The sequence below is a fragment of the Loxodonta africana genome, chromosome 4, assembly GCF_030014295.1.
Source record: "Loxodonta africana isolate mLoxAfr1 chromosome 4, mLoxAfr1.hap2, whole genome shotgun sequence".
Taxonomy (NCBI): domain Eukaryota; kingdom Metazoa; phylum Chordata; class Mammalia; order Proboscidea; family Elephantidae; genus Loxodonta; species Loxodonta africana.
The window spans coordinates 82,422,024-82,494,112 of NC_087345.1; the positions used below are offsets into that span (position 1 = coordinate 82,422,024).

The window sequence follows — 72,089 nt, forward strand, 5'->3', positions numbered from 1 at the left end:
CCTGAGTAGAAATTGTCAGATTACTTGGAAGTAGAGTAGCATTTTCCTCCCTCCCTGGGAAGAAGATAATGGGATTTGCCTCAAGTAAAATGTCAAGAAATGGTAGGTACTCCAATGAACCACTCAGAGAAATGAGGCTAACTGCAAAAAGGAAAAGCTGACATATTACTACTTATCTGAAGACATGTTGAGAAGAGGAAATTCACCCTAAATGCGACAGGTTACTGTAAGAGAGCTCTTGAAAATTACCCCATGTGGTACTTACCAGGGCAAGGATTCCTGCAGGTACAGGCTTGTTGATGGAATGGTAGATGACCATGTATAGAAGGAAGTGAGATGAAATGACAAGGAATGAAAAAAAATAACAGATCAATAGATACGTCCTCTTCCCCAATGCATATCCCTTAGCCACAAAACGTCAGCTGATAGGAAGAAAGAACCAGTAATGTCGGTAGATACTGAAGTTGTGATCTTGACTTGATGGACACTTTATTGCTGAATAAAATTATAATAATGAAATTACCAAAATGAAAGTAACCAATAAATACTCAGTTAGTTCTTTGTATTTCTAGTTTAATGCTTTTTTGGTCAATAAACATTCATGTATATCAATTAGGGTTAGGGTCCAGAATAGGGTCTATGTTGGTGAATTTCCCATGCAAATTTACTAGGAATATGTGTCCTGCTGTTTTTTGGTGGTGTGACCAATAAATGTCAATTGGGACCAAGTGGATGATAATGTTATTCCAGGCTTCTATGCCCTTTCTAATTTTCTGTCTAAAGTTATATCATTTCCTGAGAGTAGGAATGAAATTTCCCACTGTAACTGTACATTTCTCTATTTTTTATTATTCCTCTTCTAAAAATATCTATGTGTATATATTTGAAGACGATGTGTTATATCTAGAATATACTTGAGTCTCGTGTTTTATCCACCCATATTATGCATTCTTGGTAGGGAGAAACACGTCTTTAAGTGTAGTAAAATCCCTGTATGTTTTGAGCTTGAAATAACAGTGATGAATTAACACATGAATACTTATTTCTTCTACCTGAGTAGAATGAACTTTATGATCAGTAGGACAAAAGAGATGAACATTAGTTCTCCCAATCATTGAAATAAGACATTTAGACTAATTAAATTAAGACTAACAGTCAGATATCTGAGAAGAGCTGCCTTGATTGGGACATATGAGTATGTCCTGTAACACAGAAATCATCAGATGATTCCCAGCATATCCTCAACTAGTTTTCTCCTGAATTCAAATGAAGAAGGCAATAGACAATGTAAAGAGAACATGATGAGGACCAGATTGTGACTTTATCTTCTGCCTTTTTCTGTGGTGCAACTGAGGCTATTAATTTTGCATTTCTTGTCTCTGTGGACACTACCCCCCACAGATGCTGCTTACATTTTTATTTTCTTCTTTTTTTTTTGACAAAGTTAATTTCCCTGTAGGTTTATTAGTGGTTTGAATAGGGCCACCTAGGACACTTTTGTTTTTCATTCAGATGTTCCCTGTATAGTTGAGCAGATTAAACCAATAAAACAGACACCATTTCTACTAATTAAAATTTATGGCAATACATTTTTTTGCTCAGAGATATCAGACTATCTTCATTTCTAAAGCCACGGAGAGTTGCCAACACTCGTTGGCCTTGTTTGTCCATTCTTTCCGCCACAGAATATAGGGAAATAGTATTTCTTAGTTTGATGAGATAGGAATCAGACTCTTTTTTAGACCTTGTGAGAGTAAGAGCAGAGTGGTGCTGTTCTCTGTGCCGTTGTGGCCCATGGAAACCTTGCGTATCATCTTTCATTTGCAGGCACTTTTACCAGAAAGAGCATGAGAGGCTTAAAAAGTATGCCAAAGTTTACTCAAAGATACCTACTGATACCTGGTGTTTCTCAGACCCAAGGAGGAACTTTGGGTTAAATTGCCTAAAAAGTGATGGGGAACCACCAGAAAGTAAGTATGAAATGCTTGTCATATCTGTGCCTAAGGTTTGGAAGCTGGAATCGTGGAGGTTACGTAAAAGTAGTCCCTAGGTAAAGGCAGCAAGCTGAGATCTTTCTGCTAAAAAATCTGAACCCAAAAAGTACCTTCATGCTCAGGGAAGATTTGAAAAGTAATTCCTGAAGTTTCACTCTGTTCTTTATAACACGGTATTTGAATCTGAACGTGACTCTTGACTAGTGTTCTTAGAAAGGATCAAGATGAAGGGTTAGGCCCGCTAGGTACACAATAAAATGCTAAAACATGAGAGTTAGATATCACTTTAAAGTGGTATTTGATAGTTTTAAGCACCCTGATAAATGGTTATCTAACTTATATTGAAACTTTCCAGTTCTTTTCCAGCCCATTCCTGGGCTTCCTCAGCCCTAAAGGAATCCATAATAATTAAAGACATATTAATTTAGATGCTAGGACCTGGAGCTTCTGAAGATAATTGTCTTTTTACTAGTGCATTCAGACAAATAACTCACATGTTCAATATATACATGCTTGCTATGAATTTAAAACATTATATAGCCAGGGAAATAGGATGATGATTATTCTTTTTTTTTTAGTGAAATATACTATTTAAAACTAGCCAATAAGCGTTAGAGTATTTTAGCTCACTTAAGAGAAAACCCCAACAGAAACAATATTTAAAACATTATATAGCCAGGGAAATAGGATGATGATGATTCTTTTTTTTTTAGTGAAATATACTATTTAAAACTAGCCAATAAGCGTTAGAGTATTTTAGCTCACTTGAGAGAAAACCCCAACAGAAACAATATTAGTTAGGAGTACCTTTTAGTAAAAAATACTTAAAGTAATTCCCGAAAGAATAATACTGAAATCCCCAAGGCTTTAGGGAAACAAGATTATCAGATACTAATGTTGGAAGTATACACTGGTACGCATTTCCTAATTGATTAGTTTGACAATAAGAATCAAAAGTGCTTTAACTCAATATTTTCTTTTTGACTAGGTCTCAAAGGCAGAATTAATCAGACAGATGAAAAAGATTTATATACTAGGGCCGTTATGAAAAAATTATTATGTAACAAATGGAAGCAACCTAAATGTTTAATATTAGAACTATAAGTTTTACAATTTTCTTGTTTATATGATAGAGAAATGAAGAGTAAGTCAAATTGTGTTTCTGAGTTGTGGTGGACTCCTGGTGATGTGATTATAGATTTTCCTTTACTATGTTTTTCTGTTGTTTCTAAATATATGTAGTAAATGAATATGTACTAATTTTATTATGGGGGATGAAAGTAATGTTCTTCTCCTTGAACCAAAAAAAATGATGAATAGTAGCTTTCCATAATTTAAAACTGTCTGTTGTTGATAAAAAAAATCTGTTGTTGATAGCGGGAAGTAAAACGCTTATGCCACATACTCTAAAACTCCAGTTTTTAATATAATTTCTTTGCACTAATAGTTTCCCTCTTAAAGCACTCATTCAAACAATCCTGTGAAATTCACAAATTTTATTCTAGCTGTTTCCTCAAAATGGAGGACTTGAGTTTTTTTTTTAGTCATGCTTTAAGTGAAAGTTTACAAATCAAGTCAGTCTCTCATACAAAAATGTATATACACTTTGCTATATACCCCTAGTTGTTCGCCCCGTAATGAGACGGTACACTCCTCTCCACCCTCTGTTCCCATGTCCATTCAGCCAGCTTCTGTCCCCCCTGCCTCCTCATTTTCCCTCCAGACAGGAGCTGCCCACATAGTCTCATGTGTCTACTTGAGCCAAGAAGCTCACTCCCCACCAGTAACATTTTCTGTCTTATATTCCAGTCCAATCCCTGTCTGAAGAGTTGGTTTTGGGAAAGGTTCCATTCTTGGGATAACAGACGGTCTGGGGACCATGAACTCCAGAGCCCTTCTAGTCTCAGTCAGACCATTAAGTCTGCTCTGTTTATGAGAATTTGAGGTCTACATCCCACTGCTCTCCTGCTCCATCTGGGATTCTCTGTTGTGCTCCCTGTCAGGGCAGTGATTGGTTGTAGCTTAGCACCATCTAGTTCTTCTGATCTCCGGCTGATGGAGTCTCTGATTTATGTGGCCCTTTCTGTCTCTTGGGCTCATAATTACCTTGTATCTTTGGTGTTCTTCATTCTCCTTTGCTCCAGATGAGTTGAGGCCAAATTGATGCATCTTCGATGACCACTTGCTGGTGTTTAATACCTCAGACACCAGTCACCAAAGCTGGATGAAGAATGCCTACTTAATAGATTTTACTATACCAGTTGACCTAGATGTCCTCTGAAACCATGGTCCCCAGACCTCCGCCCCTGCTACTCTGGCCTTTGAAGCATTCAGTTTACTCAGGAAATTCCTTTGCTTTTGTTTTAGTCCAGTTCTGTATTGTCTTTCCCTTCACCTAAAATACTTCTTGTCCACTATCTAATTAGTGAATACCCCTCCCTCCCTCCCTCCCTCCCTCCCTCCCTCCCCACTCTTGTAACCATCAAAGAACATTTTCTTTTGTGTGTAAAGTATTTCTTGAGTTCTTATAATTGTAGTCTCATACAATATTTGTCCTTTTGCAACTGACTGGTTTCACTCAGCATAATGCCTTCCAGGTTCCTCCATGTTATGAAATGTTTCACACATTTGTCATTGTTCTTTACCAATGTGTGGTATTCCATTGTGTGAATATACCCTAATTTATTTACCCATTCCTCCATTTATGGGCACCTTGGTTGCTTCCATCTTTTTGCTACTGTAAACAGTCCTGCAATGAACATGGGTATGCATATATCTGCAGGATTCGATGAGCCTCTTGGATAGATATCTTCTCATCTTTCACAATATCAGGGAAGTTTTCTGCTAACAAATCTTCAACAATTCTCTCTGTCTTTAATGTTATCCCTCTCTGTTCTGGCACTCCAATCACTCCTAGGTTATTTCTCTTGATAGGGTCCCACATGATTCTTAGGGTTTCTTCATTTTTTTCAATTCTTTTATCTGATTTTTCTTGGAATGTATTGCAGACAAGTGTTTTATCATCAGTCTTACTAATTCTCACTTCCATTTCCTCAATCCTGCTCCTCTGTCTTTCTACTGAGTTGTCTAATTCTGAAATTTTATTGTTAATCTTCTGAATTTCTGATTGCTATCTTTCTATGGACTCTTGTAGCCTATTAAATTTTCATTATGTTCTTGAATAACCTTTTTAAAGATCTTCAACCATTTTATCTGTGTGTTCCTTGGCTTGATTTGTGTTTTGCATGATCTCCTTCTTGATCTCTTGAAGAGTTCTGTATATTAATCTTTTGTGTTCTACACCTTGTAATTCTAGGAATATATCTTCATCCAGAAGATTCCTTGATTCTTTGTTTTGAGAGCTTGTTGAAGCGATCATATGCTGCTTCTTCATGTGAATTTGATATTGACTGTTGTCTCCAAGCCATCTATAAGTTATTGTATTAATTTATTTTATGTTTGCTTACTGTAGCCTAGCTTCTTGCTTTGTTTTGTTTTGATATGCCTAAAGAGGCTGCTTGAGTGAGCTAGTTTAATCATTTCGACCTTTGAAGCTCTAACATCCTATCACCAGATGGCTAGAGCTGTTACCAGATAAATGAGCCTAGGAGTCCATTCTTTTTTCTTGTATGGATTCAGCTCAGGTATCCAGGTCGTTCATCAAGAGTGTGGTAGAGGCTCTGTCCTACAGTCTTAGAGGGGCAAGGGTGATTGCTGTATGCACAGGTATCCAGTTGCAGCAGAGGGTCACAATCTGAACAAGGCAAGGGGCTGACAACTGTCCCCCTGATTGTCTGTGAGGAAAGTGTGTCCCTGTTCCCCAGAGTGCACAGGTGGGTGGGTTCTGCAGCCAAACCATGGGCACCCAGTGCTTATGATTGTAAAGACTGGGAGGCACCACTTATCCTTGGACCCCTGTTGTGGGTGGCTAGGTGACGTCTGTGGAGAGACCAGTTCTAAGCCTCCTGATGTGGGAAGCTGAGGACCTTGTTTAATAGGCAAAGTGGTATCAAACATCAAAAACCCACGTCACCACCACACAGCTGAAACAGGTGAAGGCAGATCTCAAGCATATATACCATTGCAGTCACAAGGGCCTGATCTCCTGAAATGGGCCCACACAGATCCATGCAGGGTTAAAGGCATTCAAAGCCTGCAGACCATTTGTGCCTGGACAGGAGCCACTTCTGCCCTGAGCCCCCCAGCTTAGTGGAGGTGGCAGATTATCTTTTTCCCCAGATGTTAATTTATTCCTTCCCCAAGGCCAGGAGAATGGCTCAGGGTGTGCAGTAGGGCTTATCTCCGGCCCAGGGAAATCAACAGCCACTGAAGCTGGCTGGGGTGCTGGGGGGGTGCAGTAAAATAGACACAAGTACTTAGCTTTTGCCAAGAGCACTGTTCTTCTCTGGTTCTGGAGGCGTGAGCAGACTGTGTGGCTCACTCTCTCTCCCTGATGAAACTGCATCCCCAATGCTACATCCAGCCCCGGGGCGGTCGCTCAACGGGATCGTGCCTGAGGGGTGCTGATTCCTGCTGAGTCAGGTCCCCCAACTCCTCGCTGCTTCTGAACCGTCTTTCCCTGCCCCTGCCACTCAGCCTGGTTTCCTAACTTTGACTTTGATGTCCAGGGCTCCTAACTTGTCATATATACATATGTTTCACTTGTTTTGGGGGGTCTTTTTTGTAAGAGGGATCACCAGAAGCATCTGACTACTCCACTATCTTGGCCCCACCTCAAAGATTTTATTTTTTTAAGATTTGTAAGGGAGACAGAATGATTTAAGAGAAAGGGATGCCACCCAGTGATTATTGGGAGGTCACTGGAGGCCATCATGAAGGCACTGCATTATACAGGCAAGGAAAGAGGAAGAGAAGAACATCAGGGGCACTAACTGGGAAAATGTGTGGTTCCTGGGAAAGCACCACTTCCTAGTTTAGTAGAGCAATCTCTGTGTGAACGTGCATTACTTAAAGGTTGCCAACACTCAGGCAAACTGTTTATCCCATTAGCCTCAGTCACCAGCCTTTTCCTACAAAGATGTCTTTAACTCTGTCACACTGGGGCAGCTCCCCTCAATAGAAATAATAAACAAAATTATGCCTTCCCTAAACTCAGAAAAAAAAAAAACTTATGGTATTTTGGGTGGTAATATCTTCAAATGTCATATAAAAACCATACATATTACAAAATAGTGTCTCAAGGGGGGATTTATTGAAGAATCCCAGATACCCTGGTGATATTCTGAGTGGATAAGAAACATTTGAAAAGACAACATTTTAATTAATTAACGATTGTTAGAAATAGCTTAGAGTGAGAAATTGGCTAAAATTCTAAAATTAGAGCTTTCCTGGAAATGCCATAGCTGTGGATCTAGTTTGACCTGGGATAAAACTCAGCCCTGACACTTCTTAGAGGTGTGATATTGCCTCCATTACTGGAATGGGTGAGTGAATAGGTAAATACAAGGAATGAAAAAATTACTCGAGAGCTTCCTGGGAGGTGGAGAAAAGATGGCTTCTTTTTCACAATCCTCAGAAGGAAGCAGTCTTTTGGGAAAACTCGTAAGGTGATATGTTGGCTTTTAAGAATATCTATGGAGCCCCTGACTGGGGCAAATGGCTAATGCACTCAACTGCTCATTGAAAACCTTGTGTTTTAGTCCACCTAGAAGCACCTTCAAAGAAAGTCCTGGCTATCTACTTTCCAAAAACCGCCACTGAAAGCCCTGTGAAGCACAGTGTCATTCTAACACACATGGGGTCACCACAAGTCAGAATCAACTCCAGGGCAAGTGGTTTGGTTGGGTTTAAGAATATCCATACCTAATTGTAAAATTATATTCTCCACATCATACACAAAAAAAGAAAGAAAAAGTTCATAGCCATCAAGTCAATTCAATGGCAACCCCATGTGTTACAGAGTAGATGGCTCCATTCAGTTGGCTTCGTATGCATCACTCAGGAGCCTTATGTCATACATAATCCTTGTTAAATATTAATGCCTGGTGATAATTGTTCTTTGGGGGACTAAACACAGAGTCAGAGTGCATTCTTGGACCAGAGTGCTGAAGGGCAGAAATGTGTAACGTAATGGGGGCAACCATGATTAGTTACATGCCCAAGGGCAAGGTGAGCCTTTGAAGACAGGAATCACGGCAAAGAGGTCAGCTTTTTTCCCAAGTGGATTCTACCACCTCTTTCCATCTTGGGTATAGATGGCAGACTCAGAAGGCACTGTGTACATAAATAGCTATGCATAAAATGCAAGTCCCCGGTGAGGATTATCGAAGTCTAAGACAGGACTGTGTTTTCTAGGAAAGACCATAGAACATCCTATTTGTTGGGAAGGCATGGTATGGGATGGGTGGGATATTAGGCATCACATGGAGATCACCTTATTGCTTAAATCCTTTAAGTTCCAACAAATCTCTTATCAGGAAGCCTATACACAATGCAAATTCAGAAAAGGAGGCAAAGCAGAGGCATAGGAGAAAACAGAGTGGAATATTTCAGCACGCTGTCATGAAGGAAGCATGAAGAAGAAATTCTTTAGGAGTATGTGACTCGGGATTTCATGACAATCCTGGGACACTACCACAGTTCAGCCAAACGGTGAAGTTAAGCAGGCCTTATTTGAAGAGAACAAGGGTTGCAAAGCATGAAAAATAGTACAGATAAGCCACTGGTGGGAACACATTACCATAGTGTATGAGAACAACTTGATGCACTGCCCTGACAAATGGGGAAATGAAATTTTTACACAGATCATTTTTTTTCCATTTAGCCAATATTTATGCAGCCCCCACTGGGGATACCATGATGCCTGCCTACCTCTCAGTGGACTGTGAGATCCTACTGGAAATCAGATGGATATTTTTCCTGAACCTCATTCTGAAGCCCTGGGTAAAGCAGAGTCCAGGGAAATGAAGCAGGGTGCAGCCACTTCTACATCAACATTGCTGATGATCAAGTAAAAGGAAAAAAACGTGCTTTTACTGTCTTGATTGCATTTTCTACATTTAGCATATTGAAATATTGTTTTTATAGTCTATTCCTCAGATTCAAAGCTTGTGATTTAAGACACAGGCTCATTATATAACTAAGATCACTGATGAGAAATCGTTCTGCAATAACAAAATTCATCCTGCTAGGACTAACAGATGACCCACAACTACAAGTTTTTCTAACAGTATTTCTGTTTCTTACCTACATTTTCACCGTTGCTGGAAATCTAATCATTATCCTCCTCACACTGGTGGACGTTCACCTCAAAACACCCACGTACTTTTTCCTTCGCAATTTCTCCATCTTAGAAATAATATTTACAACTGTCTGTGTTCCCAGATTCCTGTACAGCATGACAACTGGGGACAAAAGTGTCACCTACAATGCTTGTGTAGTCCAATTATTTTTTGTCATCCTCGTTGGGGCAGCAGAATTCTTTCTTCTAACTGCCATGTCCTATGACCGCTACGTGGCCATCTGCAAGCCTCTGCACTACACCACCATCATGAATGACAGGGTGTGCACCATATTTGTCCTTGGCTGTTGGCTGACTGGGTTACTTGTCATACTCCCACCGCTTAGCCTGGGAGTTCAGCTAGATTTGTGTAACTCCAATCTCATTGACCATTTTGGCTGTGATGCATCCCCTCTTCTGAAGATTGTTTGCTCAGACACGCAATTTGTAGAACAAATTGTTTTAACCATGGCTGTGCTAACCCTCATATTCACACTAGTGTGTGTAATTGTATCCTATACATACATCATCAAGACCATCTTAGGACTGCCCTCTGCTCAGCAAAGAAAAAAGGCTTTCTCTACTTGTTCTTCCCATGTGATTGTAGTTTCCCTCACCTATGGAAGTTGCATCTTCATCTATATCAAACCAGCAAAGGAAGGAGTGGCCCTTAATAAGGTGGTATCACTGCTCAACACCTCATTTATCCCTTTGATGAACCTTTTCATTTACACTCTACGAAACAAGCAAGTCAAACAAGCCTTCAAGGACTCATTAAAAAAGATTGCATTTCTTTCAGAGCATTAGAAGATTTTAAGTTTTCAATAATATTTACATATAATTGTTTCTTCTTTCACTGTGTGTTCTAATTCAAATCTAAACTACAGTTTCATTAACCACTAAAGTTTTTTTTTTTTTTTATTAACTCTTATTAAGCTTCAAGTGAACGTTTACAAATCCAATCAGTCTGTCACGTATAAGTTTACATACATCTTACTCCGTACTCCTACTTGCTCTCCCCCTATTGAGTCAGCCCTTTCAGTCTCTCCTTTTGTGACAATTTTGCCAGCTTGCCTCTCTCTCTATCTTCCCATCCCCCCTCCAGACAAGAGATGCCAACACAATCTCAAGTGTCCACCTGAAATAATTGGCTCACTCTTCATCAGCATCTCTCTCCTACCCACTGACCAGTCCCTTTCATGTCTGATGAGTTGTCTTCGGGGATGGTTCCTGTCCTGGGCCAACAGAAGGTCTGGGGACCATGGCCGCCGGGATTCCTCTAGTGTCAGTCAGACCATTAAGTATGGTCTTTTTGTGAGAATTTGGGGTCTGCATCCCACTGATCTCCTGCTCCCTCAGGAGTTCTCTGTTGTGCTCCCTGTCAGGGCAGTCATCGATTGTGGCCGGGCACCAACTAGTTCTTCTGGTCTCAGGATGATGTAGGTCTCTGGTTCATGTGGCCCTTTCTGTCTCTTGGGCTCTTAGTTGTCCTGTGACCTTGGTGTTCTTCATTTTCCTTTGCTCCAGGTGGGTTGAGACCAATTGATGCATCTTAGATGGCCGCTTGTTAGCATTTAAGACCCCAGACGCCACCTTTCAAAGTGGGATGCAGAATGTTTTCATAATAGAATTATTTTCCAACCGACTTAGAAGTCCCCTCAAGCCATGGTCCCCAGACCCCCGCCCTTGCTCCGCTGACCTTTGAAGCATTCATTTTATCCCAGAAACTTCTTTGCTTTTTGTCCAGTCCAATTGAGCTGACCTTCCATGTATTGAGTGTTGTCTTTCCCTTCACCTAAAGCAGTTCTTATCTACTGATTAATCAATAAAAAAACCTCTCCCTTCCTCCCTCCCTCCCCCCCCATAACCACAAAAGTATGTGTTCTTCTCAGTTTTTACTATTTCTCAAGATCTTATAATAGTGGTCTTATACAATATTTGTCCTTTTGCCTCTGACTAATTTCACTCAGCGTAATGCCTTCCAGGTTCCTCCATGTTATGAAATGTTTCACAGATTCGTCACTGTTCTTTATCGATGCATAGTATTCCATTGCGTGAATATACCACAATTTATTTACCCATTCATCCGTTGATGGACACCTTGGTTGCTTCCAGCTTTTTGGTATTGTAAACAGTGCTGCAATAAACATGGGTGTGCATATATCTGTTTGTGTGAAGGCTCTTGTATCTTTAGGGTATATTCCGAGGAGTGGGATTTCTGGGTTGTATGGTAGTTCTATTTCTAACTGTTTAAGATAACGCCAGATAGATTTCCAAAGTGGTTGTACCATTTTACATTCCCACCAGCAGTGTATAAGAGTTCCAATTTCTCCACAGCCTCTCCAACATTTATCATTTTGTGTTTTTTGGATTAATGCCAGCCTTGTTGGTGTGAGATGGAATCTCATCCTAGTTTTGCATTTCTCTAATGGCTAATGATCGAGAGCATTTTCTCATGTATCTGTTAGCTGCCTGAATATCTTCTTTAGTGAAATGTGTGTTCATATCCTTTGCCCACTTCTTGATTGGGTTGTTTGTCTTTTTGTGGTTGAGTCTTGACAGGATCATGTAGATTTTAGAGATCAGGCTCTGGTCGGAGATGTCATAGCTGAAAAGTCTTTCCCAGTCTGTAGGTGGTCTTTTTACTCTTTTGGTGAAGTCTTTAGATGAGCACAGGTGTTTGATTTTTAGGAGCTCCCAGTTACCGGGTTTCTCTTCATTATTTTTGGTAATGTTTTGTATTCTGTTTATGCCTTGTATTAGGGCTCCTAGGGTTGTCCCTATTTTTTTCTTCCATGATCTTTATCGTTTTAGTCTTTATGTTTAGGTCTCTGATCCACTTGGAGTTAGTTTTTGTGGATGGTGTGAGGTATGGGTCCTGTTTCATTTTTTTGCAAATGGATATCCAGTTATGCCTGCACCATTTGTTGAAAAGACTATCTTTTCCCCAATTAACTGACACTGGGCCTTTGTCAAATATCAGCTGCTCATATGTGGATGGATTTATATCTGGATTCTGAATTCTGTTCCATTGGTCTATGTGCCTGTTGTTGTACCAGTACCAGGCTGTATTGACTACTGTGGCTGTATAATAGGTTCTGAAATCAGGTAGAGTGAGGCCTCCCACTTTCTTCTTCTTATTCAGTAATGCTTTGCTTATCTGGGGCTTCTTTTCCTTCCATATGAAATTGGTGATTTGTTTCTCTATCCCCTTAAAATATGACATTGGAATTTGGATCGGAAGTGCGTTAAATGTATAGATGGCTTTTGGTAGAATAGACATTTTTACTATGTTAAGTCTTCCTATCCATGAGCAAGGTATGTTTTTCCACTTAAGTATGTCCTTTTGAATTTCTTGTAGTAGTACTTTGTAGTTTTCTTTGTATAGGTCTTTTACATTCTTGGTAAGATTGATTCCTAAGTATTTTATCTTCTTGGGGGCTACTGTGAATGGAATTGATTTGGTGATTTCCTCTTCGGTGTTATTTTTGTTGATGTAGAGGAATCCAAGTGATTTTTGTATGTTTATTTTATAACCTGAGACTCTGCCAAACTCTTCTATTAGTTTCAGTAGTTTTCTGGAGGATTCCTTAGGGTTTTCTGTGTATAAGATCATGTCATCTGCAAATAGTGATAACTTTACTTCCTCCTTGCCAATCCGGATACCCTTTATTTCTTTGTCTAGCCTAATTGCCCTGGCTAGGACTTCAAGCACGATGTTGAATAAGAGTGGTGATAAAGGGCATCCTTGTCTGGTTCCCGTTCTCAAGGGAAATGCTTTCAGGTTCTCTCCATTTAGAGTGATATTGGCTGTTGGCTTTGCATAGATGACCTTTATTATGTTGAGGAATTTTCCTTCAATTCCTATTTTGGTAAGAGTTTTTATCATAAATGGGTGTTGGACTTTGTCAAATGCCTTTTCTGCATCAATTGATAAGATCATGTAGTTTTTGTCTTTTGTTTTATTTATGTGATAGATTACATTAATGGTTTTTCTGTTACTAAACCAGCCTTGCATACCTGGTATAAATCCCACTTGATCATGGTGAATTATTTTTTTGATGTGTTGTTGGATTTTATTGGCTAAAATTTTGTTGAGGATTTTTGCATCCATGTTCATGAGGGATATAGATCTATAATTTTCTTTTTTTGTAATGTCTTTACCTGGTTTTGGTATCAGGGAGATGGTGGCTTCATAGAATGAGTTGGGTAGTATTCCGTCATTTTCTATGCTTTGAAATACCTTCAGTAGTAGTGGTGTTAACTCTTCTCTGAAAGTTTGGTAGAACTCTGCAGGAAGCTGTCCGGGCTAGGGCTTTTTTTTGTTGGGAGTTTTTTGATTACCGTTTCAATCTCTTTTTTTGTTATGGGTCTATTTAGTTGTTCTACTTCTGAATGTGTTAGTTTAGGTAGGTAGTGTTTTTCCAGAAATTCATCCATTTCTTCTAGGTTTTCAATTTTGTTAGAGTACAATTTTTCGTAATAATCTGAAATGATTCTTTTAATTTCATTTGGTTCTGTTGTGATGTGGCCCTTCTCTTTTCTTATTCGGGTTATTTGTTTCCTTTCCTGTATTTCTTTAGTCAGTCTAGCCAATGGTTTATCAATTTTGTTAATTTTTTCAAAGAACCAGCTTTTGGCTTTGTTAATTCTTTCAATTGTTTTTCTGTTCTCTAGTTCGTTTAGTTCAGCTCTAATTTTTATTATTTGTTTTCTTCTGGTGCCTGATGGATTCTTTTGTTGCTCACTTTCTATTTGTTTAAGTTGTAGGGACAGTTCTCTGATTTTGGCTCTTTCTTCTTTTTGTATGTGTGCATTTATCGATACAAATTGGCCTGTGAGCACTGCTTTTGCTGTGTCCCAGAGGTTTTGATAGGAAGTATTTTCATTCTCGTTGCATTCTATGAATTTCCTTATTCCCTCCTTGATGTCTCCTATAACCCAGTCTTTTTTCAGGAGAGTATTGTTCATTTTCCAAGTATTTGATTTCTTTTCCCTAGTTTTTCTGTTATTGATTTCCACTTTTATGGCCTGTGGTCTGAGAAGATACTTTGTAATATTTCGATGTTTTGGACTCTGCAAAGGTTTGTTTTATGACCTAATACGTCGTCTATTCTAGAGAATGTTCCATATGCGCTAGAAAAAAAAGTATACTTTGCAGCAGTTGGGTGGAGAGTTCTGTATAAGTCAATGAGGTCAAGTTGGTTGATTGTTGTAAGTAGGTCTTCCGTGTCTCTATTGAGCTTCTTACTGGATGTCCTGTCCTTCTCCGAAAGTGGTGTGTTGAGGTCTCCTACTATACATGTGGAGGTGTCTATCTCACTTTTCAGTTCTGTTAAAATTTGATTTATGTATCTTGCAGCCCTGTCATTAGGTGCGTAAATATTTAATATGGTTATGTCTTCCTGATCAATTGTCCCTTTTATCATTATATAGTGTCCTTCTTTATCCTTTGTGGCAGATTTAAGTCTAAAGTCTATTTTGTCAGAAATTAATATTGCTACTCCTCTTCTTTTTTGCTTATTGTTTGCTTGATATATTTTTTTCCATCCTTTGAGTTTTAGTTTGTTTGTGTCTCTAAGTCTAAGGTGTGTCTCTTGTAGGCAGCATATAGATGGATCGTGTTTCTTTATCCAGTCCGTGACTCTCTGTCTCTTTATTGGTGCATTTAGTCCATTTACATTCAGCGTAATTATAGATAAATAAGTTTTTAGTGCTGTCATTTTGATGCCTTTTTATGTGTGTTGTTGACAATTTCATTTTTCCACATACTTTTTTGTGCTGAGGTGTTTTTCTTAGTAAATTGTGAGATCCTCATTTTCATAGTGTTTGACTTTATGTTAGTTGAGTCGTTACGTTTTTCTTGGCTTTTATCTTGAGTTATGGAGTTGTTATACCTTTTTGTGGTTACCTTATTATTTACCCCTATTTTTTTAAGTAAAAACCTAACTTGTATTGTTCTATATCGCCTTGTATCACTCTCCATCTGGCAGTTCAATGCCTCCTGTATTTAGTCCCTCTTTTTGATTATTGTGATCTTTTACCTATTGACTTCCATGATTCCCTGTTATGTGTATTTTTTTTAAATTAATCTTAATTTGTTTGTTTTTGTGATTTCCCTACTTGAGTTGATATCAGCATGTTCTGTTTTGTGACCTTGTGTTGTGCTGGTATCTGATATTATTGGTTTTCTGACCAAACAATATCCTTTAGTATTTCTTGTAGCTTTGGTTTGGTTTTTGCAAATTCTCTAAGCTTGTGTTTATTTGTAAGTGTTTTAATTTCACCTTCATATTTGAGAGAGAGTTTTGCTGGATATATGATCCTTGGCTGGCAGTTTTTCTCCTTCAGTGCTCTGTATATGTCATCCCATTGCCTTCTTGCCTGCATGGTTTCTGCTGAGTAGTCTGAACTTATTCTTATTGATTCTCCCTTGAAAGAAACCTTTCTTTTCTCCCTGGCTGCTTTTAAAATTTTCTGTTTATCTTTGGTTTTGGTGAGTTTGATGATAATATGTCTTGGTGTTTTTCTTTTTGGATCAATCTTAAATGGGGTTCGATGAGCATCTCGGATAGATATCCTTTTGTCTTTCATGATGTCAGGGATGTTTTGTGTCAGGAATTCTTCAACTATTTTCTCTGTGTTTTCTGTCCCCCCTCCCTGTTCTGGGACTACAATCACATGCAAGTTATCCTTCTTGATAGAGTCCCACATGATTCTTAGGGTTTCTTCATTTTTTTAAATTCTTTTATCTGATTTTTTTTCAGCTATGTTGGTATTGATTCCCTGGTCCTCCAGATTTCCCAGTCTGCATTCTAATTGCTCGAGTCTGCTCCTCTGACTTCCTATTGCATTGTCTAATTCTGTAATTTTATTGTTAATCTTTTGGATTTCTACATGCTGTCTCTCTATGGATTCTTGCAACTTGTTAATTTTTCCACTATGTTCTTGAATAATCTTTTTGAGTTCTTCAACAGTTTTATCAGTGTGTTCCTTGGCTTTTTCTGCAGTTTGCCTTATTTCGTTTGTGATGTCTTGAAGCATTCTGTAAATTAGTTTTTTATATTCTGTATCTGATAATTCCAGGATTGTATCTTCATTTGGGAAAGATTTTGATTCTTTTGTTTGGGGGGTTGGAGAAGCTGTCATGGTCTGCTTCTTTATGTGGTTTGATATGGACCGCTGTCTCTGAGCCATCACTGGGGAAACTAGTTTTTCCAGAAAATCTGCTAAAAAAAAATGCAGTCAGATCCCTATCAGAGTTCTCCCTCTGGCTCAGGTAATTCGGATGTTAACGAAGCCACCTGGGGAGGGTGGGGGAGGGATCAGAGAGATAGGAGAGTACCACCTCAGAATATAGCCAGAGTTGCTTGTCTTGCTTGGAATGACTATTATATCTGAGATTCCCACGGGGCGTGTCGCCTATGTGTGCTGGCTGTGTGGAGATTGCCCCCAGGGGGTCTGGCCCGCTGAAGTCACGGTCAGATCCTCCACTGCCAGCCCCACGCCCAATGTCAAGGTTCTCCTGCTGGGACGGTGCACTCTCGACTCCAAAATCAGTCATTGCCTCCCGGGGACTTCTCGTCCCACCAGCCGTGTCGCCGTGCCGCCTCCGTGAACCGACTGGGCCCCCTCCTGGGGTTAGTTCAGGTGAGTGGAGCAGCTCCCTGTGCTTGTGCCCTGACCGTGTGTCCTGGCTGGGACGCTGCTCTCCCCGCTCCAAGACCAGTCGCTGCCTACCGGGGACTTCTCCCACCAGCTGCGTCGCCACGCCACCCATGCAAACTGGCTGGGCCCCCTCCCGGGGTTAGTTCAGGGGAGTGGAGCAGCTCTCCGTGCTTATGCCGTGCCTGCACCCAGTCAAAATCCCGGCGGGATAGTTCCCCGGCTGGGACGCTGCTCTCCCCACTCCAAGACTGGTCACTGCCTCCCGGGGACTTCTCCCACCGGCTGCGTCCCCACGCAGCCCGAGCGAACTGGCTGGGCCCCCTCCCAGAGTAAGTTCTGGGGCTAGGGCTGGGCCCCTTGTTTGTGCCGTCTGCTCCCCTGGGCTCTGCCCTTAATCAGGTGCCGAAGGTTACCTGACTGGTACGCTGGCTCCAGGCTCTGAAAACAATCCCTGCTTCCCTGTATTTGTTCGTGCTCCGTCTCTAAATCTGTGTTTTTTGTTCAGGGTTCATAGATTGTTATGTATGTGATCGATTCACTTGTTTTTCCGAGTCTTTGTTGCAAGAGGGATCTGAGGTAGCGTCTACCTAGTCCACTATCTTGGCCCCGCCTCTGTTTTTTTTAATTACTCATAGAACCCCAAAGTGGCATAAGCTTTACAGTCTTATTTCAAACAGACCATTCATAATGACTCATTGTCATAAGCGGACAGGAAAATAGATTTCCAAAGTCCACATGAGGTCTCGTCATCGTTACAGCTGAAACACAAAAAAGACAGCACCAAAAATTTGAGTTCTATTTCTGCCCATTCATTTCTTTTTCAGGACAAAAATTATCTCGGGATTCTTTCCTGGTCTAGAGTGCACTGCCAAAGAAAAATGGGTGAGTTAATTAATTTATTCCTTACTTTTTGTATGCAAACTATCCTGCTACAGGGACCCTGTAAAACAGCTCAAAGCTTTAGGTTTCTCCATAGTCAGCAAGAAAGAAGAATAAAAATGGAAATATTTCATCACACTTATTTTGTTCTATTAAAGTGGAAATCAAAGCTTTTCTTTAAAGGATAAAAAACAAGGAAAGGCCTTCATAAACATCTCCTTTTTAATTCAGAATATTCATAAAGCAGAAAAATGAAAGCAAAGGAATAATTGAAGAAGCCTAAAAGCCAATAAAGACCTAAATTTATATTGTTGGCCTTTTTAAGGAAGTAACTTACAGCAAATAGTGTTGTTGATCTTATTTAACTATCTTCTAGATATCAGTGCATTTGACAAATGAAATGTCTTCATCACCAAAAGAAAAAATAATCCATTGAGTGCTTGAATAATCATTTCTGAAATCCTCACAAGAGTCTTGGGATTTGCGGTCTAACATATCAAACTCTGGGCTCAGAGGTCTGGACTGTGGTACAGAGTAGATCTCCTAACAGCCCAGGTGAATGAGGGCATTTCCTCCATTATCAATGAAGGACATTAAGGTTGAGAACAAGGTGAAAGAGCTCGTCAAACTCTACATAGTTTTTTTAGTGTCAATTATGCATACAGTCAAAACTAAAGTTAATAAACCATAGTATTGGAATAGAATGTTAGCTCCCACATTCCCAAGATAGTGTTCTAGGACTGGATATTTTTCCTTAAGAAACAGAATAAATCAAAGGAAAAAGATTCTTTTTCTCCCAAACTTTCCCAATCTCTCTCCTCAAATCTGATAGATGTTAATATATCTGTATAATTTAAATACTATTCTAATATGCCATATCCGTGCACCACAAATTTGAACCCCTGGAGGAAAGGTCCATTCCTGTGAATTTCAATATTTGCTGCACCCAGCACCTCATGGTCCCAGCCCAGTGCCACAGACATTTCACAAAAACTTTAGGTCAGTGCTTCAAATATTTTATGTGAGAATCACCTGAAAACCTTCTTAAAATACAGATTCTTATTCAGTTTTCCCGAGGTAGAAATTGAGACTTTGCATTTTTGTTAAGCTCCCACGTGATGCTGTTGCAACCAGTCTGATGGCCACAATTTGAGTAGCAAGACTTTAAGATGATGACAGATAATGTCAGGTATATTTAGGTATTCGAATAACCAGTTCTTGTCTCCATGTTAGGTGATGGTGCTTGCATCTAGGAATGCCTTGGAGCAAACTTACAAATGTAGTAGCTTCATGAAAGTTAGCCACCAAGTCTGGACATCGACAATACAGTTTTCTACAGTAACTTGAACTTCTTTTTGCTTTCCCTGTGTCATATCACTCAGGGGGAGTAAAACTTACTAAGAGATAAAATACAGAGCTATGGAACCCCAATATACATCTATTTGGCATCAAAGATGATGAGAGTTGTGCACATCTTAGTTCTGATTTTCACAATATCTTTAACTGATAAGCATTAACTTTACCAACAGCTGTAAAAAAATTATACCTTTCATGTACTAAGCTAAGGGGATGTAGTATGGGCAGGGTTGGGCAATATACTGACAAAACACTTCTACTTGTATCTCCAAAAGAGCAATAGTTTGGGATTCTCTGAATAATTTCTGACATATAAATGCCCTGTATATAATTATCTCAGACTTCTAAATCTATCAAAATTGTCTCTGCATTTATTCCTTGTTTCTTTCCCTTCTGTCACCACTCCCATCTAAACTCTGACATCTCAACACTAGTATCGTTATAAAATGTCCTTGTTGGTCTCCTTAAACCGCATCTCTTATTCTAATAATTCCACAAACCATCTCAAGAATTCCTTTCTCTGCTTCTAATAAGTATTAATTATCTAGGGGAGAAATACACAAGCTTTATAGCCTGCATTGAAATTCTGGGAAATGAGATGCCTCTCAAAAACTACCACCTATCCAAAGTCATTTTACATACTTGCATCCTCTGTACAAATTTTTACCCATTATATTTTCCCAATTTGAAAAAAAAAAAAAAAAAAAAACCTTCTTCATTACCATGTCCAAATCCAGAGCTCTAGAGAACAACTTTACCTCAGCATTCCCAAACACATTCAGCCACCACTCCTCTCCCTTAATTAGAAACTTCTAAGGAATGCCTGCCCTGTAACGCTCTGGTCTAGATACCAGTGAATTTAGTATATGAAATGATTTTGTCATTATAAAATACTGTTTTGTTTTGTTTTTTACTGCACTTGCTTTAATTTGGGCATGTTTACAATTCATTCCTGACCATCCTGATGAATGCACACCCAAATTAGAGTAGAAAAGTGATTTGTTTTACATCAGACAGCCAATTTAGATCATTGAGACTCCCCTTTGGGATCTAAACTGGCTGTCTGCAGCAACTCAAATCACCTTTGTACTCTGATATTTATTAGAGTAAATAATAGAATTTAGTAGAGTAACATAATGTAATAGAGTAGATAATATTTATAGTATTTATCTACTAAAATATTTATTGAACAATGAGAGCTTACAAAAAGGTGGAAAGATCTGCAGAAGTGGAAATCTGATAGGGACAGGGTAAGAGAAGCAGAAAAAGGGACACTAACCAGCCCATTTAGAATCTCAATGTTCTAAAATTGTGTCTGCAATAACAGAAATCACTTTTCTACTCTAATTTGGGTGTGCATTTGTGGCCATGGGTGGTGAGAAGTGACCTTTAAACATGCTCAAATTAATTTTTGGTCAAACACAGCAAAAAGAAGAAGAAGAAACATACTAAAGAGTGCTAGAAACCACCATAGACATTTTCTAAATTGAAGATCAATAGACAAAGCTCTAGAAATACAAAGAAAAAAATACTAGCAATTTTTGGGTTATACCAGAATATTATTTCAAATAAATCCTCTAACAACTCTCATATTTCCTGATGAACAAGAAGTTTTGGGTTTGGAAACACAGTTTAATAAATCATTAAAAAGTTTCATATGGGGGAAAAATCCACAGATGCATTTTCAGTTTGTTTATTGCTGATAAATGGAGGCTAAGTCATTAACATCAACTATACTCAATCATGCTTTCATCAATTCATTTAGAAAATACTTATTGAAGAATTAGAGCTTAAAAAAGGGTGGGAGGATCTGGGGAAGTGGAAGTCTGGATAGGGACAGAGTAAGAGAATCAGAGAGAGATTCTAACGAGCCCATTTCAAGCACTGGCCCCATCCCTGCCACTATGCGTATTTTTTTCATAATCCCTTTGGGCGAAGACAGGAGTAGCAAGAGAAATAGTCTAACTAATTACCCACAAAATGAGTAATCTGGTCCCCTTGATTATTGTCTTAGTCATCTAGCGCTGCTATAACAGAAATACCATAATTATTTGACTTTAAGAGAGAGAAGTTTATTCTCTCAGAGTCCAGTAGGCTGGAAGTCCGAATTCAGGGTGCCAGCTCCAGGGGAAGGCTTTAGCTCTCTGTTGGCTCTGGAGGAAGGTCTTTGTCATCAGTCTTCCCTTGGTCTGGGAGCATCTCAGTGCAGGAACCTCAGGTCCAAAGGACTTGTCCTATTCCCGGTGCTGCTTTCTTGGTGGTATGAGGTCCCCCTGTCTCTCTGCTCACTTTTCTCGTTTATGTCTCAAAGAGATTGGCTTAAGACACTATGTTATCTTGCATATGTCATCAGTATAACTGCCACTAATCCATCGCATTTCTTCATAGTGATAGGATTTACAACACACAGGGAAATCACATAAAATGCTGGACAATCACATAATACTGGGACTCATGGCCCAGCTAAATTGACAGATATTTTGAGGGGACACAATTCAATCTTTTGGCCTTGACAATTATCAATTTCTTTTTCTACTGAACTTCCTCTCTGGCAAGCATTTTCATGGGATGCAGATATATTCACAACTCTATGTCAAGTTTGAGAGGTCAAACCACGTACCTCTTCACCTTAGTCCCCTCGGTTATCAATTCTTTTTCTTCCAAAACTCTCAATATACAATCAATGAATTAGCCACCAACCAAGAATTAGTATAGATGCATACATCCGACCATCTCTCCTTCCAGGCAAAATGGCCAACCGAGTACATGGCTCAAAGATTTCCTTTCACCGGATCCCTTCAGTGCCAACACTATAGCTGCTTACACTCAGGTAATTTCAGTGTTTCATCCAAAACCATCTTTAAATAATGCCTGAAATTTCTATTAATTAGTCAGCTTATCATAGGAATTAATCCATGATCCTAAGAGTACAGGTTGAAAGACAGAAGGCAATGACCAGGAGTGGGAGAAATGGGAATCTGAGCCCCTTACGTGTGCAGCTTATTTGTGCCTTAAGAACAATCTCAAAACAAGGCCAATCCCATATATACCACTGTTTCTTGATGATGGAGTACCGGTATGAACACCCAACCTTATGGCTCAGTGGGTCAAAAACACGTAATTACTAATAAGGTCAGGTTGCATGGTAACTTGGTGTTTCATGGTAAACCATTTAGCTTCTGTCAGGACCCTGTAGCAAACAAGAAGCTGTTTCTCAAAAGAATCATTAACTGCAGATAATGGCACAGCTTTGTTCCAAAATCCTAAAGGTTCACACTATGATTCAGCTACAGGGCCCCACCAAAGCATCCATACAGCATCTCTACATCACAAGATACTTCAAGCAACACAAGATCTGCAGAGACATACTGTCTAATTGGTAGAGCAGCAGGGCAACCTGGAGCTGGTGCAAAGCCCTTCTGCTGCTCTGGGCAGCACTCAAAACTGACATCTCTTTGGGTTATTCAGGAAATGGGTGAGAATGCCACACTCAGGCAAGGCATATGTTGCCTCCAAAATCAAAAGAGACCCATTGGCCACACTACACCAATTTGCCTGGCACCATGGAAGAAATATCTTGACATATCCTAGACCACTGGACCCCTAGAAATCTCATTGAGAGAGGAGGCCCTTAAATTTTGGTAGGATTTTATTTTCAACTCATTAACATGCCTGTAATTTTATGGTAGTCACTATGTCTTGCTTATCAGGTCAAAAGAGCATTATAGCATCAAAGTATTAGAACAGAATGATGTCCTATAGGATAGAGAAACAAGGTCCCTGCAGGCTACAAGTCTGGAGACTTAATATACCCCTAATGTAGGAGTTCCTGGATGGCACAAATGGTTAAACACTCAACTACTAGACAAAAGTTTGGTGGTTCAGACCCAACTGGAGGCACCCCAAAAGAAAGACCTGGTGATCTGCTTCTAAAAGCTCGTAGCTTTGACAACTCTATGGACCAGTTTTACTTTACACCATGAGTCAGAATCAACTCAACTGCAACTAGCAATAAAAACAAAGTAAGATAGTGAAGATATGTTTCTGATCATGCCAGCTAAAAGCACAATTTTTCTGGTGGCCTTTACTAGCAGGTATAAAAAAAAAATAAGCAATTGATAGATCAATACCTACATGCCAGACTTTTCTGGCCTTGTTTTGAGATAGTTTTTAAGGCACAACAAGTAGGTGGCTCAAATTCCCATTTCTCCTACTCTTGCTATATTGTCTTCTGTCTTTCTACCTATTCCTCTAGAATCATGGATTGATTCCTATGACCATTTAACTAATAAATAGAAAATTCAGGCATTGTTTAAAGACGGTTTGGGATGATTCAAGTCAGACTTCAATCCATCAGACCTAAAGCTTTTCAACTTACACAAATAGGATAACATTTTAGTAGGCTGTCCATCTATTTAAATCCAGGGATATCTGATTATTTGATCAACATCAGAGGTCTCTGTGGGTCAAACCTTCCTGATTATCACCTTGGCTTTGCTGCCCATTATATTAACCAAATATACCTATCTCTCAGGTTTAACTATTACATGGCCCCTGTACTACATGACCCTTTTATCCCACTGAAATCAGGTAGCCCTTTTAATAGCATCATTTCCCATTTTTATCCTGGACTTCATAGAATAGCCAAAGAGCACTTCAAAAGGCCAGGGCCTCCTTTAACAAGTTGTTTTTCAAAGGCTGTTGAAGGGAATGTCCTCCGGACTCTCCTGGGACTATAGTTAGAGAGTAGGTAAGTAGGTTTTACATAATAAATCCACTCAGATATCCCAATCTCCCAAATCCATGGATGCTTTCCTCTACAGCATAACAAGGAAGTTCTGGAATCTCAATTTCATTCAGTGTAGGGCACATTTGGGTCCAAGTAGAGCCACTCCCTCACATTTGAGATAACTCGTTGAAATACAGATTCCCTGGGTATAGCATTCATATCAGTAAATTCAGCCCAATCCACTATTAATTTTCATCTTTCCTGATCGAAATAGTTTATAATCTATTCACACAGATATTTCTCAAGTTTCTGTTGATATAAATTATCAAAATCTTGGAAATTCTGTTGGAGTATTATGGTATCTCCTCCCAGGTTGCCCTGTGTACTCAGTGCTCTGGAATATGTTGGGACATGAGTCTGGTTATGGGGCTCTAAGCAATAAGATAAAGTGGGAATGAGTCTTACACAAATCCAGTATTCTCCTGCAAAAAAAAAAACTACCTCAAAAGGGGTCATTGCAGTTTTTTCAGGCAAAAGGAGATAAACTCTTGAGGCAGGATATAAATGCCTGCTTTTCTGGCAAAGGGAGATGGTCAGAATATGGAGCTTCAGAGGAATATACCAGTATGTGCCCTCCCAATTTTTAGGATCTCATTAATTCTCAATCAGTGTTATAACTTTAAGATAAGCACCCTGGAGGTTGTGAATTCAGTTTGCATTGAAATTAACTCATTCACAAAATTATACCTAGGTTGGTTTCTAAGAGTTTCAAACCTGCAGCCACAGGAGATAAGGGCTTCTTTCAAGGAGCTCATAGTTTTCTGATTCATTTCTCATACTTGGAGCTGAGAATTTAATATCCTGAGCCAATCATTTTTTCTTCTCCAAGTTCTCCAGCTCACTTAGAAACAAACAACCATGTCACAGTTCTCACATTCTTTATTTCCACTAAAATAATTCATGTCAGCAGCTACTTGGTAAAAGCAATTCTTAAGAGCAGCACACATTCAAGGTGTATCAAAATCTACTCCACCCTCTACCTTTTATGAGAGGAGCTGCAATGTATTGTGGCCATCTCTAAAGATTTAAATTTAATGTGTGCTTTTTTGTTTTGTTTTGTTTTTGTTTTAAGGGATATCCAAGCTAGATTGCAAGCTTGTGGATCTTATGTCATTTCCTTCTGCAGGCCTTCCTTGATATTCTTGCAACCAACACCCAATCCCAAACATCACTTCCAGGTAGCAAAGACTATTCCTTATCTCAAAAGGTGGGGAAGCAAGCCTTTGCTGCTGCCAAATACCTACCTGGATAACTCTAAAGATCATTTGGGTGTAAAAATCATCATAATTCCTATAATACCTTTAAATTGGACATGAATTTTTTTAAAAACTATATCAAAAAGAATTTTAAGAGGAGACAATATTTGAAGATAAATCATAAGTAACCAAAGAAATGAAATAGTTACAGAAATATTTAAAATAAGCACAGCAGCAAGTTAACACAATGATTTTCAAAAGTGAAGAGCTTTAGCAGATGTTTTAATATCAGGAAAAATGGGATAAAAAGAGAATGGTGCAAACTGAGATGGCATAACAAGGACTATACATGCCGTTATAGCTTTAACCACTAAAAATCCAAACCAAATATATAAAATCATAGTTTTCCAGATATTAGGCATCAAGAAATGAAGGACAGTGATCCCTGAGGAACAATTCTGCAGGGATCAGGAACCCATGTTGACCTCACCATTCTCAACAACTAGAGTTGAGATGGAAGTGGGAGTCTAGGGAAGGTAAAGGAGATGGGAGGTCACAGAAAAGGGTATTGAGAAGTCAGAGAAGTAGAGAGAGAGAGAGATCTGGTAATTTAGAGTGACCCTTATAAGTACTGATTAGCTTATGTATGGAAGAAAATTACATCTGGTTGAAGAGAGAACCACCCAAAAGAACAACATTCTGAGCTCACACTGGAATGGAAACAGTCCCTGTTCACACTCAAACATAATGGAAAAACCTCCTAATTTATGTGGTATTGGATAGAATATTCAGAAGGGTTTTACCTTGATATTGGGGTGGGGGGCAGATAACATTAGAAAAAGCACTGCTCTGGTCCAGTCTAACACAGATGAACACAAAACCTGAAAGGACCAAAAATTCCAAGTGACTTAAATAACAAAGCTAAAGAATCTTTACAGGAATACACCCAGACTTTGAAAAGGTAAAATACATAATGTGTTATATGTAGTAAAAAAATTACCAAACATGCAAGGAAGTAGAAAAGTACAACCTATAATGAGGCGATCAATCAATACAAACAGACCCCAAAATAACAGGTGATATAATTAAAAGAAAGAACATTAAAACAGTAATTATAACTGTAGTCCATATGTTGAAGAAGCTAAAAGAACTGTTAAGCAAGTTAAGTAAAAACATGGAAACTGTTAAAAACATCCAAACTAACCTTCTAGAAATGAAAATTAAACTGTCTGAGGAAAAAAAATAAAAGAAAGAAACACTGGATGAGTTTAACATCAGTAAGATGCTGCAGAAATAAAAATTAGTGAAATGGGAGAAATAGCAATAGAAACTCTCCAAAATGAAACACACAAGAAAAATTGAAAAAAGAAATAATGAACAGAATGTTATGGAACCATGAGACAAATTCAAGTGGCCCAATATATTGCATAATTGGGGTCCCCTAAAAGAAGAAAGACAGGAGGAACAGAAAAAATAATTGAAGAAATGAGTGAAAGTATTTTAAATTCAGTGGAAAAATACATCTACTGATCAGAAAAGCTCAACAAACCCTAAGCACACAAAAAAGGCATAGAATGATAAAGTTACTTAAAACCTATTATATAAAAAGAACAGCAGCATACTTCCTGACAGAAAAATGCAAGTCAGAAGACTACAGAGCAACATCTTTAAAGTATGGGTAGAGGGAGGAACAGCAGCTTAGAATTCTATATCCAGCAAAAAAAGTTTTCAAAATTCAAGGTGAAATAAAGACTTCGCAAAAATAGAAAAAGCTAAAATAACTCATCACCAGTAAATACACTCTACAAAAAATGTTAAATTAAAGAAAGTCCTTCAGACATAAATTGCAACCAGATAGTCATATGCACATACCAGAGGAATGAACATCAGAAAAGGTAACAACTTGAATAAATATAAGAGAATTATTTTCTTAATATTTAAATTATCTAAAATGATAATTGAGAGTTTAAATCCTACGTATACACACACACAAATACATAAAATATTCTGAGTTTTATAACATATACAGAAGTTAAGTGTATGAAAGTAATCGCACAAAGGCCAGGAGAGAAGAGAGAGAAGTCACATTTGCAAGTTTTCTGACTATATATAAAGTGGCTCATCATTAGCTGAAGGTAGACTGTGATAAGTTTAATATGTAGACTGTAAATCCAAAGAAACACAAATATAACATAACACCGGGTTATAGTTAATAAGCCAACAAAGGGAATAAATGGAATTAACCAAAAAGAAAGAAGAAAAAGGAAACCAAGAACAAATCGGAGTAATAGAAAACTAATAGTAAGACAGTAGATTCAAACCCAACCATATCAATAATCACTTCTAATGTAAGTGATCTCTACACCTCACATAAAAGGTAAAGATTATTAGATTGAGGAAAAAAAAAAAAAAAAACAGGTAAGTCTTTTCTACCCATGAGAAAGCAACTTTAAATAGAAACACAGAAACAGGTTAAAAGTAAAAGAATGAAAAATATATAATTATAATTATTTTTAAAAATTTGAATGGCCAAATTAACCTCAGACAAAACAGATTCAGAGCAATGAATATTAACAGGATAAAGATTTACAACACCAACTCGAATGATGAGATGGGCATTTAGGGGGCCGTGAGTTAATGCTAATGGGGGAGAAACAACTCAGAAAAGAAGGGCAAGAATTGTTGTACAACTTGAAGAATGTAATCGATGTCACTGAATCATACATGTAGAAACTGTCGATTTGGTGAGTTTTGATGTGTATATTCTCAACAGCAACAAGAATAAAAAAAATATATTTTTAAAGAGTGTCATTTCTTACTGAAAAAGAGGTTGATTCTTCAAGAGGGCATAAATAACCTAAATGCTTATGTGTATTAAAACAGAGCTTCAAAATATGTGAAGCGAAAACTGATAAAGCTGCAAAGAGAAAAAATCCAAAACTGTAGGCAAAAATTTCAACAATCCTGTCTCAATAATTGATTGAATCAAAAACAAACAAACACACCCATTGGTGTTGAGTCGGTTCCAACTCACAGTGACTCTATAGGGCGTAGTAGAACTGCCCCATAGGGTTTCCAAGGCTATAATCTTTATGGAAGCAGACTGTCACATCTTTCTCCAGTGAAGTAGCTTGTGGGTTCCAAGTGCCAACCTTTTGATTAGAACCGAGCACTTAACCACTGTGCCACCAGGACTTCTTTTTGATTAAACCAGTGCCCAGAAATTCACTAAGTATACAAAAGACTTGAACAACACTACCTACATATATGATCAAAATGACATTTATTTCAACAACATATAAAGAATTTTTCTAAAGTTTTCAATGACTGTTTACTAAGATAGATAATATTCAAGGCTATAAAAGAAGCCTCGATAAATTTAAAAGAATTCAAATTACACAAAGTATGTCATCTGACCAAATGAAATTAAGTTTGAAATCAGTAACGTAAAGATTTCTGGAAAACACCAAAAACCAGAAGATAAATATCAAAATTTGTGGAGTCCAGCTAAAGCAGTATTTATAGGTTAATGTATGCCTCTATAACAATAATAGTGATCAAAATAATTATGAGATAGATGGCTGTATGAATGGCCTTGAGTATGCTCAAAGAAAAGGGTAAACTGAAAGCACAGATTTTAAAGCCTTGGTGGATATCAGTAATCATTTCCAGCAGCTGTAAAGAAATCCTTTAAAGGATTGCAGTTTCAGCACGACTTAAACGTGTAACCCAGACAGGTCTTTTATGCAACGGTAGGGGAACTGCTTGGGAAAGAATAGGACTCAGAGGTAAAGGAAACATCTGGATACACACAAATGAAGCTGAAAACTTCAGCAGTACATGCCTATGAGGTGGAGGTCAGACACACCTCCTCGCTTCATCGTCTTTACCAATTCTGACACCAACCATCCCTCACACAGCACACTCTACTTCTCTGCTGGGTTCAGTAATTCATTGCAATGACCACAGAACTCACAGACCATATTCACGATTATGGGGTTTATTAGGGAAGTAACCGGTTACAATTCAGGTTCAGAAATGCTCAGGATACAATTCTTCAATCAGGACAGCCTCCTCCCAGTTGTGCTCGCAGGCACTCCTTTCTCTGGTGCTCAGCGTCTGCTCAAAGGCATTTGGCTTTCTCTCTCTGTGGACCCGGAAGCCCTGCTGCCAGTTCTCTCCTACAACCTTTTCTCACCATCTTCAGAGTTACAGCTTGGTCTCTCTGGGTCTCCTGCCTCCAGGAGCTTCTCAGAACAGGGATCCTGGATCCAAAGGATAAGCTGGCTCTTCTTCCTTGGTGGTGGTAGGATCATCCACCTCTGGGATTATTCATTTCGATCTCAAAAGGATGGCGAAACTAACCAATCCCTTTGGTGAGGTACAATTACCCTATCTCTCAGTCCCATCCAATCACTTGCGTGGGAGTTACAAGACCGTGGTGAGAAAGGTCACACAAAAGCAATCTATCACACTACAGACATTCTAGAAAAGCCAAAACTATAGTGAAAAGATCAGTGATTGTCAGGGATTCAGGAAGAGGGACAAACAGATACAACACAGGTGATTTTTAGGGTGATGAAACAATTCTTTTTGACACTGTAATGGTGGACAAATGACATAATACATTTGTGAAAAACCACAGGACTGTACAATGCAAAGAGTGAACCTTAACATAAGCTATGGATTTTAGTTAATAATAAACTATTAACAGTGATCATGACTGAAAGCAGAGAATACCAGAAGGATGTTTACCTCTGTTTTATTGACTATGGAAAGACATTGAACTGCATGGATCATAACAAACCATGGATAACACTGCGAAGAATGGGAATCCCAAAACACTTAATCGTGCTCATAAGGAACCTTTACATAGATCAAGAGGCAGTTGTTTGGACAGAACAAGGGGATACTGATTGGTTTAAAGTCAGGAAAGGTGTGCGTCAGGGTTGTATTCTTTTACCATACCTATTTTTTTTTTTTTAATCTGTATGCTGAACAACTAATCCGAGAAGCTGGAGTATATGAAGAAGAATGGGGCATCAGGATTGGAGGAAGACTTATTAACAACCTACGTTATGCAGATGACACAACCTTGCTAGCTGAAAGTGAAGAGGACTTGAAGCACTTACTAATGAAGATCAAAGACCACAGCCTTCAGTATGGATTACACCTCAACATAAAGAAAACAAAAATCCTCACAACCGGACCAATGAGCAACATCATGATAAATGGAGAAAAGATTGAAGTTGTCAAGGATTTCATTTTACTTGGGTCCACAATCAATAGCCATGGAAGCAGCAGTCGAGAAACCAAAAGACGCATTGCACTGGGCAAATCTGCTGCAAAGGACCTCTTCAAAGTGTTGAAGAGCAAAGATGTCACCCTGAAAACTAAGGTGTGCCTGACCCAAGCCATGGTATTTTCAGTTGTATCCTATGCATGTGAAAGCTGGACAATCGATAAGGAAGACCGAAGAAGAGTTGACGCCTTTGAATTGTGGTGTTGGCAAAGAATATTGAATATACTGTGGACTGCCAAAAGAACGAACAAATCTGTCTTGGAAGAAGTGCAGCCAGAATGCTCCTTAGAGGCAAGGATGGCGAGACTGCATCTTACATACTTTGGACATGTTGTTAGGAGGGATCAGTCCCTGGAGAAGGACATTATGCTTGGCAGAGTACAGGGTCAGCGGAAAAGAGGAAGACCCTCAACCAGATGGATTGACACAGTGGCTTCAACAATGAGCTCAAGCATAGCAAAGATTGTGAGGATGTCACAGGACCGGGCAGTGTTTCGTTCTGTTATGCATAGGGTTGCTATGAGTCGGAACCAACTCGATGGCACCTAACAACAATGTTCCTCAGAGTAGCCGGATGATGCAAACAGTTAAACACAGGGCTACTAACCAAAAAGTTGGCTGTTCGAATCTGCCCAGAGGCTCCTTGGAAGAAAGGCCTGATGATTTTGCTTCCGAATGGTCACAGCCACGAAAACCCTATGAAGCAAAGTTTTACTCTTTACATGTGGGTTCACCATAACTTCAAAATGACTTAACAACAACCGATTAGCCTGTTATTGTTTCATCAGTTGTAACGAATGTACCAACAAATAGGAGATGTTAATAATAGAAGAAACTGTGAGTAGGGGGTAGAAAGGACACAGGACTCTTTGTGCTTTCTTCACAATTTTTCTGAAAACTTAAAACTGCTGTGAAAAATAAAATACATTTTAAAGAAAAAGAAAGTTAAGACACCTGGTTCAGTGAGGGCAGCAGGAACAGCCCTGTGGGATCCAGCGTCATCATTTAAGAGCAGGATCAACATGAGTAGCAGGAGGGGGAGTGTTCACAGAAAGGACAGCAGAGAGTGTCAAAGAAAATATTTGATTTAAGCTTACTGGGAAGTAATAACCCTTACAAAAACATGAAACATGTCCTGGGATCAGGCAACATTTTCTCCAGTACTTGGAATGCAAAACTCTCTATTGCTTCAAATACCAAAAGTAGTTTCACAGCCCACTTGAAAAAGGGATAACTGGGAGGGGAAAGGATGAAAACTTGGGCCAGGTTGCACTAGATGAACATCAAGTCTTGAATGTAAATACCGGTAGTGCTCTTCAATACTGGGAAAAGGAGCCCGTGTGCTGAGGAGGATGATGCAGGATCTTCGTATTCAGATCAACTTTTGTTCAAAACCTAGAACACCACCATGTAACATCTGACTGGTCACTTCTCTCCACCTCAGTTTCCTCTTCAGTAAAATTAAGGTAATTTTTTTTTACTTCTATGAGATTTATATCAGAGGTAGATAATAAATATTAAGTGCCAAGCAAAACTTCCAATCCTAGGAGAAATTCAATAATTCAACAAAAAAGACTAAATGGAATTCACATGACATCAAACCCTCAGCATCTCTGAGGACGCTGTTCCCACTGCTACCTGTGTTTGCATTGTCGATTCCATTGCCAATTCATTAGTAACTTTTGAAACTAGGTCACTGAGGACTATTTTGTTGTTCATTCAGATGTTCCCTGTGCAAGGGTCACAAGCTAGACATAAAAAAGAAATGCTGCTATTATAGAATTTGCAGGTCATACTGCCTCCCTGCCAAGAAGATCAGATGCACCCCTCTGCCAAAGTCAGGGAGAGGAGTTCCTTTTTCTCTGTATTGTTCTTTTCTTCTCTTCCTAAGAGAATCCTGGGAAATCTAGGATCACGTGCTACTTTAGACTTGGCGAGGGAAGAGGAGGCTGACACTGGACTCAATATGTTAGGAGCAATGAAAATCTAGGTGAAAACTGTCTGTTGTAAAACTCGCTTGTAAGAAGGCGTGTGTGTGTGTGTGTGTGTGTGTGTGTGTGTGTGTACCAGCTTGGGGAGAGGGTGAAGCAGGGGGTGGAGATAGACGGAGAAAGAGCACATACTAACCTCTTCACCAGCATGCTGCCCTTCAAGTTGTGGTTTCATCAAGGACCTCTGATGAAGCACCATCAGAAAAGTAAGTATGCAATTGTCATGACACATTTTTTCATGTTCTTTAAACATAGACAGAGGCTGAGTACAGATCAGTTTAAAATTTGGAATTCAGTTAATTCTAACCAATACCGCAGAAAGGGAGTCAACAGTTATTTCTGATAAGCTGTTATTCTGAATGAACTTGAAATTCAAATTTTCCTGTCATAATCATTTTGTCCTTTGAAAGGACCAACCATAATATCAGCTGAGGAGACTAATATTACTTAAGGGACAAAATAGGAAAGGCAGTGGAAAAGATTCATCTTCCAAATAATATCCTTTAAAAAACCAAAAACAAACCCATCGCTATCACGTCTATTCTGACTTATAGAGACCCTGTAGGACAGAGTAGAATGGCTGATGGATTCGAACTGCTGACTTTTTGGTTAGCAGCCAAACACTTAACCACTGCACCACTGGGGCACCTAATATCCTCTAGTGTCATAGAAATATAGCATCAGGATTAGAAGTTATCTTACAGGTTACCTGGCCTTATTATCTGTCTGTTATCTGAATCATTTTGCCACTTTTTAGTAGGTAAAGGAGTTGGGAACATTCAGATACTACTGAAACCTGAACTACCTCAGTCCATGGGAATCCTCTATACCAAATGCAGACTGAATGACGTTTGGCTCAAACATAAGCAAGGTCAGAGCTCCTGAAATACATAAAAGAATTTACTAAATAAGAGGTCTGTGAAGAAGGAAACCTGAACCTCAATCATTCTGGTAGTCCCGAAAGTGGCAGCGACAGCTGGTAGCCTTGCATAGGTTAAGTCATCAAGGACTGCTTGTTTACGTTAATTGAAAACACTACTTATGGGAGAAAGGTAGTAAAAATTATTTCATAAAATTGTTAAAGTGGATTCAAACTAAAAAATAAATACACAAATAATTCTCAGGCTCCCTGAAAAACTTTTCCAATGTAAGAGAGAGCAGTAAGCTTGCCGGTAGAAAAAAGCCCAAAGGAAGCAGTCTTATATCCAGAGGTTCTGATATCACAGACTTAACTACATTATTAGCAGTAGTGTTGATTTAATAAATTTCAGGGATTAAAACACAATTCCCATGAAGATTACCAGGTTACTCTTAGGCATTTAACACTTTAATTTAGCAACCATTCAAATACTAAAGTGAACGAGTTCACAGATGTTTTCTATCATGATAAAAGAATAAGAGTTTTGATAAGAGGAAGCAGATAATAATATTTAAGCCCAGGAACTTCCTAGGAGAGGGAAGGCTGGAGTGAGAATGCTAATGGCCACTACAAAGACAGCAGGTGCTCTAGAATTAAAAGGAGGCAGGCAGATGGGCGGGCGGGCGGGCAGGCAGAATTTACTGTGCAGAAATAAGCCTGACAGATCGCTCAGTTTGGCCTGTCACAGTCTTATTCTGGCAAGTACTCCCTAAGATACCACCTCTCCAGTGAACCATTTCATGAGCTGAGGTGGGTTTCCAGGTCTATAACCATGTCTATGAACCCTGAGCAATCCACCTTGCTAACTCAGTTTATGGTAACAGCTGACACTGCCAACTTTACTAGGCAAAAAAGAGCCAAGAGAAACTGAGTGAAGATAGTAAAATATGAATAGTTACCAGTATAACTAAAAGTGATTGTCAAGGAAAAAGCATGGAGTACTTATTGCCCTAATCCAAAGTTGCATTTTCACTGTTTTCTCATCTTACGATGTCACTGAGCACGCACTAAAATGAAGTATTGTCTCTCACTAGAAGCCTGAGAAAGCTCCTTAAGCAAACAACTTGTTCATGCTTGGATCTCCAGCCTCTGATATTATGCTCTGCAAATCATACGTGCTCATTAGATACTTCTCTGAATGAATGAATATTGATCATTCACTCGAGCAATAGAAGTAAGGTAACCTAATCCACTTTTTTATTCTTAATAGGGAACACACACATTGGTAGAATTGCGTGGTAGAAACCTGGTATGCCTAAAATTGCTCATTTGGCAATCAATTCCCACTAACAAACCACAAGGAGACATTATAATCCAATATGTTAAGTTGTTTTTAACTAATGGCATCCCCAGTGAGAATGCATTTACCAGATTACAGGACAGTTACTTGGGAGCAGCTGTTCACAATGTGAATCTCACTGAAGGCAAGTTTTGCCACCAAGGAGAGGATATCTTCCTAAGCCCTCCTCTCCCCCACCTAATGGGATTCCTGAGAAAATGTAAAAAGTAGAATGCAGGGAGGCATGAAACTGGTAGGAAACAGTGACAGTGGTAAATGCTAAGGAAAAAGTGGATTTTTCAAAATTTGTTTATAAAACTCAGCTCATAAGACAGAGTGTGTTGCTGGATGTTGCATGAGCAAGTTACGTATATCAAGAACTCAGAGAACATGAACAGCAGAGCTAAAAGGCTGACTGGTAAACTAATGAGGAGAGGTGACTTGAGAAGAGAAGCAGCAGCAAGTGTTGAAAAGGGAAGCCACTAAGATATGCCCAAGACAGATTCCGAAGGCTGAGCGCTGCTGAACAGACCACCCGAGTCAGTCAGTCTGGCAGAGACGACAAGTACCACAGACCGTTCTTCTGGGCTCTGGCCGTGGCCCAAAATGCCGTAACAGCACTAATCGGGTTTATTCTCAGGTCCTCGTAAAATTTTCCAGGTACACCTTCAAGAAACCATCGGTCCAAGCAAATGCCATCACTGGCTTAGAAATGTTGTCATTTGTTTAAATACAAGAAAGGCAAAACAAAGGTACATCTTTGTGTTTTAAACTTTTTCCCTCCTTACTTAGAGATAATCTGAAATGCAAAGAGCTGAACTAACCCTTTTAAATGAATGTACTTTTTTTACTGGCTTTGGAATTAATCATAACAAGATAAAATGAAAAATATAAAATATTATTTAACAGATCTTGCTTGGTTTTGAAAATGGAGCCATATAGTGGAGAAAAGCAAAGAGGAGAATGGGAGGGAAAAAAAAAGCTTCAAAAATGTGACTATTTTCTCAGGATAAGGACAAATAAAAACTGCCCCACAAGGCAACATGGTTGAAAAACTGCATTCAAGACATATCATTCATGTTTTTTTTTTTGACATCTTTATAAATATGGTTTCTGATCAAAGAAGTGTAAGCATAAGCTACATATTTAAATATTTCCCATAGAAACCTCTTACACCTACTCCTCACTTATCGACTATCTCATTCATGACAATAGTAATAATCTACTGTCTGACTATTTTGTGCATTAATGATGTACATATGGCAGGAACCAAAATAGAAGTATGAGGAGAGAGTGACACTGGCTGTGATAGTTAATTTACGTGTCAACTTGGCTGTGCCATGATGCTCAGTGGTATGGCAGTTATATAATGATGTTACTGGGCAGTTATATAATTATGTGATTTGGCAGTTATGTAATGGTAAAATTTGGTAGTTATATAATGATGTAATTGGGCAGTTATGTAATGATGTGGTCACCCTCCATTTTGTGGTCCTCCATCATTTTTGCATACCACCGATTTTCACATAAAGGCTTGATCTTTGAAACATAACAATGTTGATAAGTGAAGAGTAAGTATAGTCAGAGACCAAAGGAACTGCTACATTAACAAATTAATTATCAAGTGAAATAAGAAAATGTATGTGAGCTGGCTTTTTTGTATGTTTCATTCAGATTCCATGCTAGCTTCTTACAGCATTTCTCTCTTCAGGTCCGATTGCCCTTGACTTGGCAAAAGTCAGTGATGAGAAATCATCGCCAATAACAACATTCATGTTTCTGGGATTGACAGATGACCCAAAGCTACAAGTTCTGCTTTTTATATTTTTGTTCCTCACCTACATGTTGAGTGTTACTGGGAACCTAATAATCATTGCCCTCACGCTTTCGGATTCCCATCTTAAAACTCCCATGTATTTTTTCCTGCGAAATTTCTCTTTCTTAGAAGTCTCATTCACCTCTGTCTGTATTCCCAGATTCCTGTATGCTATGACAACTGGAGATAATACTGTTACCTATAATGCTTGTGCCACCCAAATGTTGTTTGTTGTCCTCTTTGGAGTAACAGAATTTTTTCTTCTGGCAGCCATGTCCTATGATCACTATGTGGCCATCTGCAAACCCCTGCATTACACGACCATCATGAACAATACAGTCTGCACTACACTCATTCTCAGCTGTTGGGTTGCTGGCCTATTGATCATCCTCCCACCACTTGGCATAGGGCTCCAGCTGGAATTCTGTGACTCAAGTGTAATTGATCATTTTGCTTGTGATACATCTCCTATTCTCCAGATAACCTGCTGAGACACAGTATTTATGGACAGAATTGTTTTGAGTTTTGGTGTGCTGACGCTTATTATTACCCTAGTGTGTGTAGTCCTCTCCTACACGTACATCATTAAGACCATCCTAAAATTCCCTTCTGCTCAACTAAGGAAAAAGGCCTTTTCCACCTGTTCTTCCCATATAATTGTCATTTCCATCACCTATGGCAGCTGCATGTTCATCTGTATCAAACCTTCAGCAAAGGAAGGAGTGGCCATTAGTAAGGTGGTGTCGGTGCTCACTACTTCAGTTGCTCCTTTGCTTAACCCGTTCATTTATACACTTAGAAACAAACAAGTGAAACAAGCTTTCAAAGACATCATAAAAAGGATTACATTTCTCACAAAGAAGTAAAAGACTATTTTGAGGCTAAGTAAATCTGAATGACCCATGAGTGTCTTTCATGAATTTGTCAAACATAAGGTTTCTATCTGTTCTGTAGATTCATCAAGCTAACTTTTCTCCTGAACATTTTCCTTTTATAATCATAAAGCCAAAAATCAAGCTACTTAGTTCTCCTTCTCTAAAACTTATTTTATTCAGAATGGTTTCTTTAACTAATGCATGCTTCTGAGACTAGATTCCCAAAATGCCCAGTATCATAAAAAGGAAATGTAAATAAATAAAAAGTTTTATCTCTGGCTATATGACCTACTCATGATGTGGATTCTAAAAGCCCAGAGACTATTTCTCTCTTGGGAATACATCAATATCTACACCCCAGTTGTTCAAGTGTAATTAAAGATTCTTTACTGAAGCTTAAAAAGTGATCTAAAACAAAATTGTGCACTCCAGAGATCTCCTTCTCATTTTAAAATGTCCATTTTGCAGGACTGAATAGAAGTAGTTAATGGTAAATCACAAAGACAGTGAATAAAACCAAAACCAGCTGATTGATTCTGACTCATGGCGACCCGATGTGCATCAGAGTAGAACTGCGCTCCCTAGGGTTTTCACTGGCTGCTTTTTCAGAAGTAGAATGCCAGGTCTTTCTTCTGAGGTGTCTCTGGATGGACTTAAACCTCTAATTTTTGGTTAGTAGCCAAGCATGTTAACCATTTGCACCACCTAGAGACTCCAAAGACAGTAAAGATAGTTATATTCCTTTTTTAACCAAATTTATTCACAACAATGTTTTTACTGGCTTTTGTGGAATTACTTGCACCTGGCTCATCCTGATATACGATATGACTAGAAGAGATAAAGAACAAGTTTTACAAAGGCCAAATGTCTTCTACTGACATTGGTATTATTTAAACCTATGCTCACAGAGACAACGCCCTGAATTTAGACAAAGGATAAGCAGACTTTGGTTGGTTAAGTTCTTTGACTATCCAGATTTCCATTATCCTTTGAGTTAAGAATGTTAGAGGTAGGAAGGATTAATCAAAACAATCAAAAATTTCATAATTTGGTAAGGACATTCTGAGGGCATTTGGTTGGTTAGTATAGGCTACTAAAGATAAAAGCCAGGTATGGTGTGAAAAAATGGATGGGCCTAGAGAAAAGGGAGAGGAATGCAAAACAGGCAGCCATCATACAAGTAACTTGGACCTAGCAATTTCAATTCTTTCTACTAAACGGTAAAGCAGTCTTTTTATTATTTTCATGTTGTATAAGTTTGAAAGTATGGTTTTATACTTTCATAGTACATATATAATTATTATTATGTTTATTAAACATCATCAAGTGGGTCAAATATACTTTCTATTTTGATAATATTCCCAATCGTTCATACAAGGTCATGGCCATAGGATTAGTACAAGCTTCTTTTATGCTTCAAAAATAGTCAAAGAGGGCTCTATTCTCCTGGGCCTTTCTTGTTTCCTCACTTAAAAATCTCTAAAACACCAACAAAACTCCACTAAATGTTCTCCACCTCCTCTTCTGGTGGTTCATCTAAGCATGCATCTATCTATTTTGTGTATTTACTTAGTAGTTGGGTTGATCATCACTTTACCTCAGTTGTGAGCTCTTAGCAAGAAGAGTCTCTGCCTGTGAATCTTATTGCTTGCTTTGAATGATGCTAAAAAAAAAAAAAAGTTAAGTATATTGTGAAGATTGAAAGAAAAAAATCCAGCCAGCCCTATTTACCATGCGAGGGCCAAGTGCAGCTAGGCGGTACCAGGTTCCTGAAAGATAATCATCTAACTTCTGTTCTGAATAATGAAGCACTCTTCTCTGTGGGCTGTGCATAGTCACCTCCTTCCAAAGAGTACAATATGGAAAGGAGCGAATGGTAACTTTACAGTGGAGAAATCTGACAAACACTACCTCATCCAGGTGATCAAGGTCAATGTAAATTCTCATAAATTATGTTGCTGCTATGTATCTTTGATACAATGTGATGAAAATGTCACTTTACCTCTGTGTATTTCCTCCATTACCACAGTCTTATCATGAGAAAAACATCAGACAAATTCCATTAGTGGAACATCTTACAAAATACCTAGCCAGTACTCCTCAAAACTGTCAAGGTCTTCAAAAATAAGGAAAATCTGAGAAATCATCACAGCCAAGAGGAGTCTAAGGAAACATAACAACTAAATGTAATGTGGTATCCTCGGATGGGACCTTGGAATAGAAAAAGGACACTAAGCAAATCTGAATAAGCTGTGGACTTTATTTAATAATAATGTATACTTATACATACTGGTTCATTAATTGTAACGAATGCGTCATACAAATGTAAGATGTCAAAAACTGAGTGTGGAGAATATTGGAACACTCTGTACTATCTTCTCAATTTTTCTGCAAATCTAAAACTGTTCTAAGAAAATACAATCTACTAAAAAATAAATAAATGTAATCAAGTTAAAGGACAACAATTTCCTCCATGCTGAGAAAAATCTATGGCTACTTTAAAAGTGGATTGAAAATAAAACTTGCAGGTCTCTTTTGCAGTTCACTCAATGCAATGATGCCATTCAAGCTCATTGTTCCACCTCTCTTGCTCTTCTCCTCAGCCTGCTAATGACCTCTGTTTGATGCCCCCATTGTAACTTCCTCACCAGTCTCTCTGGACAACTTCTCTCAAACATCTGTTTAACTTTTGTTCTTCAAGATGGCAACAAAGAGCCTTCATTTAGTCCCTTCAGAATCAGGACCCCCAGGGACCGTATTGTTTCTCAGCACAATTGATCCCAAAGTGGCTGCCCTTAAGAGAGACAAAATTTTTGTACTTTGGCTATTAAAAAACTTGCTAAAAGCTAATGTGTCTGTTGCTGAAGTAATCATTTCTCCTTGGATTTAAAGAGCCCTAGAAATGGTCTGGTCTCAAAATTTATAAAATTTTGTTCATAATTTTATAAATATTTATTAAATCTACATCCAGTATTCTGATAGGTAGTTTAGAAAACGCAAAGAAATACATCCACCCAAGGGCACTAATTTAAGATGTAAGATATACAGCCATGAAAAGTTAACAACAGAAGAAATTTCACAAAGCAACCTAGATTGACGTGCTACACAGTGGCACAGATTGAAAGCATATGACATGAGTGCTTTCAATACAGAAAAGAGATCCCTGTGGTCAAGTGACATAGTAACAGCATTTATATTATTTACTATGTGCCAGGCACTATTCTAAGTAACATGTAGGGTAATAAAAGAATCAGTTAAAAATCCTATTAATTGTATACTATTATTATTATCACCATTATCAATTGATAGTAACATGCAGTTATTATTACCATATTGCAAATAAAGGAACCTAGGCACAGAGCCTAGGACACACAACTAGGTGGAAAAACTGAGATATGAACCCAAATAATCTGAATCCAGAGTCCGTGCACATAACTAAAACACAATACTCCTTTCTGTTCTGGCAGGCCCTGTGAGAAGACAAAAGCTTCTGTACACTCAGGAGATTTAGAAAGGTGAAAAAGTAAACAGAGAGCATTTCCTGCAAGAGGACTGGATAAAACACATGTATGAAGCTTTGCTTCAAAACTCTTTGGATAAATATTTTTACCTGGGCAAATTGTTTATCTAAGGCAGATTTAGAAATAATGACATTTAACCCAAACCCAGTGCCGTCGAGTCAATTCCGACTTATAGCAACCCTATAGGACAGAGTAGAACTGCCCCATAGAGTTTCCAAGAAGTGCCTGGAGATCTGAACTGCCGATCCTTTGTTTAGCAGCCAGAGTACTTAACCACTACGTCACCAGTATTGACTGATTAATAAGTGAGATGAGAGAAAAGCGAAGTCTAAGTGACTTGCAGACTTTGAGAAATGAGTGACTAGAAATATACTGCTCTTGAAGCAAATACTCAATGTGGAGAATCAGTATCATACTTTTTGATTGTTTCTCCAAATTGGTCTTTTTGCCTCCTTCCAGGCTCTTATTTCTTAAATCCATCATTTATATTTTCCAAAAAAGAATTTGAGCTCTTTTCTTATCATTCCTCAAAAATTCTTCAGTGGCTGCTTGTTGATGACAGATTAAAGTTCCTTAACAGAGCATTCAGAGACTTTAGCAATCTGGCACACAGTGGTTAAAATCATTGACTGCTAACTGAAAGATCGGTGATTCAAAAACTCCAGTGGCTGTATGGGGACAATGACGTGGCAGTCTGCTTCCATAGAGATTTACAGCCTCAGAAACCCTATGAGGTCACTATGTGTCGGAATCGCCTCAAGGGCAGTGGGTTTAGTTTAGTTTTGTTTTTTCCGCCTGTTATAATACTTTCCCATACCTTGTTTTCAACCACAAGAGATCACATGTTAGGCCTTAGCAGTGTAATATGCTGGGCCTGGAAGATCCCTTTCTCATATTATACACCTGGGAAATGTACCACTCATTTTTCAAAATGCAAACAATCAAAAGAGAACTTCCACAAATGTCCACCATCACATTTACCCATCTACCTTGCACCTGTGCACATGTACTGTCCTTTCCCTCCTGTTACTACTGAGGAAATCTAATAAATAAATTGATTCTAACTAAGGAGAAAGCACCAACAAAATGACAGTGACAGGCATTACACAAAAATAGCCTGTCATGTATTTTTAAGATTTTTCAGAGAATCAGAAAATAACTGAAATTGTTTTCTCTGATAACCCTTTCAAGATTCAATTATTTTCTCCTTTGTATTTTTGATGATATTATGTGGTTTCACTAATGAAGTCCTGCTGATTAAAGGACCAGTTCAGAATTTTTGTTATCTGTAATCCTGTGTTTCCCAGCAGACCCTACATGACATAAATCCTGTTGATATGCATCAATGATAAAAATTTTTTTTTCTTGAAAATTTGCAAAACATGAGGTAAAAACATGAAAGCACCTAGCAATGACTGCACATTTTATTCTAGTGTCCTTCTTCCTAGCATTTATTATTTTTTCATGAAACGTTTCAAAGCATGATACAATACATTTTTCCTTACTGTAAAAGCAGTACTCACAACCCAAATAAATAAAGCCAAGGGATTTTTTTTATCTCAGGAAAATTATCACAACAATGCATTCTCCACTACTGCAAAAGAGGTACTTAGAGGCAAAATAAATAAAACTAAAGGAATTTGAATCTCAGAAAAATTGCCACTACTGTGTATTCTTCATTATAGCAAAAGCAGTACTAACAGCGTGGAAGCAGAAACAGCTAACCTGGACTACTGCAGACTGCTTACAGCAGTGCATTCCGCCTGCTGTGCATGGAAGAAATGATTGGGCCCTAAGATTGAATGCAGGGGAAGACTAACTTATAGAAGTTCCAGTCTCTTGAAAAGTACCACTGCAATGCTTTATTCCTTCTTGGAAAGACATTATTTACTGTTCAGAAGCTAGAAAAGAAGGGAGCCAGTAATACCTGGAAACAATGAATGGCTTAAGGAGAAAATGGCCACTATGACTGAATGAAGATTGGTAATAGCTTATTTTCACAATAAGTACCTTCTCAAGAGAACCCATTCTTGTTGTTGTTGTGTGCCATCTAGTCGGATCCAACTCACAGTGGCCTTATGTACAACAGAATGAATGGACATTGGCCCAGTCCTGTGCCATCCACACAATCCTTGCAATACTTGAGCCCATTGTTGCGGCCACTGTGTCAATCCATCTCATTGAGGGTCTTCCTCTTTTTCACTGACCTCTGATTGACCAAGCATGATGGCTTCCTCCAGGAACTGATGACTCCTGATAACATGTCCAAAGTACATGAGACCAAGTCTTGCCATCCTTGCTTCTAAGGAGAATTCTGGCTATACTTCTTCAAAGGCAGATTTGTTTGTTCTTCTGGCAGTCCACACTATATTCAATATTCTTCACCATAATTCAAAGAAATCAACTCTTCTTCCATCTTTCTTATTCATTGTCAAGATTTCGCACTAATATGAGGCAATTGAAAACACCATGGCTTGGGTCAGGCACACTTTAGTCCTTAAAGTGACATCTTTGCTTTTTAACACTTTCAAAAGGTCTTTTGCAGCAGATTTGCCCAATGTAATGCATCTCTTGATTGCTTGACTGCTGCTTCCATGGGCTTGATTCTGGATTCAAGTAAAATGAAATCCTTGACAAGCTCAATCTTTTCTCCATTTATCATGATGTTGCTTATTGGTCCAGGTGTGACAATTTTGGTTTTCTTTATGTTGAAGTGTAATCCCTACTGAAGGCTGTGGACTTTGACCTTCACCAGTAAAAGCTTCAAGTCCTGTTTACTTTCAGCAAGAAAGATTGTGTCATCTGCATATCACAGTTTGTTAATGAGTCTTCCTACAATCCTGATGCCACGTTCTTGTTCATATAGTCCAGGTTCTTGGATGATTTGTTCAGCATACAGATTGAATAAGTATGATGAAAGGATACAACCCTGATACACACCTTTCTTAACTTTAAACCACACAATATCCCCTTGTTCTGTTCAAACGGCTGCTTCTTGGTCTAAGCACAGATTCCTCATGAGCACAATTAAGTATTCCGAAATTCCCATTCTTTGCAATGTTATTCAAAATTTGTTATGAACCATAGAGTGGAATGTCTCTGCATAGTCAATAAAGCACAGGTAAACATCTTTCTGGTATTCTCTGCTTTTGGCCAGGATCCATCTGACATCAGCAATGATATCCCTTGTTCCACACCCTCTTGTGAATCTGGCTTGAATTTCTGGCCGTTCCCTGTCAATGTACTGCTGCAACCACTTTTGAATGATATTCAGCAAAATTTTACTTACATGTGATATTAATGATATTATTCAATAATTTTAGCATTCTGTTGGATCACCTTTCTTTGAAATGCTGCACAAATATGGATCTTTCCAGTCAGTTGACCAGGTAGCTGTCTTCCAAATTTCTTGGCATAGATAAGTGAGAGCCTCCAGCGCTGCATCCTTTTGTTGCAACATCTCAGTTGTTATTCTGTCAATTCCTAGAGCCTTGTTTTTTCCCAATTCCTTCAGTGCAGCTTGGACCCCTTCCTTCAGTACCATAGTTTCCTGATTACATGCTACCTCCTGAAATAGCTGAATGTCAACAAACTCTTTTTGGTACAGTGACTCTGTGTATTCCTTCCATCGTCTTTTGATGCTTCCTGAGTCATTGAATATTTTCCCCTTAGAATATTTCAATATTACAACTCAAGTCTTGAATTTTTTTCTTCAGTTCTTTCAGCTTCAGAAATGTTGAGTGTGCTCTTCCTTTTTGATTTTCTATCTCCAGGTCTTTGCACATTTCACAAGAACAGAGTAACTGCCTCCACGTGTCTGTCAGTTTGTCATACTGTGGGGGCTTCTGTGTTGCGGTGATGCTGGAAGATATGCCACCAGTATTCAGATAGCAGCAGGGTCACCCGTGGAGGACAGGTTTCAGCTGAGCTTCCAGACTAAGACAGACTACGAAGAAGGACCTGGCAGTCTACTTCTGAAAAGCATTAGCTAGTGGAAACCTTATGAATAGCAGCAGAACATTGTCTGATATAGTGCTGGAAGATGAGCCCCCTAGGTTGGAAGGCACTCAAAAGATGACTGGGGAAGAGCTGCCTCCTCAAACTACAGTCGACCTTAATGACGTGGATGGAGTAAAGCTTTTGGGACCTTCATTTGCTGATGCGGCACGACTCAAAATGAGACGAAACAACTGCAAACATCCTTTAATAATCAGAACCTGGGATGTACGAAGTATGAATCTAGGAAAACTGGAAATCATCAAAAATGAAATGGAACGCATAAACATCGATACCATAGACATTAGTGAGCTGAAATGGACTGACATTGGCCATTTTGAATTGGAAAATCGTATAATCTATTATGCTGGGAGTGACAACTTGAAGAGGAATGGCGTTGCATTCATTGTCATCATCAAAAGAACATTTCAGGATCTATCCTGAAGTATAATGCTGTCAGTGATAGGGTAATATCTATATGCCTACAAGGAATACCAGTTAATACGACTATTATTCAAATTTATGCACCAACCACTAGGGCCAAAGATGAAGAAATAGAAGGTTTTTATCAGCTGACGCACTCTGAAATTGATTGAACATGCAATCAAGATGCATTGATAATTACTAGCTATTGGAATGAGAAAGCTGGAAACAAAGAAGAAGGATCAGTAGTTGCAAAATATGGCCTTGGTGATAGAAAAAATGCCTGAGATCTAATGACAGAATTTTGCAAGACCAACCACTTCTTCACTGCAAATACCTTCTTTCACCAACGTAAACGGCGACTACATGGACCTCGCCAGATGGAACACACAGAAATCAAATTGACTACATCTGTGGAAAGAGACTGTCAAAACAAGGCCAGGGGCCGACTGTGGAACAGACCATCAATTGCTCATATGGAAGTTCAAGTTGAAACTGAAGAAAATCAGAGTAAGTTCACGAGAGCCAAACTATGACCTTGAGTACATTCCACCTGAATCTAGAGACCATCTGAAGAATAGATTTGATGCATTGAACACTAGTGACCAAAGACCAGACGAGTTGTGGAATGACATCAAGGACATCATCCATGAAGAAAGAAAGAGGTCACTGAAAAGACAGGAAAGAAAGAAAACACCAAGGTGGATGTCAGAGGAGACTCTGAAACTTGCTCTTGAGCGTTGAGCAGCTAAAGCAAAAGGAAGAACTGATGAAGTAAAAGAACTGAACAGAAGATTTCAAAGGGCCTCTCGAGAAGACAAAGTAAAGTATTATAATGACATGTGCAAAAAGCTGGAGATGGAAAACCAAAAGGGAAGAACACGCTAGCCGTTTCTCAAGCTGAAACAACTGAAGAAAAAATTCAAGTCTCGAGTTGCAATAGTGAACGATTCCATGGAGAAAATATCAAACGATGCAGGAAGCATCAAAAGAAGATGGAAGGAATACACAGAGTCATTATACCAAAAAGAATTAGTCAATGTTCAACCATTTCAAGAGGTGGCATATGATCAAGAACCGATGGTACTGAAGGAAGAAGTCCAAGCTGCTCTGAAGGCCTTGGTGAAAAAGAAGGCTCCAGGAACTGATGGAATATCATTTGAGATTTTTCAACAAACAGATGCAGCACTGGAGGTGCTCAATCATCTATGCCAAGAAATATGGAAGACAGCTTCCTGGCCAACTGACTGGAAGAGATCCATATTTATGCCTATTCCCAAGAAAGGTGATCCAACCGAATGTGGAAATTATAGACTAATATCATTAATATCACACGCAAGCAAAATTCTGCTGAAGATCATTCAAAAATGGCTGCAGCAGTATATCGACAGGGAACTGCCAGAAATTCAAGCCAGTTTCAGAAGAGGATGTGGAACCAGGGATATCATTACTGATGTCAGATGGATCCTGGCTGAAAGCAGAGAATACCAGAAGGATGTTTACCCGTGTTTTATTGACTATGCAAAGGCATTCAACTGTGTGGATCATAACAAACTATGGAAAACACTGTGAAGAATGGGAATTCCAGAACACTTAATTGTGCTCATGAGGAACCTTTACATAGATCAAGAGGCAGTTGTTCGGACAGAACAAGGGGATACTGATTGGTTTAAAGTCAGGAAAGTTGTGCGGCAGGGTTATATTCTTTCACCGTACCTATTTAATCTGTATGCTGAGCAAATAATCCGAGAAGCTGGGCTATATGAAGAAGAATGAGGCATCAGGATTGGAGGAAGACTCATTAACAATCTGCGTTATGCAGATGACACAACTTTGCTTGCTGAAAGTGAAGAGGACTTGAAGCACTTACTAATGAAGATTGAAGACCACAGCCTTCAGTATGGATTACACCTCAACATAAAGAAAACAAAAATCCTCACAACTGGACCAATGAGCAACATCATGATAAAAGGAGAAAAGATTGAAGTTGTCAAGGATTTCATTTTACTTGGATCCACAATCAACAGCCATGGAAGCAGCAGTCAAGAAATCAAAAGATGCATTGCATTGGGCAAATCTGCTGCAAAGGACCTTTTCAAAGTGTTGAGGAACAAAGATGTCACCCTAAAGACTAAGGTGCGCCTGACCGAAGCCATGGTATTTTCAATTGTATCCTATGCATGTGAAAGCTGGACAATGAATAAGGAAGACCAAAGAAGAGTTGACGCCTTTGGATTGTGGTGATGGCGAAGAATATTGAATATACCATGGACTGCCAAAAGAACGAACAAATCTGTCTTGGAAAAGTGTGGCCCGAACGCTCCTTAGAGGCAAGGATGGCTAGACTGCGTCTTGCATACGTTGGACATGTTCTCAGGAGGGATCAGTCCCTGGAGAAGGACATCATGCTTGGCAGAGTACAGGGTCAGGGGAAAAGAGGAAGACCCTCAGCCAGGTGGATTGACACAGTGATTTCAACAATGAGCTCAAGCATAACAACGAGTGTAAGGATGTCACAGGACCGGGCAGTGTTTCATTCTGTTGTGCATAGGGTCGTTATGAGTCGGAACCAACTTGACGGCACCTAACAGCAACGACAACATAGTAACTGGGAAACATAGTGAATAGGCTTAACTCACAGAAATAAAGGCAAACTTGTCAAAAGTTTAGAAAATTCACATATCATCAGTCATTTGCTCAATCTACACAAAAATGAGGCTCTCACTCAGGCTTTGTGAGTTTTGTGCAATTCAAAATGCTCCCACCTTGCATTATAATTGGGCTATCCCTTTTCCAAAGAACTCCAGAGGCCTAAAATGTAGATAAAAAAAATGTAGATAGGATACTGTATATCCCATAAGTCTTGAAATAAACAAGCCAAACAGCTTTTGGGCTAACTGCCCAGACTGGCCTCTTTGGTAGCTTCCAGACAGTCAGGGGTAAAGAAGTAAAATTCATTCCTCCTTGATGGTCTCTGTACTTACTTGTGTTTTTTTTTTTGTTTGTTTGTTTTTTGTTATTTCTTCCTTGTCTTTTTTTTTTCTTTTACTTTTTGAATTATTTTATTGCTTTTATTCCCATATATACAAATAAATTTCTGTGCACATAACTAAATAGGTCAAAGTTATTCTTTGATACCCTGAATGTACTGTCTACGCTCTTATCAAAGATGATTTCCTCCACTGTCCAATGGCCCCACAACCACCCACAAAGACAAGGTTCTCATAATACTCTCCATTTCTCCTGCGTCGCCTTTTACATCTCTCATGCCCTCATGAACGTGCATGTGATTTATTCCATTCTAAAATTCCGTCTCTTATCCCTACCATTTCATCTACTTCACTATTTCTCGTGGACTTTCTCAGCAATATTTCCATAAACAGTTAACTATATTACCTGTCTCCAATTCGTCTCTTCCCATTCTCACATAAACTCACTCTAATCATGCTTTTGCCGTCACCACTTACCAAACTACCCTCCTTGTGGTCACTTTGCTAAACTCACTTATTAGTTTGAATATCTAGTTTGTATTTTTCTAATAATTTTCTAGGTCAATAATCATGTAACCTGAAAAAAAGGCTACTTTAATGCTTCATTTCCAACTGATCTGACTTTCATATTTTTTTCTGTTTTACTGCAGTGGTTAGGTTCATTAATATAATGTTGAACAGAAGTGGTAAGAACAGAAATTCATGTCTTATTACTAATAATGAGGAAGAAAGCATTCAGTCTTTCACTATTGAGTGTGATATTATATGTAGGTTTCTTAATAAATGTCTTTATCAGGTTAAGAATGTTCCCATCATGTTTTGATTAAGGACTCAATGGATGGCTCCTGATGAAAAGTGGGAAAGTTGTGACACAGAATTTCAAATTCCTATGGAATCCAGACTTCCTGGACCCATTGAGATTGGAGGAACTCCTGAATCTATTGCCCTGAGTTAATTTTTAGACTTTGGACTGAAATTATCCCCTGAAGTTATCTTTAAACCAAACAACAGTTAAATTCAATTAATAAAAAATATTTACCTGAAGTATTGTACTCTTTTAAAGAATTATTTATATGAGGTCCACTGACAACAGTAACTCTAAAGCATGCTGGGACGTTTAGGGGGCAATAAGTCTAAGTTAATGAGGGTGAAATAGTTTGGCTAGAGATTGCAAGAAAGATGGCATAACTTGAAGAATGTAAAAATGACACTGAAATGTACGCGTGGAAATGGTTGAAAGGGTTTATGTTTTATTGTGTATACATTTTCACCAAAAATAAAATTTAAAGAAAATATTCCCACCTATTCCTAGTTTGCTGAGAGTTTTGAACGTGGGTATGTGTTGGATTTTGTCAAATGCTCTTTCGATATATTTAATTTTTTTTAGTCTATTAATATGGTGAAATATGTTGACTAATTTTCATATGTTCAATCGACTTTCATGATTAGGATGCAACCCACTTAGTTATAATATATTTGCTTTTCTTTATCTATGTCATCTTGACTAAGCTTAGTAAATTGTATCTTTCAAAGCATTTTCCATTTTATCTAAGTTATTGACATTATCAGCAACTCTGTAGTGATGCTTCTTCTTTCAGTACAGTTATTGTTAATTCTCTCCTCTTTTTTCCAGCTCTGTCTGAGTAAAGATTTGTCAACTTTATTGTTCTTTACAAATATCTAAAATAAAACTTTTGGTTTCATTTATTTTTCTCTTTTTACTTTTCTGTTAACTATTTTACTTGGTTCCTGGCCCAATCTTTATTATTTCTCTCTTTTGGCTTATTATTTCTCTCCTTCTGCTTACTTCTGTTTTAATTATCTTTTATAATTCTTTAAGGGGAAGCTTAGATCACTGGTGTTAAATATTTCTTCACTTTCAATGACTTACATTGTGGTTATTTTGAATTTGTGGGAGTAGGATTTTGTTGTATTAATTTAAATAGTGGCCCACAGTTAAATGGAATCAGTTTGATTTCTCTGAAGTTTGTTTTTAAACTTTGTCAGGGAAGATATAGAGCAGGCTTTAGTCTAAAAATAATTTAAGTATCCTTCTGAAGACTATACCCAATGTTCTATGTATTTTTAGACTTTCGATTAGGCCAATGAGACACAGAAACTATTCTCAGGCCTCTATGAGTGCCAAGAATTATTCATTATATTGTCAGACAAATACAGGAAACCAACAACAAAAAGAAGGATGAACATTCAATTAATACTAATATTTCAGAATTATATGAAAATGGGAAACCCTGGTGGCATAGTGGGTAAGAGCTATGGCTGCAAACCAAAAAGATGGCAGCTCGAATCCACTAGACACTCCTTGAAAACTCTATGGGGCAGTTCTACTCTGTCTTATAGGATCACCATGAGTCAGAATCAACTTGATGGCAGCAGGTTTGGTTTTTTTGTTTTGTGTTTTTTTTAATGAAAATGAGAGCTCCAAAAGGCTGTTTTTCTCACCTAACTTCCTTAGGAAACACAGTAGATGGAATAATCTCACATGATTTATACAAATATTAATTCAAATAACACCGTATATAATATTTAATGATAAATATGTCTTCTTTATAGAACATTTTAAAATATATACTTCTGCTTCTGGCCAAGATAGACCAACAGGGTTAGAATTTACCTTCTTACCTGAAACAAACAAAAAATGGACAAAATAAATGAAACAGCAGTTTTCAGACACTACACCAGGCAAAGAAGGACAGTGATGCCTAAAAGAAATGAGATGACCCTATAATTGTCTCAGCTTACTGTCTTAAAGGTTTGCAGGCTATAGCACAGGAAGAATCCCTGACTCAGTACCAGTGAGACCAAGGCAGCTATAGTTCTTAGTACAATGTACCGAAGAGGAGAGAGCTATACAGAGAGAGAAACCCAGAGATCTGCAGAAGGTTCCTTTGAATATTCAGCTGAGTGCAGATAAGCACATGCACGAAGTTACCTGAGGGTGGAGATTATGGATTGAATTGTGTTCCCCCCAAAAATATGTTGAAGTCCTAACCTCTGGTACCTGTGATCCTGACCTTGATTGGAAATAAGACCTTCGAAGATGTTATCAGCTAAATAACAAGACAATAATGGAGTCAGGTGAGTCCTAATCCAATATTAGTGGTATCCTTATCCTCTCTCTCTCTCTTATAAAAGAGACACAGAAACACACAAAGAGGGAAGATATCTGGTTGAAGAAGTAGACAGAGATTGATGTATAAGCCAAGGAATGCCAAAGACCATCAATCATCTCCAGAAGTTAGGAAAGAGGCATAGAAGAGATTCTTCCTCAGAGCCATCGGTCAGAATTAAGGTGGCTGATACCCTTATTTCAGACTCCTAGCCTCCAGAATCTTGAGATGATAAATTTCTGTTCTTATAAACCACCCAATTGTGGTACTTTGTTACAGCAGCCCTAGGAAACACATACAGTGGACAAAGAACCTCTCTAAAGGATTAAAAGGAACAATGCCAGTGTTTGCCCTGGGCTGGGAATCATGCTTGCTGCCATCAGCCAGACTGAAAAACCTCAAGATTTGTGGGGTGTTATGTAGTGTACATAGCAGGTCTTACCTCAATAGTGAGGAATAATTATCCCTAAACTCAGTACTACTCCAGTACTAATAAATCTTAGAAACAAGACTTGAAAGAATCAAACTGCTTCCAAGTAACTTACACAAAAATATCTACCATCCAACAAGGTAAAATCACATTGTCTGAAATCCAATAAAAAAATTACCAGATTATATAATGTTCTCTGCATATATATAACCATAATTAGGAAATAAGTTACTCAGTTAAAAGTGACCCAGAACCAACATACTGACATAAATGTTAAAATTGGCAGACAAGAACATTAAAAAACAGCTATTACAATTGTATTCAATGTATTTTAAAATTTAAGTAAAGACAAGGATGATATAAAAAAAAAGACCCAGATCAAGCTTCTGGAGGCTAAAACTAAAATGCACGACATAAAAAATTACACTGGGTGGAAGGAAGTACAGATTAGAGATTTCAAAAGGAAACATCAGTAACCTTAAAGACACAGCAGCACAACCTATTCAAAATGAGGCAAAGAGAGGAAAGAGAAAACAACAGCACTAGTGAGATGTGAGCAACAACTTTAAGCAGCCTATGCCCATATAATTGGAGTCCATAGGGGCAGAGGTAAAAGGCAGAGAAAATATTAAAATAATAATGGCTGGAAATCTCCCAAATTTTTTGAAAACTATAAAGCCAGAAATTCAAGAAAGTCAATTGATGTGCAGCAGAAGAAACATGAAGAAAACTCCAAGGTTCATCATAAACAAATTGCTCCAGATCAGTGATAAAAGGAAGCTCTTAAAAGCATGTTCAAATTTTATATTCATAATTAATTCCAATTCATGTTTAATTCATAGTCCTAATTCATACAAAATACAGTATGATATGAATTTATATACTATATCCATCTTAAAAATGAATCCAAATACTACCTTCTAAAGGATGTCATGCAGCAAAAGTAGTAATTTGTGGCATATTTTTAACCTGCAATGTAAGTATTTGAAAAGGTGGCTGAAATTAATGAGTTAACCTTTCCACTTTAGGGGGGAAAAAACAGGTAAAATAATGATAAGAGTAGGAATTGATGAAATAGAAAAAAAATACATTATGAGAGAATTAATAACCCACCTCCCCCCAAAAAAACCTAATAAATTTCTCATCTGATAATATTTACTAAAAAAATAAAGAGGATACAAGTGATATTATGAATGAAGAGACTTGACAGATACAACCTAGATAAGAAAGATAAAAATACTGTAAAAATGCTATACCAATAAATGTAAAAATTTAGTAAAATAAACTAAACTTTAGAAATAAAAATCTGACCTCAAAAAAATAAAAACAAAAAGCCTAAATGGTACTACTCAATGGTATTACAAAGTTTAAAAAAATTAATCAGTAATTTAAAATCTTCCAACAAAGAGAACACCAGGCCTTCATAATTTCTACATGAGTTCTACCAAATTTTCAAAAAAACAGATAATTCCAAAGAAATAAAACATCTTTAGCAACAGGAATAAACAAATGTGACTACTACTCAATTTGTCCTATTAAGCTAGTATAACCACCAACCTAATGCCGGATAAGATTAGTGCAAGAAACAAAAATTAAAGTACAATCTCACTCAAGAATTTATATACAAAAATCATGAATAAAGTATTTCCAAATTGAACCCTTTTTCCTACAAATACAAAGAAAAAGGTCATACATGGTGACAAAGTTTGGGTTTATGCCAGGGATGCAAATAAGGTTTAATATTAGCAAATCTATTACTATTACTGTCATTTTATCACACTAATAGACAAAAGGAGAAAAATCATGTATTTATTTATTTTAGTAGCTACACAGAGTGGCTGTAACAATGGACTCCAACATAGCAACAATTGTGAGGATGGTGCAGGACCGGGCAGTATTTCATTCTATTGTACATAGGGTTGCTATGAGTAGGAACCAACTCGACAGCACCTAACAACAATAACAACATACACAACATATTTTTATAAAATTCAAAGTTCATTAATAAAAACTCTTAGAAAACTATGAATGGAAGTGTATCCTGGAGCATCCAAATGGGCCCAAAATAATTAGCTTTGCTCTTTCCTGCCCAGGTTATAAACAAGTTGAGAAATAAAACAACCTGACAGTAAAGTTTATTTTGAACAGTAGAAGAGTATGTGCACAGTCTCCTAAGTAGTTAAAATCAGTCACATGAATGAGTAGAACATATGAAGTGAAGAAGTACCCAGAATTAAGGAGAAGAACTGTTACTCTTGTCATGTTGTTGTTGTTAGGTGCCATGGAGTCAGTTCCGACTCATAGCAACCCCAGGTACAATAGAACAAAACATTTCTGGTCCTGCCACATCCTCACGATCATTGTTGTGCTTGAGCCCATTGTTGCAGCCACTCTATCTATATAGTTGAGAGTCTTCCTCTTTTTGCTGACCCTCTACTTTACCAAGCATGATGTCCTTCTCTAGGAACTTATCCCTCCTGATAACTCCTGTCACAGGAAATAGTATACACCCAAAACTCATTGCCATCGAGTCAATTTCAACTCATGGCAACCCCGTGTGTTACAGAGTAGAACTGAGCACTGTAGGGTTTTCATAACCTTTATGGAAGCAGATCTCCAGGCCTTCCTTCTATGACTCAGCTGGATGGGCTCGAACTGTCAACCTTTCAGTTAGTAACGGAACACAAATGTCTTGCACCACCCAGGAACCTGATGGTATAAATGAGATGATATAAACTCATTGCTGTAGAGTCAATTCCAACTCATAACGATCCTGTAGGATGGAGTAGCACTGCCCCATAGGGTTTCCAAGGAGCAACTGGCAGATTCAAACTGCTGACCTTTTTTGGTTAGCAGCTGAGCTCTTAACCACTACTCTACCAGGGCTCCTGGAGATGGTATGGCTTCACCTAAATCCACCATCCACTGGGGCATCCTGGGCAGCTTCTACACTGAATTAACTGAAAAATTCCTCAAGCAATGAGAAATGAAGAGAAACCAGACTTGTGATTTGTCACCTGACACAGATTGTTTTGCACCTGACCTATTGTTGCATCTGTCTGTCTCTAAGGACACAGTCTCAATTGATGGGTATTTAATTTTTTTCTCACAAAGTTCGTTACACTATAGATTAAAAAGTGATTTTTAAACCGGGGATTCCAAACAGATTTAATTTGTACCATTCTTGTTAATATAGAATTTGCAGGAAAACCTGTCTTCCTATGTAGAGAGGTCAGGATGTTGGCTTTGCCCAAACCAAAGACAGTTCCTCACCATCACCATAGTTACACAGAATAATTAAGCATTTTTCCTAGAATTAAAGTATTTAAAGTCAGGGATCCTTTATTTGGTATCCTTATAGATTTGTTGAGGTTAAAAGAGACTTGGGCAAGACCTGGGAAATAGCGGGTGATGGGAACCTAAGAGATCTCTCTGCCCACTCACAGGCTTTCCAGGGAGTGCAAGTGTGTGTGTGGGTGCATGAAAAACATCATTGTACACACCTCCACTAGCAAACTCCTGCTCAGCTCTGAGTTGCTTTGAAGATCGTTGTGGTTAAATTGCCCTCAGAAGCCATGAGCAGCAATCAGAAAGGTGAGTAGGATTTGCTTAGTTATGCCAGTTATTCACCATCCAGATCCCAAGTAATTCAAAGTAATAAGGAAGAAGGCTTTGACTTACATGTTTCAAAACCCAGGTCCTAAATAATTATGAACAATGTTTCACAATAAGACTCAATGGTTATATATTAAATGTCACTCTATTCTCTAACATGTGACACATGAATTTTAATAAGACCTTAGAAAACTGCCCTTAGGAAGTTCTGAGGATAGGACAGGACAGTTTTTAGAGAGAGAATATAGTCTCCTATATAAGAGACCCTGGAAAAATGTTCTTCTTCCCTCCATCCAGCAAAAATGTCTCCTTAATATTTATTTTTTTGCCATAAACTTGAACACTTATTACTAGAGATAAGCCTCTCTGTTTAATGAGCAGTACCACAAAGCATTCTGGAAAGAATAAAATATTTTGTTATTATTAAGACAGCAATTAACCAATGAACTTTTATGTGCTAATTTGCTTGAGATTACCCATTATGTTCCAGATGAGACTAGGACTAAAAACAGATAATTGATTTTTGTAAAGGCAGAAATTAGAATATTACTGATGCATAGAGTTTAGACCAGTTTGACAAGAGCTTGGTGGGCTCCATGGTTACGTATCAGAAAGCAAGGAAAGGCAGAATGCTCCTACCTTCAACATTTGGTCTAGTGTGATCATTCTCTGAGTGGTTCTGCAGTACCTGGGCGGGAAGCAGCTAAAAGGTCAGCCATTTGTTACACACCCATGTCAGACCCCTGTCTGTAAATCCAGAGTCAGAAGGCTCTGAAGTGTGATGTGAGACCATATTGAAAACGGACACTGCACACTCAGTAGGAAGGAAAAAACCACATTTCCCCAATCTCAGGGGAAACACACCTCAATATTATTGTGGCAAACATGTTGAAGCAACCAAGAGAAAACCATTAATGTTCCAAACTAATTGGAGTCTCCTGGGAAGATTCTGTTCCATCACAATAATGAGAGAAACTGGGAGCCCTAGAGACAGTGACTGTAAACAGGGAACACTTCAGTTACTAAAAATGTAATTAATTATTGCTCTTAAAGAGCACCCGTCTGTCTACAATGGTCCCTAACTTAGAAATACAGAAGCCCTGGGCGCAGATTCGTCTAGTTCCCTGACAGTTACTTGAGAGGCAGCATTACAAGGAGGCTGTTGGTCATTTTCTCAAAATATAAAGAGGAGAAATCAACCAGCACAATACATAGTTGAGAAGGCAGTGTTTTGTAGTGGTTATGAGTCAGGGTTCTATCATCAGACTGCTTGGGTTTATATTCCTACTTGGCCACATCCTAGGTGTATGACCTTGGGCAAAATTCTTAGTATTTCTGGACCTGAGTTTCCTCATCTCTAAATGATAACTAAATTACAGCCAGTCTCAGAGAGTTTCTTTGAGAATTAAATGAGGTAATCCAAGTGAAGTATTTAATATAGTACCTGACATTTAGTAACCACATTATAAACATCATCTCTTGAGAGGTTTGTGAATTAAATTGAATATAGAAAAGGGGACTTCTTGACTTTGGTAACTCCCATATTCTTATCTCATGAAATTCTGTCATTAGAAATGTATTCTTTAATTAAAAACATAAATTCATCTGGGGTGAATAGCATAAATGTGATTACAGGTTTCTAAGACATTAGATGAATTTATTTCCCAGATCTTCTACAGCACTGACGGTAAGTTTTCCCAGAAGTCATGTAAAGACAGAGGTAAGAGCTGGAAAGTGTAACCTTGGAAGGCAAACAAACACATTAGAAGTGGAAAATCTCCTAATGGTTGAGTAGAAACCAGGAAAACCAGGAAAAAACTCCTGAAACTTTTTCCTCCCTTGATATCGTGGGAAGAACATAGAATTAGGATTTAATTTGGATCCTTCCTTTGACATTGTCCCTAAGAAGCCTGGTGACTCCTGGCCCTCTGATTTTCATCTTCATATTTAGGGGACTGTCTAAAATAATCTTTAAGGTCCTTTATATCTCTCAACATACATATTTCTCTTAAATCCTTGATCATTTTATTCATAGAAAGCTAGCTAAGATTTCTTTTCTTTCTTGTTCCTGTATAATAGTTCAAAGACAAAAAAACCAAAAAAAACAAAAAAACAGGGAAAAAAGCCCAGGGCATGAAAGAGAGGGTTGAAGACAAGTATTCCCAAGTAACACAATACGATGAAAAGAAAAAAAAAAAAAAGAGGGCCCCAAAATGAGCTCAGAAGAGAATAAGAAGGCTGTGGTTTCTGTGGAGATGGGAAGTGAATGTCCCAAAGAACAATGTTTGAATTAAGATATTTGGGCAGGTAATCACATTATAAAGTGCAAAAGTAGATTACAAACATAAAACACATTCAGAAAGAATAAGTCATCATTATATCAATGATGAACAAATCTATCAACAAAATATTACTTTTTTAGAACTTAAGAGGACCTTGTAATTTTGTATTTAATTTTGAAAGTAGCAGGAATCTTAAAATATGTATATAGAATATACTCTGGGGGTTGCAAATCTAGGGATAAGTTAAGACCTCTAGGAAAATTTGGCTACAGATATTGGTGATGGTTGCACAACATGATTGATGAAATTCGTGTCACTGAATTTTATGTGTGAAAAATGTTGAATTGGCAAATGTTGTGTTATATATGTTTTTACAACAATAAAAAAATGAAAAAGTATGTATTTTTTGTACCTACTATGTGCCAGGCACAGAGATGTTAGGTGCCATCAAGTCAGTTCCAGCTCATAGCAACCCTATGTAAAACGGAACGAAACACTGCCTGGTCCTGTGCCATCCTCAAAATAGTTGTTATGCTTAAGCCCATTGTTGCAGTCACTGTGTCAGTCCATCTCATTGACGGTCTTCCTCTTTCTCGATGACTCTCTACTGAGCATGATGTCCTTCTCCAGTGACTGGTCCATCCTGATAACATGGCCAAAGTATGTGAGATGTAGTCTCGCTATCCTTGTTTCTAATGAGCATCTGGCTATACTTCTTCCAAGACAGATTTCTCATTCTTCTGGCAGTCCATGGTATATTCAGTATTTTTCACCAAAACCATAATTCAAAGGCGTCAATTCTCCTTCCATATTCCTTATTCATTGTCCAACTTTCAAATGTATACGAAGCGATTTAAAACACCATGGCTTGGGTCAGATGTGCCTTAGTCTTCAAGGTGACATCTTTTTTTTTTTTTTTTAACACTTGAAAGAGGTCTTTTGGGGTAGATTTGCCCAATGCAATGTGTCTTTTGATTTTTTTGACTGCTCTTTCCATTGGTGTTGATTGTGGATCCAAGTAAAATGAAATCCTTGACAACTTCAATCTTTTCTCCATTTAACATGGCGTGGCTTATTGGTCCAGTTGTGAGGATCTGGGTTTTCTTTATGTTGAAGTGTAATCCATACTGAAGGCTGTGGTCTTTGATCTTCATTAGTAAGTGCTTCAAGTCCTCTTCACTTTCAGCAAGCAAGGTTGTGTCACCTGCATATCGCAGGTTGTTAATGAGTCATCCTTCAATCAATGGTTTACAAAATAAGGATAATCTGCATTCTAATGGAATTTACCATGCGGTGGAGGATAGAGGTAAAAAGTAAATTAATATATTATGCAATTATAATGGAAATTATAAAAAGACTATAAAAGAAAAACACAGAGCAGTATGTACAACATCAGGGATAAGAGGAACATAGTTTAGCTAAGACTGTCCAGGAAGATGTCTTTGAGGGGGTTATATTGAAGCTAGGACCTGAAAAATAAGATCCAGATATTCAAAAATGTAAGCTGAGCATTTCAGGTAGAGAGAAAACAACTGCAAAAGTCCTGAGGTGGAAAAGAGTTTGGCATCTTCAGAGAACTGAAGAAGGTCAGTACAGCTGGACAAGCAAAAGGTTACTTAGGAGGGTTACACAGGGATGAGATCATAAAGGGCCTTAGAAGCCAGAATAAGGAATTTGAATTTTATTCCAAGGATAATGAAACTCCATTGAGAGTTTTTAAACGGAGAGATGGATCTTATGTATGGTTTTAAAAAATCCCTCTGGTTTTGTCTTTAAAATGGACTTGCAAGAATATTTTGTGCGGTTTAGAAAGAGAGAAAGCAGAACAGTATAAAGCACTTTATAGGAGGATAAGGATTATAACAGAGGAGAAGGAAGTAAGAGGCTGAGGGCAGAAGAATTTTAACTTCACAACCTTAACTATAGTCAGCTCGGTTTACATCACAGGGAACCAAGATGTGGTCATGAAATTACAAACCATGCATATTTTTATATAGTGTTTTTCTACCCATTAACACAGCTAATGTAAAATAGTTTCGTTTAAAACTAACACAATTAGATGGAGAAAACAAAAGATAACAGATTGGGAGGAAAGAAATAAAACTATCTTTGGTCACAGAAGATATGCTTGTCTGTGCAAAATAATGTCATTTCCATGGGATTGTTAATCTAAGAATCTCTTTACCATCGAATTAATACTACATCAGCGTTGTAGTAAGAATCATTACTAACAGCTTTCTGTTTGTTCTACAGTATAATGCTTGGGGGTGGTAGTCCAATAGCATTACTGATAGACTATCAATTATTTACCACTCCAATAACATCCTTAATTAACAGATAACAAATTAAAAAAAAAAAAATCTTGGCTTAGTTAACATTTTCACCCCACCCCACCAGTAACTCATGTTGGTAATCCCTTCCTCATATCTAATTTCTCTCTTATTTTTATACACAGACCAGGCCATAGTCAGGAATCAGTGATGAAAAATTATACAGCGATAACAACATTCATCCTGGTGGGACTAACAGATGACACAAATCTACAGATTCTGCTTTTTATCTTTTTGTTCCTAACATATTTGTTGAGTGTTGTTGGGAATCTAACCATCATCACTCTCACCTTGGTGGATTCTCACCTTAAAACACCCATGTATTTTTTTCTCCGGAATTTTTCCATCTTAGAAGTCTCATTTACAACTGTCTGCATTCCCAGATTTCTCTACACAATGGCATCTGGGGACAATACTGTTACTTACAATGCATGTGCCACTCAATTATTTTTTGTTGTTGTCCTGGGCGTGACTGAGTTTTTTCTCCTGACTGCCATGTCCTATGACCGTTACGTAGCCATCTGCAAGCCCCTGCATTACACAACCATCATGAGCAACAGAGTCTGCATCAGGTTCCTTATTGGCTGTTATATAATTGCTCTAATCATTGTCATCCCACCATTTGGCATGGGCTTTGACCTCGAGTTTTGTGACTCCAATGTCATAGACCACTTTGGCTGTGATGCTGCTCCTATCCTGAAGATCACCTGCTCCAACACAGAGTTTATAGAGCGGTTTGTCTTAATTCTGGCTGTGTTGATCCTCCTTTTCACTTTGGTGTGTGTGATTATGTCCTACGCATACATCATCAAGACTATTCTCAGATTCCCTTCTGTCCAGCAACAGAAAAAGGCTTTTTCTACTTGCTCGTCCCATATAATTGTGGTTTCTATCACTTATGGAAGCTGCATCTTCATCTACGTTAAGCCATCTGCAAAGGAAGGGGTAGCTATTAATAAGGTGGTGTCAGTACTTACTACCTCAGTTGCCCCAGTAATGAATCCCTTCATTTATACTCTGAGAAACAAGCAAGTGGTTCAAGCTTTTAAAGACCTGATCAAAAGGGTTGCATCTATCTCAAAGAACTAAAGGACTGGTGAATGCATAATGACAAATTATGAAAGAATTCTCTATTTCCATTTCACATTTCCCTAAGTCTGCGTTACCCAAACCCATTGCCATCCAGTCAATTCTGACTCATAACAACCCTATAGGACAGAATAGAATTGCTCCATAGGGTTTATAAGGCTGTAATCTTTATGGCAGCAGACTTCCACACCTTTTTCCCAAAAAGCAGCTGGTGGGTTACCACCTACTATTTGGTTAGCAGTGGAGCACTTAACCACACAAAAAAAAAAAGGGCTCCTTAAATCCTACATTACCCATGATTTTTATATATCACAACCCTATTCTGTCATGACCAGAGTCAACTATTGACACAAATATTAATATTTTTAGCTTGATATATTCCCAAAACTGCATAAGAATAAATTTTTCAGTAAACATTCATAACACACTTGTTATTACTTACAGAGCTAATAAATGCAGACAGTATCAACTTATTATCATATTGGTGCTCCTCTACCCCTCTTGTACTTGCATGACCTAATCTAAATCTCAAATTTCATTTACCCCTACTGAATTTATATGAACTAATCTAAGTCCCAAATTTCCCATGTTAGTAATACTGATATATGTCTAAAAAAAAAAAAAAACAGTTACCATCAAGTCAATTCCAACTCACGGCAACCCCATGTGTATCAGAGTAGAGTTATGCTCCATGAGTTTTCAGTGGCTGATTTTTCAGAAGTAGATCACCAGGACATTCTTCCAAGATGCTTCTGGTTAGACTCGAGCCTCCAACCCTTCAGTTAGCAGCTGAACCTGTTAACAATTTACACCACCTACGATGCCAGAAAAATGTTTGCCTGTGTTACTGACTGTGACTGTGTGGATCATGACAAATTATGAATAATATTGCAAAGAATGGGAATTCCGGAGTACTTAATTTTGCTCATGAGGAACCTGTAGGTAAACCAAGAGGTAGTAGTTCAAAAAGAACAAGTGGGTACTGAGCGGTTTAAAATTAAGAAAGGTGTGTGTCAGGGTTGTATCCTTTCACCATACTTATCCAATCTGTGTGCTGAGCAAATAATCTGAAACTGTACTATATGAAGAAAAATGTGGCATTAGGATTGGAGGGAGACTCATTAACAACTTACAATATGCAAATGATACAGCCTTGCTTGCTGAAAGCGGAGAGGACTTGAAGCACTTACTGATGAAGATCAAATACCACAGCCTTCAGTGTGGCTTACACCTCATCATAAAGAAAAACAAAATCCTCACAACTGGACCAATCAACATCATGATAAATGGAGAAAAGACAGAAGTTGTAAAGAATTTCATTTTACTTGAATCCACAATCAACGCTCATGGAAGCAGTAGTCAAGAAATCAAATGACACATTGCACTGGGCAAATCTGCTGCAAAAGACCTCTTTCAAGTGTTAAAAAGCAAAGATGCCACTTTAAGGACTAAGGGATGCCTGACCCAAGTCATGGTGTCTTCAATTGCCTCATATGCATGTGAAAGCTGGACAATGAATAAGGAAGACCAAAGAAGAATTGATGTTGGCAAAATTATTGTAGTAGGAACTGCCAGAAGAACGAACAAAATCTGTCTTGGAAGAAGTGCAGCCAGTATACTCGTTAGAAGCAAGAATGGTAAGATTCATCTCACGTACTTTGGGTGCTTTATCAAGATGGACCAGTCCCTGGAGAAGGGCATTATACTTGGTAAAGTAGAGGGTCAGCAAAAAAGAGGAAGATACTCAATGGGATGGATTAACACAGTGGCTGCAACAATGGTTTCAAGCATAACAACAATCGTGAAGACGGCACAGGGCCAGGCACTGCTTCGTTCTCTTGTACATATGGTTGTTATGTGTTGGAACCAATCCAATGGCACCTAATACACACACACAGGGCTCCTTGACTGCATAAATGACCATGTTATCACGTTGTTTGATAAAACTCATCATTGTGTCTCTCTCACTTTTCAGGGAGATATATATGTAGCCTAAAATTTTCCTCTAATTCTATTTACTTTGAAAATTATACAACTTCTTTTTTATAAAAACGTAAACTCTGACTAAATAAAATTGTATATTCCTATAATCTGTATGTATCTGTGTATACCTGTGCATGTTTATGTGTGTGTGTGTGTGTGTTTTCCTATTTGGAATGTCAGCTTAACAAGCTTAAAGGAGTTAATGGAAAAGACAAAATATAAGTGACAGCTTATGTTTGCATTTTGTTCTTTCATCCAGCTTATTTTCCAAATGATTTTTCTAGCTAGCCAAAAAAAATCCAATATCAGTTTTTTATGTTTGCATTTTGTTCTTTCATCCAGCTTCTTTTCCAAATGATTTTTCTAGCTAGCCAAAAAAAATCCAATATCAGTCAAAAGGCATATAATATTAATCAATGAAAAAAAAAATCCAAATTTTTAAGTATTCAATTTTACCTTCTCAACTCAGCCTTTCTTCAACACTACCTCTTCCTTTTTTCACAATTTTCTATTGGTTATATCATTCTACAAGAAAACGCATGCTCGACCAGGAGTCAGCAAGCCCACATTGCACTCTAGTTTTTACTACCATCAACTCGGACAAATCTTTTAACTTTCTAGTCACTTCAGGATTTTGGGAGATGATACCAGGGAGCAAGGTCAAGGGGTAAGTTAACACTAGAAAATAGAGGAGGAATTCCAGTAATATGGAAGGAGCTTTCCCAATTTGAATTACAAGACCAAGAAATTGAGCCATAAAGGATTGTAGTCGCAGATTTCCTGGTGCCAGAGGCAAAGGATGAATATTTTATTATATTGAAGAACACATCAGGGGAAATAGATCTTCATTGCCCCAACCCATTTGCAGTTTTTTCAGTGGAAATCACTGAATGCAGAATATTCCTTCAAAAATAAAATGGGAAAGAAAGATTTGTGAGAATTCTGAACTATAAACTGAGCAAAGCGTGGTTCATTAGTGAGGTTACCAAGGCAGGTAAAGGAGCAATTAAAGGACATATTCAGTTTACTGAGGGTAGACACTATTAAAAGTACAGCTGCAGATATAATGATTCTTATATTTTTTTACCCTGTCTTTGAGAATAAATAAGAAATCTCTTGACCCTATAATGCATTTGTTCATATTATTTTCACATTAATTTTTCTCTCCTTCACTAAGTTCGATAAAGTCAAGGACTACGTCTTCTTTTGCTTATAGATTATATTTCCAGTAGAGTTAAATTTTACTCCATACATCTCTACCATCGGGCTGAAGATAGCTTCAGTGATTATCACCTTATCTCTTCCCCAGGTAATACAAAGTTCCCATGGTCTTAACAAGACCATGAAGAAGCTCCTTCAGTCATAGCCCATGAAAATGCCCTTTGGCCACACCATCATGGCCTTACATGTCCAGTAGCTCTCCTGTTCCAATGCTGTGCTTAAAATTAAAATCTTTGGGAAAGATTATGTTTGCATTTTGTTCTTTCATCCAGCTTATTTTCCAAATGATTTTTCTAGGTAGCCAAAAAAAAATCCAATATCAGTCAAAAGGCATATAATATTAATCAATGAAAAAAAAAATCCAGTTTTTAAGACCTGGGAAACTTAGACCTAGATCTAGCACCCTGTAGTGAATTCCACTGAATTGGAATTACCAGGGAAGTAAACAGCACTCACCAAATCTCTGTAATCTTCGTACACTATTCTCAATAGATTCAGGCTTGGAGAAATTAAAGCTAGGCAGCCCTTAAATGATTATCTCAAATGTTTTCTTGCCACACAAGATTCATCTTTCCCCATCTTATCTAGAACTCTCCTCCATCTTGCACAGACACACCAGCCTTAGTGACAATGGCTTTCCTTTTTGTCTTCTAACATTTCTGAACTCTATAGCATTAATGGCTCTCTCCTACTAGGCATTATCAGACTAGATCTTAAACATAAAACCAGTGAGATAAGGAAAATAATTCATAATTCAAGATTATTATGAAAGAAAGTATGTATTTAAAATTCATAGTACATATTGTTGTTGTTAGGTCTCACAAGTCAGTTCTTACCAATAGCAACCCTATGCACAACAGAATGAAACACTGCCCAGTCCTGCACCATCCTCACAATTATTGATATGCTTGAGCCCATTGTTGCAGCTACTATGTCAATCCATCTTGTTGAGGGTCTTCCTCTTTTTTGCCGACCCACTGCTTTACCAAGCATGATGTCCTTCTCCAGGGACTGATCCCTCCTGACAACATGTCCAAAGTATGTAAGACACAGTCTCGTCATCCTTGCTTCTAAGGATCATTCTGGTTGTACTTCTTCCAAGATGGATTTGTTTGTTCTTTTGGCAGTCCATGGTATATTCAATATTCTTCACCAACACCACAATTCAGAAGTACCAATTCTTCTTTGATCTTCCTTAATCATTGTCCAGGTTTCACATGCATATAAGGTGATTGAAAACAGCATGGCTTGGGTCAGGTGCATCTTAGTCCTCAAGGTGACATCTTTGGTTTCAACACTTGAAAGAGGTCTTTTACAGCAAATTTGCCCAACGCAATGCGTCTTTTGATTTCTTGACTGCTGCTTCCATGGCTGTTGATTGTGGATCCAAGTAAAATGAAATCCCTGACAACTTCAATCTTTTCTCCATTTATCATGATGTTGCTTATTAGTCCAGTAGTGATGATTTTTGTGTTCTTTATGTTGAGGTGTAATCCATACTGAAGGCTGCGGCCTTTGATTTTCGTCAGTAAGTGCTTTCTCTTCACTTTCAGCAAGCAAGGTTGTATCATCTGCATAAAGAAGGTCATTAATGAGTCTTCCTGCAATCCTGATGCCCCGTTCTTCTTCACAGAGTCCAATTTCTCGTATTATTTGCTCAGCATACAGATTGAGTACGTATGGTGAAAGGATACACTCCTGACACACACCTTTCTTGACTTTAAACCATGCAGTATACCCATGTTCTGTTTGAATGGCTGCCTCTTGATCCATGTACAGATCCCTCATGAGCACAATTAAGTGTTCCAGAATTCCCATTCTCCAAAATGTTATCCATAATTTGTTATTATCCACATAGTCAAATGCCTTAGCATAGTCAATAAAACACAGGTAAGCATCTTTCTTATATTAGATACTTTAAATGATGAAGCCATATGTGGAATGAAATACGCAAAAGGAAAGGGAGAGATTAAAAAATATTTGCCCGCTATTCCTTCCATATTCCTGTCATATGATCAGATGGCCCCTTCTGATTTATGACAACCAAGTGTATCATCTAAGTGCCATACACAGTTCTGCCCCCATTGTGTAGTTCTTGATCAATCTCAGATATACCACTTTTATCCTATGATGAATTACTGTTGGGCCTTCCCAATCTTATGACATGGTTGGTCTGCCAAAACTCAGATCACGATGGACAGTTTCATAAGCAAGGTCACTTGTCATCCAATGGTCAGGCACTTTGCATTTACCAAGGCCCAGTAAAACAACAGTTGTTTTGCAGTGTGTAATTCTCTACTGAAGATAGCATGGACTTTCCTCCCTGAATCCCACAGGTTTCCACTGTAATTCTCCCATTTGGGTTTGACATAAGTTTCACATGGCATGTTTCCCACTAATGATGCTTCTACTACCATAGGGTCTGTATGATTGTATGGCCCAACCTGTAGGGGTGCCTACAAAACATCCTGGAACTACTGCAGAACTCTTTCCTCTTCTGTGCCCAACTCAAAACTTCAGTACTTAGTATCACCTGGTATATGGGCCAGAGTGGATTTCCTACATGTGGAATATACTGCCTCCAAATTCTGAAGAGACCTGCCAGGCATTGTGCTTCCTACTTCAAGTGGGAGATACAGGGTGCAATAATTTTATTATTATTATTTTTGAGAGGATGTCCCATAACACCCTCAACCACTGAACTTCTAAAAATTTTACTGAAGTGGCAGGTCCCTGCATCTTCATGGGGTTTATCTCTGAAGTGCATTTGTCCAACCAAGGCCATCAGCATACTATCCATTTATTGAGTACCTGGCCTTGTTTGTATAATATCATGAATGTAATAAATAAGTGTGATGTTCAGCAAGATGTCCAGATGATATAAATTTCTTTGGGCTAAGCTATGACAAAGAGCAAATTTGTAAATATATATTGCTGCAAACCTTTTCAGATCCTATTTTCTGATTGGAATAGAAAAGAATTCACAAAATTAATTACAGTATATCATGTACTTGAGTTCATGTTAATCTGCTGTAGCAAGGACAAGATATCTAGCATGGAAGCTTCAGTTGAGGCTAAAACTTGGTTGACTTTGCAGTGGTCTACTGTCATTCTCCAAGATCCATCTGTTTTCTGCAGGGAATGAACTGGTGAATTAAATAGGGGTCCTTTTTTTTTTTTATGATAGGAACTACCACCCCTGCAATTTTTAGACCTTTAAGGATTGCACTAATTTCCAACACGCCTCCCACTCCAAATGTGATATTGTTTTAGATTTACTCTCTTGGATGGATGTTTGGAAGGGGAGGTTAAAGGTTTCCACTTGTCTTCTCCAGTGTGACAGCCCTTGCCCTATAGAGCAGATAAAAAAATTAAAATTTGCACCAACTACAAAGTATATTAATCAAAATTATAATTTGAGGACTAGGAAATGACTATTAGGTGGACCTATGGACCCAGTGGACTCCTGTAATCTGGACCTTGACCAGCACTTCCTTTATTACTTGGCCCCATACACCTCCATTCTAACAGGGAGCCATGACAATGCTTCAAGTCTCTGGTTATCGATATCAACTTGGACCCTATATTCAATAGTCCTCAAAATGTTTGGATAGTCCTCTGTCTCCAAGATGAAGTTACCCAAGTAAATGGACATAGACCCCTTTAAGAAAGAACTGGTGGAATCATCACCAAGAATTTTTGCTGTGGTGTTTCAGATCCTTCCTCCTAGGGATTCAATGTCTTCTTTAGTCAGTGGGTTTCAGGTCTAAAAACTGGTCCATGTCCAGAAACTAAGCAATGGGTCTTGATATTTATTGGGGCAACTGCACTCAGCCTCCTGGTCATCAACCCTTGATTCCTTCCAATGCATTGTGTCCTTATTGGCTGCCTGTCTGTTTTATCCTTAGAGAGTTCATGTTCTGTTCGCCATCCTCATAATTCTCTGTATATTAGGCCTCCTAGCTTCCACACCAACCCATTGCAATACATACATCCACCTGGCATCTAGCAGTTAAGGGCTGTCATCTTGCCTTTATTGTTTTGGGGCCCTATAGTCAGAATTTCTATCAACAAACCTAGTTCTGTATCAGCCTCTCCTACTATCAGTCCCGGCTTATAACAAAGAGTTATTACTGAGCTGTTAGTGATGTTGATCCCTTCACACAATTGCACCACATTAGGTAGGTTTTATGGAGTATATCTACTTCTACATGCCCACATCCCTGAGCCTTCAAATTGCTTCCTCCACCTTACACTACAACAATTTTGAAATTTCAGCTCTACTGGGTGCAAGCCACCACTTTTTCCATGCTTTTAGGGGTCCTGTCAGTGTGTAAATTATTTATCTTAGGAGAGTGATCCCAAATCAATAAACTCTCCCCTATCCAATCTTGTGTCCTGATCCCCTTGATCAGCTACTCTCAGAATCTAGATCCTGGCTCCTGCTGGTGTTCATGGGGTAGACATTTCAGATCTTTTGGGGCATAGTCCCTTTTCTCTCTTATCAGACTGAGAATATCCCTAGCTGGGTTATGCTGGGACTTAACTCTAGTTGTAGACCTGGTGTCCAGGAGGAAAAGAATGAAGTATATGTTATCCTTTGAGGATGAGACCTCTGCATTGTCTTCAGGCAAGAGTGGAATTCTAGCACTTGATAGCGAGGGGTAGGCCACCTCTACAGGTTGAGAAGGTTCAGAAAAGCCTGGGGATTCAAATTTTTGGCAGCATCTTTGCAGACGTGCCCATCTCAAGCATCAAGGTTCCATTTGTTTCCCAAGCAGAGCCTTGATCTCGGCATAACATACTTTCCTTGGTTGGATATTAATCTCCCCTGGAACTTAAGCACTCTATTAGGTCTTGAGACTTTCCTGTTCTTACCACTACAGGAGATAAAAGCCTCTATGTAAGCTACTCAGTAGGCCTTCTGCCTTTTCAGTAGCTTGTTAATCACATTCAGCTTTATCTTTATTATCTTTTTCTAGAGTGTCAATATAACTTAGAAATAGCCATCTCTATTAGTTTTCTATTGCTGCGTAATAAATTACCACAAACTTAGTGGTTTAAAGCAACACATATTAATTATTCCTCAGTTTCCATGGGTCCGGGGTCTGGACACAACTGGGTCCATTGCTCAGGGTCTGACAAGGCTATAATCAAAGCGTCAGCCAGCTGCATTTTTTTCTACAGCTCTTAGTCCTCTTCTGAGTGCAGAGGGTTCCTTGCGGAATTCATTCCTTTCAGCTCTAGAACTGAGGCTCTCAGCTCCCAGAGTCCGCCTGCAGTTCCCTACCATATGGCCCTCCCCATAAGCAATTCACATTATAACAGTTTAATTCTTTAAGGCTGTCAGCAGAGTGTTTTGCTCCACTATTCTAAGGTAGGGTCTTACATAAGTAACATAACCATGGGAGTGACATTTATTGCCTTTGCCATATTATATTGGTTGGAAGCAAGTCACAAGTTCCATTTGCACTCAAAGGGGAAGGAATTATACAAAAGCACGGACAACAGCAGGTGGGAATTATTGGTGAGTCACTGTTATGGATTGAATTGTGTCCCCAAAAAATGTGTGTCAACTTGGCTAGGCTATGATTCCCAGTATTGTGTGTTGCCCACCATTTTGTGATCTGATGTGATTATCCTATGTGTTGTAAATCCTAACCTCTATGATGATAATAAGGCATGATTAGAGGCAGTTATGTTAATGAGGCAGGACTGGATCTACAGGATTAGGTTGTATGTTGGGTCAATCTCATTGGAGATATAAAAGAGAGACTCAAGCAGAGAGGAGGAGGATCTCATGCCACCAAGAAAGAAGTGCCAGGAGTGGAGTGCGCCCTTTGGACCTGATGTCCCTGCACTGAGAAGCTCCTAGACCAGGAGAAAACTGATAACAAGGACCTTCCCCCAGAGCCAACACAGCAGAGAAAGCCTTCCCCTGGAACCGGCATCCTGAATTCAGGCTTCTAGCCTCCTAGACTGTAAGAGAATAAGCTTCTGTTTGCTAAAGCCATCTACTTGTGGTATTTCTGTTATAGCAGCACTAGATAACTAAGACAGTCTGCCACACCATCCCATTCCGTTGTTTTTTGGCTATTATTTCTCAGATACCCATATTTCTCAAATACGTAATACATAAAAAAATACATAGAGAGTTTTAATAATTAAACCATGTAGTAGATTATATACTCTCCCACGGGGGTCAGAGATTCCAGGATATCCAAATTCTGTCTTTGTCTTCCCTGCCTGTAATGCTTCTACCAGCACCAATGTTTATGAACTCACAGAATGTCTTATTCACCAGCATAGCATTTTAAACTGCATTGAATCTGATCAAAGTCACAGCAAAGAAAATATAGCAAGGAACTCATGCCCATGGAATTAACCAGGTAGTCTTACCACATAACCTGTCACTCAGAAATAGCAGGCCTAAATAAAAGGTAGAATGGCTTACAGAAGGCACAACCACAGCTCCAATTGGGAGCCAGCACCTGTCAGGATGGGGATCTGTCTTACAGGATGCAGTACATGCTTTAAATCAGAGACTATTATTTGTTGCTGTCTCCCCCATAGCCAGAATAAGTGGGTCCGGAAATCAAGACATAGAAGTAGGTGTGGCTCTTCTTATTATTACACCTAATAACTCACTAGCAAATTTTTTACTTCCTTTCACAGTAACTTTGAGCTCTGCTGGCTTGAATGTCTTAGTTCCCAAGTGGACAATGCTTCCATCAAGGGGCACAGCAATGATTCTTTGAATTGGAAGATGAGACTGCCACTTGGCCATTTGTGGCTCCTTATATGCCTGAACCAACAGACAGAAAAGAGGGTTACTCTTCTAACTGGAGTGATTGAAACTCTATGCTGAGGGGAATTGGGTTGAGAACAAGTAAGACTATTTCTGGAACCCAGGGAATTCTCTGATGTGTCTCTTAGTATTTCCATACCGAATAGAAAAGGTTAACTAAAAGCTACAGCAATCAAAAAAAGGTAAGATGATTGAAAACTAAGACTCTTAAGGAATGAAGGTTTGGGCCACCTGCAAAGTAAAGAACATCAGCAAGATAAAGTTCTGAATGAGGGCAAAGGAAATGCAAAACAGGTGATGAAAGAAGGAAGCCGTAAATATCAAGTATGGCCTTGTGAACAATTACAGAAACAAGGACTGTAGCAGCTTTATGTATTTCCCCTATACTTCTTACATGTGTTTATTAGTATATGTTATCCTTTATCCTTTTTTAAATTATTATTCTCTCTCCTTCCTAGTTTTTATCTATATACAATGTGTTGGAGGATAATTTTACAATTGAATCTTTAGGTAACTGAATATTCATTGGGACTATGACAGAATTATTTGAGGAGCCAGTAATACAGCCACAGCCATAGATACAATGACTTTTAGGGACTGTGTGTCTTCTCATTTAGACGGTATGAGGAGAACTTCATTTCTAGAAGGAATAGTTATATGTTGGTAAATGGAAATACAGTTGTTCCATTGTTGCACAGATGTTCAAATGTGTGTGGAAGGGTGCATATGAAAGATAACTAGCCAAAGGGATTTACAATGCCAGTTATCAATTTACCAGCTCTTAGCACAAAATTCACCGTTTTTGCCTGCTCTGTGATAATGGAGATAGACATTGTAAGCATTTCTCCTTTCCAGCAGGCATGACTTTAAGCTTTGTCAGTGGAGACAACTGGAGAGACACTGGAGGAGGAAAGCATTTCTCTTCTTGATTCTGTTGTGCTTATCTCATTTTTCTCCTTCAGTATG

General features: G+C 38.4%; 3 protein-coding genes across 3 annotated transcripts; all 3 read left to right on the forward strand.

Moving 5' to 3' along the window:
• The first annotated feature begins 9,101 nt into the window (after positions 1-9,101).
• LOC100674689 (olfactory receptor 6C2-like) lies at positions 9,102-10,405 on the forward strand. The gene has a single exon (XM_010597750.3). The coding sequence runs from the start codon at positions 9,106-9,108 to the stop codon at positions 10,039-10,041; it is 936 nt and encodes a 311-aa protein (XP_010596052.2). The 5' UTR covers positions 9,102-9,105; the 3' UTR covers positions 10,042-10,405.
• Positions 10,406-33,888: 23,483 nt separating this feature from the next.
• LOC100663483 (olfactory receptor 6C2-like) lies at positions 33,889-37,385 on the forward strand. The gene is given in 2 exon segments (XM_023540595.2): positions 33,889-34,036; positions 36,325-37,385. Coding segments are annotated over 2 exon segments (1,119 nt in total). The 3' UTR covers positions 37,296-37,385.
• Positions 37,386-59,763: 22,378 nt separating this feature from the next.
• LOC135231361 (olfactory receptor 6C2-like) lies at positions 59,764-61,308 on the forward strand. Its single transcript, XM_064285230.1, has one exon. The coding sequence runs from the start codon at positions 60,173-60,175 to the stop codon at positions 61,109-61,111; it is 939 nt and encodes a 312-aa protein (XP_064141300.1). The 5' UTR covers positions 59,764-60,172; the 3' UTR covers positions 61,112-61,308.
• Positions 61,309-72,089: the final 10,781 nt, after the last annotated feature.

Bases quoted from the DNA above. Each gene is read 5' to 3' on its own strand.
- LOC135231361 (XM_064285230.1), top strand. From the start codon at position 60,173: ATGAAAAATTATACAGCGATAACAACATTCATCCTGGTGGGACTAACA.
- LOC100674689 (XM_010597750.3), top strand. From the start codon at position 9,106: ATGAGAAATCGTTCTGCAATAACAAAATTCATCCTGCTAGGACTAACA.